We start from the raw sequence: 70,622 nt of genomic DNA on the forward strand, positions 1-70,622 counted from the left end.
CATTTTCCTTGATGTCTCTGCGCCGCAGTGGAGCAGTTCGGGAGGAATATTAGGAGATGACATCATACTGGAATGCCAAGGAGAAGCGGTCGTGTGGACCTGTATGTACTCCGGAGCTCCAGCCTGCCGGTCTCTGTAGTTCCCTGATCCTCTTCTTCTCAGCCAGTCCATGAGCCTCGTTGTGAGGTGAGGTTTGCCGTCTGAGCCATGAGGCAGGTGAAGTGTGGCGGGGCTTTCCTGGCTGGTGCCACACGTTCATTACAGGTGATCGTGAGATGGCCTGGGTTGAATTTGGTCAAAAACTGCTCTTACGTGGTGTTTGCTTTGGTTTTCTTTCCTCTTCCTTTTTCTTCTCTCTCTTAATTCAAGTCTTCTTGGCTGTGTTATGTCTCTCACGAATTCCAGTTGAATTTGGTTGACTCAGACCTAGAGGTTGACTCAGATCTGAGCAGATCTTTTTTCTGAGATTGCTAGAGGCTGCTTCTAAAAGCAGGTAGAGTTGATTGTCTTTCCCTGCCTCCTTTACTCTCTTTCTCCTTTCCTCCTTCCCTCCTTCCTTCCATCTTTGAAGGCCTAGGCTCAAACCCAGGGCGTGCCTTGTGCATGCTGAACAATGCTCTACCTTGGAGCTATTTTCCCACTCCACATAGTGGTTCTCTACGGAATAGGTCTGACTTGAGTGTTAGTGTACCAGCTGGAGTACTGGTTTTAATTGAGAATAATAAGCATTTCTATAAGTACATTCCTTGGAAAAAAAATCTCAGATTAGCTCATTGTACTGCCTCTTTTTTTTTTTTTTGTTTTGGTTGGTCATGGGTCTGAACTCTGGGCCTGGGCGCTGTCCCTCAGCTCTTCAGCTCAAGGGTAGCGCTCTACCACTTGAGCCACAGCACCACTTCTGGCTTTTTCTGCTCATGTGGTACTGAGGAATCGAACCCAGGGCTTTATGCATGCAAGACAAGCACTCTACCCCTGAATCACCTTCCCAGCCCTGTGCTGCCTCTTTTATTGGCTTTATTGACACACTCCTCCTCTTCTTCTTTATTCCTCCAACCCATGAAAACACCACCACCACCAACAAAAAGAGCCCCAAATAAAATGAAACAACAATGAGAAACAAACCAAAAGACTACTTGAAATAATTTCAGGTTTCTCTCTTCTTTTTTAATTTTCGTTAGTTAATAGCACATGAGCATCATCTTAGTGCAAACCATTTTTTTTTTCAAATGAGGTATGGTGTTTTAGTTTAGATGGATGAAAGTAGTTTTTTCCCCCCAGAAAACCCTTCTTTATTTTTAAGGAGTTGTACAATCACGGGAGCTACAATCTTGTAAGTCAGGTTATGAGTACGCTGCTCCTTGGGTATCACCTCTTCCTTCACTTATAAAAAGTAGTTTTTATGGATAAAGAGACACCTGTTCAGAATTCTGTCTGGCACAGCTCTGTCCCTAAAATGGACTTGGAACCTTCCAGAGCCTTCAGGTGCACCCTCGAGCCTTAGACATAATGAGATGGGGAGGAGGGGGGTCTGGGAATAGCAGAGGGAGAGAGGGCTAGCCTTGCTCTTGGGGCATGGTTTATAATGTGAAGGCAAGACTTCTGCAGTGAAAAGCGTCAGAGCAGTGCACTGCACAGCCTGTGTCGATAAACCATCTGGATGATCTCTCACTCAGAGGAAAACCAAGAACACAGCTACCAGCAAAGCCAGCAAGCCAAAGAGTTTAAGCGAGCTGTCAAAGGCAGAGGGGGGGTTTTGCACAGTGCGAGTTTTGGTGACTTTCAGGGCTCGGTCCCACTGCGTCAGGATGGCTTTTCTGGCTCCTTCCCACTTTCCTGTGCCCGCCAGGCGGAACTGGTACGGTGTGCAGGGGCCAAAGAAGACGGCGCAGGCCAGCCGCGGGTCGGTCAGGAACATAGACCACAAGCTGGGCTTCGCGTTGATGGCAGTCAGGAGATCATCGATGTATGGGATGTAATCCGACTGTAGAGCCTTGCAGTAACACAAGCCAAACCTTGATCGGAGGAGGACCGGGCGGGCGGGAGCAGCAGCAGCAGACCAGGAGAAAGGAACGGTGAAAATCACAGAACAAAGAAAATCTTTCACCATTTGTCTGAAGCAAACAAATAGTCCTGCAAATTTTGGAATGATTTCTGTGTTTTCTTCTTTACATCCACAGCTTTCTAATGGTCTCATGCTACTTTCCCAAACTAAATGGTTACTTTACTTGTGTAATATGAAGAGCCACAAAAATGTGTAGGGTAAAATGCTCTGTCCTGATGAAATGAGTCCTTTGAAGCATCAGCTTAGTCTTGTGGCGAGAACATTCTACACTGTGTAACAGGGTTTTTGAAATTGTTGTTGGATTTGTGTGTATGTGTGTGTGTGTTCCAGTCCTTAGCTTGAACTCAGAGCCTGGGCACCATCCCTGAGCTTCTTTTGCTAGCTCTCTACCTCTTGAGCCACAGCTTCACTTCTGGCTTTTTTGAGTACTTTTTTTGTAGGTAAGAGTCTCACAGACTTTCCTACCTGAGCTGCTTTAAATCTTGATCTTCCGCCTCCTTGATTAGCTAGGATTATGTGAATGGGGCACTTGTAGTTATTTTAATTATTTATCTGTTATACAGGAGTTGCATAATAAGGCAAAACAAAACCCTGTATTCCAGTGTGAGGATAAGAGGAGATAATTGAAATATTTTGTTTTGGAATTTGACAAGGATAGAACATCTTTCTCCTCTACCCCTGGCCCTCGAATGGCTGTCACAGGGTCCCGAGAGCCGACACCCAGACCTTCTGCAAAAGGCCAGCTCCAGAATCCCCCTGCTTTGAGCTTCCTTCAGGTCTTCAGTTGCTGCTCAGTCTACTGTGGTAACAAGAGCAGCCGCTGGAAACTGCATAAGAGTGTCTGTGGACACGTTGGTTTGAACTTCATCTAATTTTCAAGGGTTGCAAAATCAAAAGCAAAACCACTCAAGTAGATCTGGCCCAGAGGTGTGGCTGACTGACCTCTGTGTTACAGCAGCACCTCCAACAAAACACTAGAGTTGAGTTGACCAAGACTTGTTGAGTGGGCAAATGCGCTAATACTTCCAGTAATGTACATGTCAGTGAGGGTTGGTTATACGCGCTGTTAACCGATCTCCAAATGATGCTTCGTGACTGTGGGCTCGAGCTGATTCTGGGGGCATTACAAGTTCTCAATTTCCCTTTGCTTCCTTTCTTATTAAACCAGTCCTCCTCCTTTTCCCCAACTCTCAGCTGTCCTTCTTTTCTCCAACACACGTCCCACCTCTCTGCTATGGCCCTGTCACCAAGTTTAGTTACGATTCAGAAGGGATGCCCCCGTTCACTCACCCACTGGGTTTGTTCTCTTTTCTCTCATTGACTTCCTTCATCATGACGCTCGCTGGTGGTAGGAGAGTGGTACCTATTAAGTAAACAACGAACGCAATTTCCCTTTAGATTTCAGTGCTTACGATGAAGGTGCTTTCCTAGAATTCATCTTCTATTTCTAGTATCCCACAATGCATGCAGACTTGAGCTGGCTGATGATGTGCTCTTGGCAGTAATGTGGCCTGCTGAAAGGGTAAGCTAACCATCTAGCTTTCTCACTAGCTAGCTGATACTACCCGACCTCACGGCTAGTTTGACTGAACTTTATCACTTGATTGGGCCTTTAAATTCTAATCGAACCAGTTGATCTGCTCAAAATAACAGGATGGCATTACATCTATCTATCTGTCTGTCTGTCTATCTATCTATCTATCTATCTATCTATAATATGTATATACATACTATGTAGAAACATGTATATTTGTGGGTATATATGTGGACACATGAATACACATGTGCGCGCACATACACACACACAGCAGTAGAGCAGCATTAGAGAATGAACTCAGCTTCATGCTTCCTAGTTAAGCACTCTACCACTTGTGCTATGTCCCAATACCTTTGATTTTAGTTTAGTTTAGTTTTGTTTCTTTTTTTCTTGTGCTAACTTTGCCAGGGCTGATTCTCCCGTTTCTATGTCCCATGTTGCTGGGCCTATGGGCCTTTACCACTACACCCAGCCAGCTTCTATATTTTGATCCAATTGGTACTGGTGATGTTACAAGTTGTTAGGATAAGATCATGCAGTAGAAAAATCGAGTGTTTCCTGCTTTTGAATGATTCTGTTGTTTGGAAGAGGAGCTAGGGAGTAGTCTCAAGTTATCACATGGGAAACTGAAAGCACGTGCCTTGTGATTTCTTATTGTTTACCTTTGAATACTTGGACCACCCATCGAGCTTGCGTTTCTCCTGTGGGCAGCATGGAGCCCAGAGGTTTGATGAGGTTAATCACCGCCAGCGTTGGCTTCGGCAGATGCACTGGAAAGATATACTTGTACAGTGATGCCTGGCCATCTTCAACTTTCACTACCGATTCCTCGAGGAAGGGGAAATCGAAGGTGTAGCCCGTGGCAAAGATGATGATATCAATGGGCTCTTCCTTTGGGGTGTTGTTGAATATGACCGAGTTCTCCTTCACTTCCTTAATGCTAGGCTTGATCAACACTTTCCCGGTGATGATGCGGCCAGGCAGCTCATCATTCAGCACAGGCTCTCTCAGCTGAACCCTGAGCAGAAATGCAGACAGGGGAGACATCTGCCAGTGAGCCCAGTGGCCGGCCCCTTCCCCTCCTCCCCCTTCCCATCCGTTCTGGATAAGAGCTGCCAGCTGTGGGAGATGTTAACCTCTGATGAAGGGGTGCGTGCTGTCCAAGGGTGGTAAAGTCTGCCAACCTATTTGCTCGAGTCTGGAAGCTGGAGTTGCTCTAGCTCCAGGCTCTCTTGCAGAGTTTTCAGCATTCAGCCGTCCCTGCATTGCGGAGACGGTGTCCTGCTGAAAGCCGGCAAGCGTGAGCCAGGACTCCCATATCTGATGAGAGCTGCTGGGGGCTGCCTCCAGTGCTCATCCCGCTATAAATCAGCTGCATACGGAAAACACGTGTGTTTCCAAGAAGGAACACGGCTTGTATGACCTTCAGGAACAAGATTAACACAGTGAATTTGGTTTTGTAGAAACTAAGCCATGCAGAGCTTGTGATAGGTGCATAGAAAAGCTGTGTGTAGTGGTCCATGCCTACAATTCTAGCACTTGGAGGCTGAGGCAAAAAAGGTTCTTTTAGGCTAGCTTGGACTATATAGCAACACATTGTCTTAAAAACCAAAATGGCAAGGAGGAAGGGAAGGAAGGAGGCAGGCAGGCAGGCAGGCAGGAAGGAAGGAAAGAAGGAAGGAAGGAAAGAAGGAAGGAAGGAAGGAAGGAAGGAAGGAAGGAAGGAAGGAAGGAAGGAAGGGAGGGAGGGAGGGAGGGAGGGAGAGAGACATGAGATGATATGTTAACATGGAAACAGCATGGATTACAATGTAGTAAGCATGGGTTCTTTTCCAACTGTTTTTATGTTACAGAGCTTGATCTAATTTTACAGTGTTGATAGGATTTTTTCTGTTCACCTATAAAATAGAGGTAGTAATAGCATCCTTGAACACTGGATAGAATGAAAGATCATAGGAAGTTGTGTTTGTGTGAGTATGTTTATACATGTTGCATATATGTGCATATGTATATAAATATATATGTACATATCATCTTAAACTTTGGAAATGACGCAGGATTTACTACACCAAAGAGAAAAGGACTAAAAATATATGTCTTCAGACCCTGCAAGGCATCATTCTGGTCAGATAAAACTTACGATAGAAAAAGCTGTGGTGGAAGGAGGAGCCTGGGGTAGAAGAAAGAAGATAAGCTGCAATGGGAAGAGTGAGGACAAGGCGGAGAGAAATGACTGGCGTGCTGACGGGCGGGACAGCATGCCCGATGGGGCGGCTTGATCACAGACCCGTGCTGATCAGAAGGAAACCCGCGGAGAGGGCAGGAGGGAGCTCCCGCTGCAGTCACCTGGTGATGGATCGTCCCTACACACACTCCATGAATGAAGAAGAAATGCTTTGGCTCTTGTCAGTGAGTTAAGTCACTCGAGGGACACACAAAGGCAAGAAGAGATGGTGAAGGGCAATTATAGGATTTTCCCAGCAGAATGAAATAATGCTGATGTGTTGTTTTCGTCTACAAAGCCACAGACAAATCATTATCTTGGTGTGGGAGCCAAGGCCCAAGGAACTTTCCATGGCCACGTAGTATTGCATGAGCGAGAGTAAGTGCCTGAGTGTTGCCGAGTCTCAGTTTTCACAGAGCAAAAGGGAGCGCGTAATAATGCCTACCTTAAAGATTTGTTGGAAAGGTGAAATATATAACTTTATTCACTGAGCACTTACAAAACAAGCTATTATTACCTAAGACATCTGTATGACTGAAAAGCATTGCCATAATTCTGCATGCTATTGCCTGGCTTCTATGTAGGACTGGAAAGAGTCAGGCTTCCTAACATTCTTGGGCAGAGAGGTTATATTTACCTGTCTTCTGGTATTACACCGTAATTTTCATGATTGAACCAGCTGTTCATCTTTTTGGCTATCAGCCAAGACACAATTGGAGTTGGAAGAAAATTTCTGAACATATTCTGGAATCGTGTCATGAACACCATGTCCCAGGGGTACCCCGAGTCAAAGACACGGCTGATCACCCACGCCCCTCCAGTGGTGCTGAGGAACACCTGGAAGCAACCACAGAGACGGGAAATGGTCAGGAATTAAAAGAAAGATGGAAGGAAGGAAGGAAGAGAGAGTCCAAGACCCAGTACACACACACACACACACACACACACACACACACACACACACACACACACACACACACACACACACACACACACACACACACACACACACACGAAGGAGGGAGGGAAAGAGCTGGATGCTGGTAGCTCATGCCTACCATCCTATATATAAGGAGGCTGAGATACGAGGATTATGATTCAAAGCTAGCCCCAGCAGGGAAGTACGTGAGACTCGTACCTCCAATAAACTACTGTGGCTGTGGCTCAAGTGGTAGAGCGCTAGCCTTGAGCAAAAGAAGCTCAAGAGACAGCGCCCAGGCTCTGAGTTCAACCCCCAGGACTGGATCCAAAAGAAATACAAAAATTTTTAAAGAGGAGGCGAATGGGAGCCCTTAGGAAGGAAAAATTCTCCAGGGTTTTCTGAAGTGTAGGGCTGTGTCTTGTCCTCTTATTGGGTGCCTAGGAACAGGACAAAACCAGAACTCATAGAAAGTGTTTTTAGAGGAAATACAGGACAACAGGAATTTTACAGCAGCAGCAAACTTTGTGAGTAATCGATAAACATTCTACAAAAATCAGTTACATGCTAGGCATTTTTATTTCTTTAACATTTAGCTGGGCATTAAGCAATTTTCTTGAGACAGGAGTCTTAATATCAAGTCAAGGGTGGTACCTTTTTGGCCAGGTGGCTGGCCTCCACAGCAATGTCTGTGCCGGAATTCCCCATTCCAACCACAAGGACTCTCTTGTCTTTAAATATATCTGGATGTTTATAGTGCCGGCTATGGAAGTACTGGCCTTTAAAGGTTTTGATGCCTGGAAAAATAAAGCCAAGTCAAGAATGTATAGGATCAGGAAATAAAACATACATATGTTTTCTGTTTGGACAACATACTTTTGATGTGACTGAGGTTGCTTGGACTAGTATGCTCAAATTTGAGGAAACCTGGAATCTGAATAAATGACTTTACAAGAAGTTAGCAGGTCATCGGATTTATTTACTCATCCCATGTAATTATGTGTACAGATGGGAAATTACTCCATCTTACTCCTTGGGTTTCTAGTTCTACTTAGTGACTAACAACCAAGCTGACCTCTTAGGACCAAAGTCACCTTAAACGAACGTGAAAGGAGTCATGGCCATTCAAAGGCTGATGGAAGTCAGTGGGATAATACTCTAATTACCAGTATTTGTTTATATGTACTGTGCAGCTTTTCATGAACAAGAAGAAGAAAAAAAAAAGAAGTTAAAGGAAAGTCTGAACCAGGGTCTCAATGCGGCGTTCATTTGGGACATCTGCTATGGAGCCTATCTGCGCCGTGTGCTAAATTCTGTGAGGAAAATAAAATAAATGTGGTTCTTATTCCCAAAGGTCCACACAAGTTGTAGAAGTTTGTTGACAGTCCTGGAGACTGCCTATAGCTTGGGGTCCATTTGGGGAGTCAGCGGAGTTGGCACGGACTAGAAGGGGTTATGTTGGTGACACCAGGATCACCTTCACTGGGCTACTGAGAGATCTCAGGCTGTTGGTGCCAAGCCCCTGGAGACGTCAATGCAAATAGACAGCTTTGGACTCTCAAGGCCCTGTGGCACAATCAGCACACAGAACCTGTCTTTTCTAGAAAGAGTGACAAGATACCTAGTTTTTCTGGGGGTAACTGGGTATACTTATAGGAGGCGTCCTTGTCAAGATCTGATGGTCCTTGAATCATGAGCAATCTAGCCTGAATCCTGGTTAAAACCTCACATGATCAAGAACCATTAGAATTTGACATGGACCCAACCAAATTCAAATATTAGCTCAGTACAGGGACCCCATAAAATGGATCTAAAGACTTCGAAAAGGGGGAGTTGGAAAGGCTAGGAAGGGTCATAGCGTAATCTCTAGATCCTGAGACTGCCACAGATTCCTTTTGCGTCAAGCTGTTTTGGGTTACAAATGGGCAAAAATGAGACTCTGCATGTCTGTCTTCTATGGACTATGGACTTCTTATCTTGCAGAAGGACAGAGGAGAAATCTCATTCGGTGACGATGGCTTAGTCAACCTAAGAATACATATTGCTTAGTGAGTTCTAACCTGACGCTTCTGGAGCTGACCCAGGACCGTGGGCGGTGCGTGGATGTACTGAAGGGGAGGGATGGGGTCACTCCAGGGGGACTGATTTCTCCCCAGGAGTGTATCTGTGCCTCTGATACAGGCTACGTGCTGTGATCATTTCTGTGATCTTAGCAGCCAGTACACATATACGGCTGGTATTGGATAAATGTGGTTTTCTCTGGGCCATGGAGCCTTCTAGATTGTTGGGGCGACCCATGACAGGCCCTCCCTTCTGAGAGATGGAGAGATTTCAAAACTTGTGCTGCCTCGTGGAACGGCCAAAGTCCCTCCCAGAGTGTGTGTCCAGCAGAGGCCGGCTACGCCCCCCTCAGGGTCTTGGAGAACAATTTCTTGCAGTGGATCATTTCTTTTTCAGGTTACTAATTCATTCGTATGGCAGTTTTCAGGACGAGCTGTATTCTACTCTGACTTGATTTGAGTGATCTCTGGGGCAGATGTGGGACCAAGGGCTGTGCATGATTATACTTACTGTAAGATTAAGTGTTGGGATCACTCTGGGCCATAGCTACATGGTTTGGAGAAAAGTTTCCTTAACTTTAACCTGTTGAATATTTAACTGCAGGTAAAAATGAACCAAACAATAACATGTTATACTCCCTTGAGTTGAAGCCCATTTGAAATCTAGCATAGATTAGTATGAATCATGGATGCAAAAACCAGGTGAAGAAACTGAGACACAATGATGTCTTAACTTATCCCCCAAGATTCATTTTCCCTTTGACTATGGACACACTGTCAAAAAAACCTCAGGTCTAGCCAACTGCCAGGATCACATAAAACAAACAAGTAAAGAAAAAATTAAATAGCTTTTTCTTTATTCACAGATTGACCTGTGCTTCCTCCAAACTCAACTTTGGTAATGTGTAGCTAACTCAAGTAACTTGTCTGAGCTTCCTGTGTTTCGAAAGAGCTTTTGGCTCCATCTCTCATTTTAAGGACAGACACTGAACCTTAGTGAACCGTGAAACTGCTTAGTCAGTTATTTATTCTTTTCCTTTGTTCTCATAGCTTGTTTGAAACTGAAACACTGACTAGAAAAGTACTAGTTATAAAAAAAATCTGTTACTTTAAAACTTCATTTAGTGAAGGAGCCTTAGGAATTCATCCTTGTCCCAACCCCGTGTCGGTGTTCATTTCAGACAATTTAAAGTTGTTTTCAGAACATGTTCTACCTGGGAAGGAATCCAGTGGCACAGAAGGGTTAGTAAGAAACCCAGTGCAGACCATGACTGCATCGAAGGTGGCTGAGCTCTGCCTCCCTTCATGCAGAGTGACCACTTCCCACTGGCCAGAAGTGGCAAAATCCGGGCGCTTGGTAACACTGCACACTTTGGTCTGGAAAAAAAAGAGAGAATCACAGGCACAACTAGGAGCTCTCCACTTTCCTTCAAGACCTGGCTGGTGGACGTGCCAGCTGACACTTCGAAAGCTCTAGAGCACAGAACAAACACAACACAATTAGGAAGTATCATCTTAGACTTCTCATCAGGCTGTCAGACTCACTGTGATTTCTTGGATGAAAGTATTTTAACCTTGGATTTGTGATTTGCTCACATTGTGATTAAGTGGTCTGCTCAAATTCTCCCTGCAAGTGATGTCTTTTTATGATGATTTTTTTCTGATATGAAACCTTATTTTTTTTAAACAGAACCCCCTCTTGAACAATAGTTAAGTGTAACAGAGATACGGTCATCTATAGCTGAAAACATAAATTTGGCCTCAACTATCTTAGCTTAAGAAAGAAAGGTCTGATAGAATACATTGCTGAAGTTTCCCAGATCTGAACTATTTTAACTGCAGCCTGGTGTTTCTAGGAGTAGTCCAAAGTTCAAATAGTCTATTTCTTTGCTCACTGAGTACATATATTTCCCTCATGTATGTACTGATTTAGAAAGCATATTTGTTTTTCATGATGCTGGGGAGCTAGGCAGTACTCTAACACTCCCCTCCAAGAAGTATGCATTTAATAAATGTAGCACAAGCCAAATGTAAAGGCAAAGGTTATTCACCTACCATGAGGCTTTGCTGCCTTTTTCTTCTTTTCAAAAATATCAGAGAACAAGGGCTTCTCATATGTTTCCTAATGCTCTTTGATTGATAATATTCAAAATGCCTATTAGGTTTCTACATTTGTATTAGCAACTCTTTGTTTCAGAAAAGCCATTATTATAAGCTGCGGGCATGGCTCAAGTGGTAGAGTGCTTGCCTAGGAAAAGTCTTCTTAGCCAGGGGCAGTGGTTCAAGCCCATAATCCTAATTACTTGGGAGTAGAGATGAGATCACAATTTGAGGCCTTTTATTATCATTTTTTTTTGGTGATGGGCCATTTGTAGATACTTTGGGTTTATGATATTCTTAGAATGATTAGGGAGAAGCAAAGTTAAGATTATGAAGGCTTTGTACAAAGTTAAGGGATTTAGATTTTTAATAGAAAAGTTATGGCACTGTATTAAATGCTTACACATGGATATGGTTTTGGGAAGATAATTTTGGTTCTATAAAAGATAAATTAGAGAGTGCAGGGGAAAAAAAAGAGAAAGAGACTAATTAAGAGTCCCAAATTCAATCTACTTACTTGCTAATGGAACCCAGTACTCAGCTTTGCTCTGCCTATCAACCCAGCCACAAAAGGAAAGCACAAATAGGAGTCCAGACTGAACCCAGCATAAAACGGGACCCCGGCAAGGACGAAACTCTTGCAGGCCCAAGGGCTAGAGCACCTGCCTAGCGAGTGCATAGCCCCGAGTTCAAAGTCCAGTACTGTCACTAAAAACAATGATGAACATCTCAGTTAAAGAACCCAGAACTAGCCTACGGAGAGGTAGTAGACTAGAAGAGAATACTTCTGGATGACTTATTTTATGTCTTACCTTGAATTGAATGCATTTCAGAAGATCAAATCGGTTTGCATACATTTTGAGATATTCCAGGAAGAGAGAATTTGGCACAAAGTTTGGGTAATCTTCTGGGAATGGAAAATCTGAGTAACAGGACATTTCCTTGCTGCTGTTGGAGACCACAGAGTTGTAGAGACTGGCTCTGCCTTCTTCCACATATTCCTGTGCAAACAGTGCACGGTATGAGATGCATGCATGAACACACACAGACACACAGACAGGAAATAATGTTTTGAAAGTCTCAAGCAGTGATGATACTACAGATGACCTAGATGAAATATTCTACCTGCTGTTTTTCTAATGGGATTTGATATTCTTCATCAAGGAAATGGCAAACATTAGATTTCAGCAAAATTATAATTAATTAAATTTTATAATATAATTTATAATTTGTTAATTCATAATTTTATGTTTTTTATAATTTCACTTATTACATGGTAACAAATAAGCCTCTATAAACTCACCTGTTTGTATTCATATACTATCACTGAAAAGTATAGGCAAACACAGAAATAGACAAGAGCCTGTAAGCACTTTTTTGGGGATGGGCCATTTTTAGGTGTTTTAGTTTTATGGCATTCTTGGAGTGATTAAGGAAAAGCAAAGTTAAGATTAGGCTTTTGTACAAAGTTAAGGAATTTGGATTTTTTAATAGAAAAGTTATGGCACTGTATTGAATGCTTTAAAAATGGAGATGATTTGGAAAGGCAATTCTGCTTCTATAAAAGATAAATTAGAGAGGGCAGGGAAGAATAGAAGGCGATTAGTTAAGGGTCCAAAATTCAATCGACTTATTCAGCTTTCCTCTGGGTTATGGGAATAAGATGATGGTTACAAGGAGCCATAATACCGATAAGGGAGAGTAAATAGAGAAGGAGCTATAGTATAGGTAGGAAACCAACCCCTATCAACTGAAAACACTTTGGGATCAGTTAGTGTAGGGCGAAATTTCATTCGTGTGTTTTTGGCTTCCAAGAAGATAAAGAAATATCCCATTGCAAATGCTAAATCTCCCTCTCTCCTCCCCTTCCCCTCCCCCCTCTCTCTTTCTTCTTTCACACACACACACACACACACACACACACACACACACACACACAATCATACTGTTTAAGGAAGACTTAAGAGATTTGTGGTCTACACTTAGTAAAGATTTCTATAAAATAGTTTAAAAGAATCAAAGCATTTTAAAGTGTTTACGCATCTGACTTAGTGGAACTAGATAATCCTGGGAACTCTGTATGTTAGGGCATCTTACGGCAAATAAATCACAAAAATGGAGGTGAAAACCTTGCTGTTTCTCAAAACTGGAGGAGATAATTGTCAGGGCGGGAAGAAGAAAAGCTTCCAGGAAATGCTGAAGCCTGTGGCTCGGTAATGCATCACAGATGTTAGCAGAGTTTAAGGAGACTTTGCCCTGAGGGTGGAATCTGAGATTGAACTCTGCTCTCTTCTCCCTTTCCTCCCACCGACTGTTTGTCCTGGCAAAGTGCACGGTCTGTGGTGCTTAGCACATGCACAGCGAGTCTGAGTGTGTGTCCCTTGTCAATGGGACCTGTGGGTCCTGGGCTTCCCTCCCGCGCTTCCTTCAGGGGGAAATCTGCACCAGCGATTCCCAGGCCCGCAGGCCCTCCCCCTCCAGCCCTTCCGCTGCCCTCCCTCCTGGCACTGGCCCTGGGAGGCTCTGCCAGTTGCTTTGGCACTCCCAAGTGTGGGAGCACAGGACCCCCTGAGAATTGGTAGGGCCATTTCGGAGCAGAGTCTTGTTCTCAGGAGGGTGAAGAAGTGAGTGAGAGGTAGAAGGGGGAGAAACGGGCTGCAGAGGAAGCAGAAAGCACAGGAACCGGAATAGTGGGGTTTCTGGCCTTCTGGTGCACTTTGGTTCAACGGTGCAGTGAGAATGGCGCCGTCACCCGCTGAGAAACCTGGTGGGCTTCTGTGTGCCACTGTCAGGTTGTCCGGGTTTGAGTTCTGAGGCTGACAAGGCCGGGCGTGCAATGTAGCTCTTGCCAGCACAGGCCCAGGCTACATCTACATTCTCCTCAGGTCGTGTTGGGAATTTCTTAACCCCTCTGTGTCTCTGTGGCTTCATCAAGAACAGGTACCTCCCAGGATAAACAGAAACGGAGTGACAAGGTGCCCATACCAGTGCCCACCGGCCTCTCAGTGCAGGTTAACTACTATCCATATTGTTCTTCTGTAACTCCCACGAAATTGTCTTTCTTCAGCTCTGTGTTCTTTGGGGGAAGATTTTTGGCAATGGGAGTGATTACCAGGGCAAAGGTCTTTCTTTCCTTCCTTTAAAAACAGATGTAAAGGGGCCATAGCTAGAAGTTCTCTACCTAGAGAGCTTTTTGTTTGTTTGTTTGTTTGTTTATTTTTGCCAGGCATGAGACTTGAACTCAGGGCCTGGGCACTGTCCCTGGACTTGTTAGCTCAAGACTAGTGTTTTACCACATTGATCCACAGCCCCATTTCCATTTTTTTTTCCTGGCAGTTAATTGGCCATAAGAGTCTCACAGACTTTCTTGCCCAGGCTGACTTTGAACTGTGATCTTCAGATCTCAGCCCCCTGAGTAGCCAGGATGACAGGTGTGAGCCACCTGCAATGGGCAGAGAACTTCTGTCTGTATGCACAACGCTCACAACTCCTGTTCTTCATGAAACATTGTTTCTTTAGAACAGAGGGCTTGGAATATGGCTCAGAGGAAGAATGCTCGCTCAGTGTGTGCAAAGACCTGGGTTTGAGTCCCTAGCACAGAAGAACAGAGGGAGGAGGAAGAATGGGAGGGAAGGGAAGAGAGGACAGGCAGTAAGATGTCTCCCTGGGAAGTCAGACACTCCCTGGAGGCCCTGGGCAGCTCTCCGTCTGCGTCACAGAAGCGCTGTGGAAGCCTCAGAGAAAACGGAGGAGCCCCAAGAATTTAAGCTTCTGAGGAGCCTGTCAGGAGCCCCTCCAGACAGACAGAAGAAATTTATAAATGGTATGAGCACGTGAGTCAAATGAGACCTGCCATGATTGCTGCAGCTTTAGAGACAGAGCCCAATCCGTGATGTTTTTACTGTGGTGGGCCCGAGTGGGGGTGGGGCAGGGATTTGTGTAATCGCTTTATCTATCTTTCGGGACACGGGAACTGTCTGTGCATGCGTTTTATGGCGTGTCTGTCTTGCCTCTTCTGTTTGCACCGTGGGTTCTGGAGGCTCGTAACCTCACCAGGAAACCACACTATGTCTATGCAGCTCTGACAAGCACAGAGTTGTTAGAGTAAGCGCTTTAGTTCTTGAATTCTGCAGGCTTTGGCTGGGCTTCCTACTCTGTGTCCATGCTGCATCTCTGTCTCTCTCAGTATTGGGAAGGAGAGAAAAGGGACATCTTCAGAACGACTCAGAAAACTCATAGCATGTTGGAGCTGAGAGATACACTCAAGGCCACCTAGTGGGGCTTAGGGGAATTTCAAGGTATTACAGCAGAGCCCCTGAGACGCTTCTATATCAAGGGAAGTCTGCTTTATACAGACGGGGCTGTTCGGGCTCTTCAGGTCCGTGGTGGTTCAGCACTCACCTGTTTCTCAAACTGGCTCCTGGTTTTCGTTTTATAAATGAGGCGCTAGAGGCGAAACGACGTGTCAGCTGACCAGTCAGCCCTGCCCTTCTCTGACAGTCCTCTTAAGCCAAATTTGGACGGCATCTCACATCCCCGCATAGAACTTGCTGCTGGCGGTCTCTACTTTCCTGTTGTTCCAATTCTACTTACTCTCCCTAAGCCCTCTTCACCTTCTACACTGCCATGATTTCCAGAAAGAAATTTCCAGGCCTCTAGGGTGTGTGTGTGTGTGGGGAGCACACACGCATGCTGTTGCATCTCTGCTCATTTTATCTCCTGTGCTTACCGTCCCTTCCCCTAGTCTCTGGGGAAGGTGTGTCTCATTTCTTTCTTTCTAAAACTTATGCCTCCATTTATGCCCGTAATCACATTCCTTCCATTTTCTGCCAGAATCCTTTCTCAGTTTGTTCTCATGTGTTCAGTCATTTCCTACAATCCAGAACTAACTCCTCCATTTATGCCCATAATTACATTCCTTCCATTTTCTGCCAGAATCCTTTCTCAGTTTGATCTCGTGTGTTCAGTCATTTCCTACAATCCAGAACTAACTCCTCCATTTATGCCCATAATTACATTCTTTCCATTTTTTGCCAGAATCCTTTCTCAGTTTAATCTCATGTATTCAATCATTTCCTACAATCCAGAGGTTTTCGCTTTGCCTACAAATGCCTTTGAACTTTTGCATCATGCACACAGTCAAAGGTAACAACCACAATAAGGACTCTCTAATATGTTCCTTACCCATTGTTTTGGAAACGGGATAGCAACAGATAGTCATCTACCTGTTTCCCTATCACTGCTTCTCTTACATAAGCCATATGCATCAATAAAGTCTTAGTTTATCAACATGCTTGGCACCTTTTCCTTTTCTGGCATCTACTGCTCCATCTCTTCTGCTTACTGAAATCCTTCAAAGCTCACCTCCACCAACTTTTCCACAAAGCTTCCCCTGGCTTCCTGCCGGTGGCTGTGAGCCAATTCCCATTCCCATGCTCACAGCACTGCTCTGACTTGCAATATCTTAGCCTTCTTCCTTCTGCTTGACAACCCCCCGGGGCTGAGCAAATCCTTCTCGTTTGTGTGTCCCCTGCAGTGCTTTCTGTTGTAGAGGTTTGCTTTGCCCAAGTTACACCACCAGTTGTACACAGTCGAATCTGAACCTATGTCTCTTGACTCTTAATGAATTTTAATGTCAACTATTAGGCATCTGTCACCTAAATAAGGAACTTTTTTTTTTTTTGGTGTGGGGGTCTTGTATCTCAAGAGACTTGTATATAACCTTTGCTCTTTGGACTCACTTTGTTTTAACTGAAATTACCTTAGCCAAACTTGAGCAATTGAGTTGGATCATACCTTCTTTTAAGCTAACTCATAAATTAGATGTGCTTAGATCATGGGTGAAGAAGAAATCTGAGAATCCCCACTGGCTAGGGGATTGCTTGATTAGTAGTGTCTTCACTGAGTGCAGAAGCGGAGTGCTTTGGGGCAGGTAACAGGTTCTACCATCCTGTCAGAACACACACGATTTGAATCATGGGAATGGGTGTGTCCTTTTACTCAGTCCTCTTTTGAAGGTCTCCATGCATTAATGCCCACAGTTGGTGCCTGGAGACAGTTTAGGATATGCAGTTCTTTATGTGTCAAACTGTCCTTTGCTGGAGAAGTATCGACTAAACCATTTAGCTTTTCTGAAAGCTTTGCTTAGTGAGTTAGAAGATCACTAGTTTATTCCAGTTCCAAACTCCTTCTGTGAGGGAGGTCATGCCCAGTCTTTCTCCTTGCTTCTTGGGGAATCTGACACTTGCTCTCTCTCACTGTGCCTGACAACTTTCTCCTTAGCACATCTGATGTTTATGGGAAATGTTTTTGACTGGAAGGAGTAAAAAAGCGTGCGTTTTGGAGAGATCTGGCATGAATGCTCCCCTGGCTGAGTCCTGGAGCTCAAAGAGCCCTTGCTCTCCCTGGTCTCATGGGCCTGAAGCAGGGCTGTTGAAACCCCCTGGGATCCAGGCCAGTCAAGAGTGAGCTTTACAGTCTCCTCCAGTCCAGAGTGTTATCCTGCTCAGATTAGAGGATATCACTTTTCTCTCTCTCTCTCTCTCTTTTTTTTTCTTCTGAGGAAACAACAACAAAAAAGGCTTGGTAAACCCATTAAAAAAAAAAACCCAAAACATCTGATCTTTTCTAGCATAGATCTTTTCTAGCATAGATCTTTTCTAGCATGGACTGGCATGGCTCAGGCTGTGGGAGCTTGGTCATGGAACCGATCTTATTCTGACCCCTCTGTCGCCCGGACACAGATGGAATGGGGCAGGGAAAAGAGAAAAGCCAGTGGGAGCCGCTCAGTCCTGCAGACATAGGCTGCAGTTCGAGTGGTTGTTCTAAACCCTGCGGTCTTTGGTCCCGCGGAAGACCCTCTACTTCTTCTGCTCCTGGTCCTTATGCCTGCCCCAGTCATTCACTTCGTTTCCATAGCTATGGGCTTCTTTGAAACATTTCCTCTTCAGCCCGGATAACATTGATAAAGCTGCTGATGCTTCTGATGAGAGCTCAGCCCGTGCTTAGTTTCTACTTTTGATATTTTCCTAAGCCCCCCTTCCCCGGACCCCACATTGAGCAGACACGTAGCCTTTTACCAGAATAAGCCTTGTGGGAAAAACACTGACAGGCCTCTGGTTATTGCAGCGGCACATGGAAGCAATGGAAAGCCCACTTACGGTGTACCTCCAGAGGCCGCCCAGGTCCGCGCTCCTCTCGAAGCAGGTGGGCTCCAGACCCTCCTCCAGGCAGCACTTGATGGAGGCCAGGCCGCTGACCCCGGCTCCCACGATGGCCACCCGCTTCACCATGGTCTCCTGTGTGTGTGGAAGCGAAACGGAGCTCTTTATTCACAGAAGCCTCACCCCACCCTTAGCTGCTCTCACAAGCCAGGGAGAAGAGCAAGAATTTGGATGATGAGAGGATTTCCGCGGGTGTGTGTGTGTGTGTGTGTGTGTGTGTGTGTGTGTGTGTGTGTGTGTGTAGGGAAGCAGAGTCTGGGTCACGGCTTTAACCCCTGAGCCTGGTCACGGTCCCGCCCCTCACTCAGACCTGGCACCCAGCATCATTGCTGTGTGTAGCTTCTGGCAAGTGGCTGAAACCGGACCCTCTGCTGGAAGAGTTTTGCGTGCTGGCCTGGACTGCTTCCAACCTCCTAGCTCCAGCCCTAGAGCTGGGGAGAGCGGCGGCAAAAGAGAAGGTTGTCCTGTCCCGCAGCCAGGTTCAGACTGGGGAGGGGCCTTTACCCAGCAGCCGGTGGGGCGGGGCTGGGACCGGGAGCCAGGACACTGTGACCACTGCGGATGCTGCCACCACACAGCTGCGTGACGGCACAGCTGTCTCTGCACAGGGGGAGGGGAGGCGGGGTGAGGTGGAGGGTGAGGAGGGCTGCCAGTGAGGGTTTGTGGGGAAACAAGGTGCCTCCTGCTTCAAGCCAATACTGACTTTTGGGGAGCATGGCAAGTCACTGTTGGCAGCAGCTAGAGAAACATCGAGTGCCAACCACGGGTGAAAAGCCAGGGCTGGCAGGACTGCCGTGAGACAGTACAGTGCGCCGAGACAGTACAGTCACCTACGTCAGCCGCTACTGTGTGATCAGAGGCAAGTTATTTAGTGTCTCTGTGCAGCTTAGAAATGGAGAAAACGCCAGTGGCCTCCTTGCCGCATTCTACGAGGCTCAGGTGAATTGACACAGGAGAGTTCCTGGAACGTAGCAAATGCTCAATAAATGTAAGCCATTGCTACGGTAAAAGTGGTTCCAAAATTGGTGTTTCTATCTGCCTTTTACATGACTATATTCCTATAGCATTTATGGTTAATAGTACACCTATTGAGCACAAATCAAAGGGTGTTAGATATTGCTTCCTAGCATGTTTTCAAGATCATTTTACCTGCCCAAGTTTTTAGATTTTTAGAAGCACAAGAAAGTGCCCCAAAGACACAGATTTTCCTGAACATTTGCTATTTGCTGTGTGTGTGTGTGTGTGTGTGTGTGTGTGTGTGTGTTTGTGTGTGTGTGGCTTGAACTCAGGGCCTGGGCACTGGGCTTTAGCTTGCTTACTCAAGTGGTGCTTTCCCACTTGAGCACAGCTTACATCCAGCCTATTGGCAGTTCATTGGAGGTATGAGTCCAGCTCATTAGAGATTGTGCACCAGGCCATTTGCTGTTTCCTTGTTCCACAGATGAACTCTCCTCAAAGCTGGAGTTCAATAATTTGCATTTTTAGAATTGGGAACCGGAGAGAAGTTCAACCAAAGCGACTTTATATCTTTTTGTTCTCTGCTGTGCTCCGTGGTCCAAGGCAGCATATAGATCATGATATAATAGATGTTTAGTGGCGTCTGTGAAAGTGTTGGAGGGCTGTTGACTTCCCATCGCAGGAAGAGCTAGTAGTAGATTCTCTTCGGAGCAGTCATGCTTTAGATCTTGATAGATGCTGCATAATCAAGAATTCTACATAACTGCCCCTCCCTGGGCAGGAGGTGGACACAGGGGGCTGGAGGGCGGGGGTTAGGTGAAGACCCATCTGTTTCAGATCGCCGTTCTATTAGGCATCGGCTTGGTGACAGGAAAACTGCTCACCCCTTCAAACGTCAGCTTCCTCACTCACCGAAGCTACTTGTCAGACATGGCCGCCATCTCGTGAGAGATCATCGCCTTTAGGATACAATGACTGGGAATCGGCGTGTGTGATCAGAGCCCCACATCGGTGGTCAGGGCGGGATAGCAGGAGCAGAGGCAGCTCGCTTTGGGAGGCGAGGAGCCTCTTCCAAGAGCTGGGTTAAGAAAGAGGGTGAGGCCATCCCCTGCTGTATCTTCACCGAAACTGGAGAGGAGGTCAGCAGGGGGAGAGAGGCCCGCCATGCTCACCCTGCAGTTGGGTCCAGGGAAGGTGCTCTAGACAGACAGATGGACTGTGGGTATAGCAGGCACCCTGCTGGCTCTTGCCATGTCTAGGATGTTGATGGGGGACTGAAAGCACCCAGGCTGGCTCGGTAAGGAGGAAAAGGAAACGCATATCAACAGTGTCTTTTCATCCAAGGCTCTGCGGACGGTAAGATGGACTCCCCTCTCTGGGGGCCGCTGGGACAGGAACTAAGGATTGTTGGGACATTTGAGATACCTGGCCAATTGTAGTGCACAATGCCTATTACCACAGCGACTTGGGAGGCGGAAATCAGGAGGCTCGCAGTTCTAGGCCCGCCTAAGCAAAAAGTCAGCAAGATTCCATGAAGGCACATGCTAGGCCTTATTTGTTTATTTTTCCTTGAAGCGAGAGAGGATAGACTGGTTTGAGGTCCGAACTGGCAGCTGTTTGGCCTTCCCTTGTACACGGCAGCCTGCCGCTGGACTCCCTCACCCCCCCCCCCAGCTGTGTTGACAGTTCCGTGGATGCCTTGGAGAAGCTACGCAGCCCTTGCTCCTGCTAGACACTGAAGGGCCGCTTCGGCCCCAGCAGGCATTGTCCCAGCTACAGCCGCATCAGTAACTTGTGCGGAAACGTCGGTTTGCCATCACAAGCTTTGGGGAAACACTGCTAACACCGACTGGGGTGGCAGGAAAGCAACAGAAAGCAAGATGAGTTGAATGTGTAGGACTTCTGCAAGCCCAGGTCAGGGTTGCTTATTTTGCCAGGAGCCTGCCTGCCTGCCTGCCTGCCTTCCTCTCTCTCTCTCTCTCTCTCTCTCTCTCTCTCTCTCTCTCTCTCTCTCTCTGTCTCTCTCTCTCTCTTTGTCATGGGGTTTGAACTCTGGGCCTGGGCGCTGTCCCTCAGCTCTTCAGCTCAAGGCTAGCGCTCTACCACTTGAGCCACAGCGCCACTTCTGGCTTTTTTCTGCTTACGCAGTGCTGAGGAATGGAAGCCAGGGCCTCATGCATGCGAGGCAAGCGCTCTACCACTGAGCCACCTGCCCAGTCCCTAGCCTGCCTTTCTTTGGCTCCTGGAGCCACTACAGAGTGTCCCTTGCAGGAGGGAGCTGCATTGCGCTGTTGATTAACTTGACTGCCGCCTAAGGTTGTATGTTTCCCCAAAGTAGGGCATGTACTTCAATGGATCTGCTTTATCACAGTTCCTAGCAGCTTGCTGGAGCTGTAATAGTTGTTGCAATAATCTTTGGCAATGACTCGATTTCTTACTGGGTGATGTGAATTAATTCATGATCTTCTATGATTTCCAATTAAAAATAGTTGAGCACATATTTGCTGGGTATTGTCTTGAAGCCATTGATAGCCTTGTCTCATCTCATTGATGGTACGTCACATGGAAATCTTCCTCTTGCATGAGCTAGGTAAACTTACCACGAGAAGAAAATCTTCCTGGGGCTTTTAGGGGCTTATGAACCACATGTCTGGGTTTGTAGTTCAAAGCTGGTTCATTATCATGGACACATTTGAGCAAGTAATTTAAAATTTCTGTGCCACAGTTTCCTTCTTCTCAATATGAAACTAGAAGGATAACTGCTCTTAGGCAGTGTAAGGTGCACTCAACGAATGCAGAAGGAGCAGTTAGCATTGTACCTAGGGTATGCGACCCTCTCTTCTGTAGGTGTTATTTTCAAATCTTTACAAGTTTTTTCTTTTAATTATCTGCCTTGATAATTTTGGGTTTATTTCCAAAGTGATAGAATATTGGAATCAGCCATTGGAGACAACTAAAAACATGAACCTAAAAATGATTTTTTATAGAAAGTTAAACTGGACATTTTGTACAGTTTATGTGTTTGGGGGAGGGTAAAGGGAGCACAGAAATAGTGGGACAAAGTGTGAACTAATTCAGCAGTGACACTCACTGGACACTATATTGAAAATAAAGTATACAACTTGAGCTGGGGGTGAGGGGGAAGGAGGGAGTTCAGGAGGGAAAAACCTGGGAGAAAACAAGAGAAGAGGTGATACTGCTCAAAAAGAAATGTACTCATTAGCTGGGCTGACCCTCATCATCTACTCAGTACTGACCGTAACCCCTCTACGCACCACTCTACAATAGCAACAACTTAAGAAAGACAGTTACAGAAATGAGTGGGAGATAGGAGGTGGATGGTGGGAGAAAGGGCGATAGAAAGAAGAACGGAGAATTGCCGGCGCTGGTGGCTCACGCCTGTAATCCTAGCTACTCAGGAGGCTGAGATCTGAGGATCACGGTTCAAAGCCAGCCCGGGCAGGAAAAGACCGTGAGACTCCTATCTCCAATAAACCACCAGAAAACCGGAAGTGGCGCTGTAGCTCAAGTGGTAGAGCACTCGCCTTGAGCTGAAGAGCTGAGGGACAGTGCCCAGGCCCAGAGTTCAAGCCCCACGACCAACAAAAAAAAAAAAAAAAGAAAGAAGAACGGAGGGCATAAAGCAAATCTTAAAATAACTTGGAAAGGGTTTTCTTCCCTTAGAGTTTTCTTTTTGATTCAGAACAGCTTCTTGGTACATCACCAACCATGCAGACCCATTCCCCACACTGGGAAAAGCCAACCATGAGGATTCAAGCAGACGTGTAAATGATGACCTTCCTTGAGGGAAAGTCAGTGCTTTCAAACACTTGTAGGATTTCTGATAGTTGTATGAAACCAAAGTGATTTAATACAAGTGCTTGCTCAGAAAAAGTGTTCCCCTTTCTATCTTATTTATTTATTTATCTTCAGGTCGTGAGGCTTGAACTCTGGACCTGGGCACTGTCCCTCGGCTCTTCAGCTCAAGGCTAGTGCTCTACCACTTGAGCCACAGCACCATTTGCAGTTTTCTGAGTTGTATGTTGGAGAAAAGAGTCTCACGGACTTTCCTGCCAGGGCTGGCTTTGAACCACGATCCTCAGATCTCAGCCTCCTGAGGAGCTAGGATTACAGGTGTGAGCCACAGGCACCTGGCTTATCTTTTTATCAAAATGATTTTTAGTCAATGGCTGCCATCAATCACTCTATTATTAATTACTCTATTTAGTAGTATATAAGGCATCTTCCATGCTGATAACTGGAGTGCTGTTTCACAACGCAAAGTATTATGACACTGCACATTGATAGCTGATTGTTTGTTTTTTTTTGGTCAGTCATGGGGCTTGAACTCTGGGCCTGGGTGCTGTCCCTGCGCTCTTCAGCTCAAGGTGAACGCTCTATCGCTTGAACCACAGTGCCACTTTCTACACTGCACATTGATAATCAGTAAAAATCCTGCTATTTCTTTGTTAGCTCCTTTAAAATCTATCTTTTTTTAATGAAAGAGAGAGCTTTGTCAATTCTAAGTAAATATGAAAGAAGAAATCAACGGATGAAAAAATAACTAAAGCTATCTCACTAAAGGTGAATTTATAACAAAAAGCAAATAAAGTGCCTTCAGCCACACAAAATTGTGAAATGAGTTGGGACGCCACTCGTACTTGCACAAAGTTACTAAATTTTAACCAGAAGGTTAGAAATGACTATGTTTTATCCCCCTGTGGATTGAATTCTGTGCCCTCTACTTCAGAGAAGTAAAATGCAGATATGTGGTTTAATAAAGTCAGATTGAGCGATGCCTCCGTTTATTAAGCTCACCTAGGAAGGATGGGCTCTGAGGCTCGGGGCTTCATGCCACTCTGCAGAGATGCCCGAGAGACTGGGCATTTTGAGGAGAGTAGAGTGAAATATGGTCCTTTGAGCACTCAGCATTAAAGGCCTCTGACAGGGTTAGCATGTGATGGACAGTATTCCGGTTAGGGACGTCTGGTTGGGCAGCTGCTTCAAGAAGGCGAAGAAGGGGACAAGAAATGAGGAGGTCATGTCTTCTCCAGTCCGAGGTTTGGGAAGTCGAGCAGCGCTCAGCAGGCATGTGAATCCCATGCTTGAATCATTGTGATCAAGAATAAACACAAATATTTTTCTTTCATTTTTACACTATTTGTTTAAATGACTTTGGTTGATTAGACCCAACTACTTAATAAGAGGAATTATGGTTTAGGGACAATGTGAAGAAATTATTTGTATAGTAAGCGGCCCTCTAACTGAACATGCTTGGGAAACTCCAGGCAAATATCTTTTCTTTCTGAGTAATTAGTTTAACTCAGAGACTTTATCTGTTGGTGTCAGGAGATCAGTCCATGTCTCCCAGTGGCTTGATCAGCCGGAGTTTAACAGATGTTAGTGGGGTTCACCTCTGCTTGTTGGAGAGAGCAGTGTCTTCATTGGTGCTCAGATGTGCTGTTTATTAATTTATTTATTATACATTGATAAGTATTGGCTTGTTGTAAATGAAATGAAAAAATGGCCAGCTAAATACTGAACCCATGGTATCGAGTATACTGAAGAAGCATTAAGTCCTTTTACTCCAGGGTGAAGGTACAAGAAAGACTACCTCAAGCTGTGTGTGATTCTTCAATTAGGTAAGAGCAGAGCACCGTGTTAGGTACTACACTGTGGTAGGTTCTCTGTCTGTCTGTCTGTCTGTCTGTCTCATGCACCCATGCATGTGCACTCTTTCTGGCTAGTTTATGCTGGCATGGTTAGTTTATTTTTCTGTTAAAAGTGTATTGTGAGAATGGCTCTGTTGGGAGAATACTGTTTGACACAGATTACATAATGATAGGATGATATGCCCTCAAGTTGGCCATGGGGTTTAAGACATAATCAGAGATAAGATCCAACTGGGTGGTGGGCGGGGGTATTTGGTGCACAGGCCAGGCGCACCTGTGGGAAGATCCAGCTGGGCGGTGGGTGGGGGTGTTGGGTGCACAGGCCAGGCACATCTGTGGGGGAGCAGGCCCATGATTTGGGGTTGAAGCCTCTGTCTTCAGTGTGCTTCCTCAAGCCTGTTCTAGACTGCTGCCCTTTAACACACATCCTGCCAGTTAATGTCATAGCAGGTTCTTCTCTAGGACAGAGGGGACTCCGTAAGAAATAACCAGGGAGGGAGGCTCAGTTCGTCCACTGGTATAACATATATATCATTGAGCTGGCTGCTGAGAAGTAATTTGCAAACTGTTATATTTAGAACCAAGTGAGTTTAGTTGGGAGTGGACATTAGCAAAAAAAAAAAAAAAAGCATAAGAAAATCAAGAAGTGTTCACTCTACCACAAAGAATGGAGCATGAAACATTTGTAAGAACTGAACAATTAAGACATACTGGCACAGATTCATCAGGTTTCAAGGATCTTGGCTTCTCGATTCCGAATTAGACCAAATGTCAGCAAGTGATAGACAAACCTCCCACCTCCCACGCTGTTGTCTCAGAACCAAGACAGCGACTGCTGATGGAAACCCTTGAGGGAAACAACTAAGTTCCCTGCACTAGAAATCCAAAATTTCCCTTTAACTCAACTAAATAGTTCACCCAGAAGGGTACTTACTAATATCCACATATTAGTCATTTGTTATTACTAATACGCTTTATATACTAATATATAATGCATTGTTAATATGCTGTATTGCACATATCTCACTTGACCTCTCTGTTATAAATACTCAACCACCACTCGGTACTCCGGAGCAAGGAGTGGCTGTATAGCTTTTCCAGGCTCCTGGGCGGAGGGAGCTGGAGTTCTGGTGAAGCGATTCTGTCTCGAAGCACAGTAACAAAACAGGAAGAGTTCCAGCCCCACCTTCCCCATCCAAGGGAATCAGAGATTCACATCTGTGTACTTACTTTATATACTGCTGATTTCTCGTGCCAGGAGCTCTTCCTCAGTTAAGATTCTGGAGTAAGCAAAAATCCAAAGGGTCTGGGAGCCAGCTTGCCTGGAAGTCTCAGAGACCACAGGATGAACCCAGCCCAGAGATAAGAAGCATTCTGCACAACTTATAGCCCCGTGTTAGCTGTTGTTTATATTTCAGTGTGGTTGATCCCAGCAGTGATAGGCCAAGACAAACACTGGTGATGTGTACTTTAAACTCCTTCTGCTGTCCACCGGTGGACCAGGGTCCAGCGAGCTCCAGAGACATGCTCACTGGCCGCCAGCTTTAGGATAAAAGAGAACAGTATGCTAACAGCTGCCATGCCAAATATTCACTTTGAAGCTTTTTCATCCATTTTGTATTGAAAGAAAAGTAATATTTATAAAAAGTCTTGCATTTATCTGTATTAGTAGATTGAATTTTTAAAGCTCTTTGAAGCCTGTGTGGTGGCCTGTAATCCTAGCTACTCAGGAGACTGAGATCTGAGGATCAAGGTTCAAAGCCAGCCTGGGCAGGAAAGTCCGTGAGACTCTTATCTCCAGTAAACCACTTGAAAAACTGGAAGTTGCGCTGTGGCTCATGCAGTAGAGTGCTCGTCTTGAGCTGAAGAGCGCAGGGACGGTGAACAGGCCCAGAGTTCAAGCCCCACAACTGACTGAGCTGCAGAGGACTGACTGCTTAGGCATTTGGGAAATAGAAGATGGATATATGGGAAGAGCATAGATTTTTTTGTTTTTACATTTTATTTTATTGTAGAGGGGTGATGTACAGGAGAGAGGTAATGAGCACATTTCTCTTTGAACGGTGTTACCTCTTCCCTCGTTTTCTACCACTTTCCCTCCCCTGTCCTCCCCCTCCCCCCCCCCCCCCCCCCCCGTTGTAAATTTCATTTGAGCACAGCTTTTGAAATCACTTGTCCTGGGTTGAAGTATTGTGTTCACCAAATAGCACCAGGGTAGTCTTGGAAAACTTTGACTTTTCTCAGCTGCAGTTTCTTCAGCTTAAGATGGACATAGGAGGCTTACTTGGAGAGTTGTGGTGAGATCAGATGAGGCGTGACTTCTGTGAAGAGCCTGTGATGCTGATGATGTTGGTAATGTTGGTGATGATGTCATGGCCAGATCAGATACTTGTTGATGGGTGGATAATATGGAAACGCGTCCTGCAGGCACGAAGAGCAAACTCTAGAAGACAGTGGTGGGCTGACCCAGAGATGAAGGCTTGGGAAGAATCGTCTTTTGTCTTTGGCTTGCACCTGGAGGTCCTCATAAATCACAAAGTATATTACCTGCTCCTTTTGGCTCACTTCTGGCCTTATTTTTTCTTGGCAAGGAGATAGCATTGTTAACTCTTGGAGTTCAACTACCTTCTGGTAATTATGAAGATGATGGTATTTGAATGACTTCAAACTCAATATTTAGCCATAAAGAAACATTCGAGTCTACTAACAGAGTGTGCTTATTTTTTTCCAGTGTGTGAAGATTGCATATTTTTCTGCCATTGCATCTACTGAGTACATGATTCTTTTAATCACAGAAAAAATGGATAGTGATACCAAGTAACTGTGATTTGAATTTAATTAATTCTAATTCATTTTTAAGTTTTATATTGTAATTCTTCGGTTTTGCACTTATTTATTTTTACATTCCTTGATCGGTATTGTTGAGGTGATGTACAGAGTAGTTACAGTTATGTAAGTCAGATAAAGAGCACATTCTGTAGGAAAATGAAGAGACTTTGAAAAATTATCTTAAGTGATGTGAGCCAGACCCAAAGACACAGGTTGCAAGGTTTCCCTCATTTGTGGTAGCTAGAATGTGCTACAAATCTACAAGCAAACTCACTGGATGGTAAAAGAAAGAACAACAACACTGGGATGTGATAAATTATACAAATTTCTAGGAATTCACACAAAGAAGAAGGGAGATGATCTCAGGAGAGGATCATAAAGGCACAATAGCTATGTTGCATCTGAATATATAAAATAATATGTGTTGACATGAACTCCGGGAAATGGAAAGGTTTTTTTTTTTTCTTTGTAGCTGTTTTTGTTTTCTTTTCCTTTTGTCTCGTTTGTTCATGTATCTGCGTGGGGAGGAGGACAGAAACGGTGAACAAATGCAGCAATGGTACCCACAGACACAATGTGGAAAATGGACTATACAACTTGTGGGTGGCTCTGGGAGGGAAAAACTGGGAGAGAACGAGACTGGGGTGACAATGTTCATAACGTGTGTTTTAAACCTAACTGTGTTTGACATTGAGCCAGGGGCCTTGAGTCAGGTTACCATGAATGTCTCTCTCCTACCACACCTGGGGGCCTGCGGATCCTGGAGAAGCCGTAAGACGAAGGTATAGGATATCAGAGGAGTTTAAAGTGTTGACTGAGCAGATGCGATCACCTCATTTCCTATGATTATTCAAAGGTTTGTAGTAAGTACAGATGTGAAGAATGTTCCATTTCGGGATCACCTTCACTTTTCTTCTGTTTTTAGGGATTATCGGTCACTTGTGGCACTTTAGATTACAGGTTCAGGAAAGCTCTTTGGCCCCTTATTCAAGTAGGTCTAAGCCCTATGAAGACAGATCTATAGACCATAGTATTCCTTAAGGAATACAGATTTGTCTTCTACTAACAGGCCCCCTAGTGGTTGATTAGAACCATGTGAGGATTCAGCTCAAAACACTGAGCCGAAGTGGCCTGTGCTTCCTGGGACAGAGCGTTAATTGCCAGCATATTATATATATATATATACAGCACCCAGGCACATATATATATATGTGTGTATGTATATATATATATATATATACACACACACACACACATATATATATATATGTATATATATATATATATATATATATATATATATATATATGTGCCTGGGCGCTGTCCCTCAACTCTTTAGCTCAAGGCTAGCGCTCTACCACTTGAGCCACAGTGCCACTTCTGGTTTTCTGGTGGTTTATTGGAGATAAAAGTCTCACAGACTTTCCTGCTGGGCTGGCTTTGAGCCACGATCGATCCTTAGATCTCAGCCTCCTGAGTAGCTAGGATTACAGGTGTGAGCCACTGGCACTTGGTGACCAGTATATATTTTATAAGATTTTCTTTTCCTTCTATGTGGTAACCAGTAGCTTTAAGAAGACCACTCTGTTGTTATCCTGGGTATCCGAGTGAGTGGAGAGAGCCGATCCCCAATGGAACTACATTATTGAAACATAGTCTGTGTTACTTCAAGGTGTTGAGATGTGGAGGTTATTTATTAATGCATCGTATCTAGCCCTTACTGATCGAAACCCTAGAAAGATGCTTCATTGTGCTTTTAAATCATCTGACAGCTCACTTCATTTCTTCCTTTTTTTGGATTCATATTTAGAGCTTTAGAATTTCAGAGCTGACAGAGAGCATAGGATTTATTTAGTTTTAGTCCTGGTTGAAAATTAGACCCACCCAGTGCAACTGATTTCTTTTTCCTGCACAACAAACACAGTTAAACCAAACACAGCTCCTTACTTCTCAGGACTTCCACACGGAACATCTTATTTAAAAGTGTACGTTCCTAACGAGATTATTCCATAAATCTCTTACATACTTAGTTATGTTTCTCTTTCCCTTCCTTCCTTCCTTCCCTTTCTCCTTTTTCTCTTTCTTTCTTTCTTTCTTTCTTTCTTTCTTTCTTTCTTTCTTTTCTCCCTCTTTCCTTCTCCCTCCCTCCCTCTCTTCCTCCCTCCCTCCTTTCCTTCCTTCCTTCCTCCCTCTCTCCTTCCCTCCCTCCCTCCTTTCCTTCCTTCCTTCCTTCTTCCTTCCTTTCTTCCTTCCTTCCTTCTTTTGAACAATTCTACAGAATAGAAGCACCAAGAAGGATGTGGAATATAAGTCAACTGAGTGCATTTACTGTCCTTGAAGTATTTTTTTCTCCACCAGTATTAGATACTATTGTATCAGGCTTCGAAGCCTGTGTCTGTCCCAGGGTTAGTCAGCGAGGAATGCTTACATGGCTTGTTTAGAGCAGCGTAGTGCAGTGTATCATGTGGTTTAGTGGAGTGTAGTAGAGGGTGCAGCAGGAGCATACTAACTAATCAGAGCTCTGGGAGAATCACCCTTACGTTAGCTAACACACACAGCCGTGGGAGGTGTGGGTGAGATCCTATTTGTAGAAATTCTCAGTACAGGCCATAAAATTTAATTCATTATTCTGAACATTTGCTTCGCTTTGTTTGTCTTAATATCACCAAACGGGGTAAAGTACCCAGCATAGTATAATAGTGCTTACTAAGTTAAACGAATGGATAAATACTGGTCATGTGCTTGCTTGTGGAGATCTAAGTTTTACCATGAGACACAGACCCCTTTATCAAACCTTCTAAGCTTGGCATCCTGAGAGTCCATGTGAAATATGTGTAATTTGGATACCGGCTGGGATCTTCCTGTCCCTAGACACATTCCTTCATCACCACAGCCTCTCCCGTGACTTTCATTTACGTGTCTGTGGTCTTCTCTACTCGCATCGGCCTCTGACTGTGCTGTTCTTGTTCTGGCCCAAACCCATGTGAGTGAGGAGCTCAGCTTCAGAAGGCCTACTTTCTCCCAGAGTTTCTCGTGTTCAATCCCTCCGTTGAGTACTCAGAGCGCCACAGGAGGGGTTTCATCACTCCCCATACAGACTCTGCCACCCCGCTGGCTTCCATCCTCATTTAAAAAATTTTTTTGGTGGGTCGTGGGGCTTGAACTCTGGGCCTGGGCGCTGTCCCTCAGCTCTTCAAGGCGAGCGCTCTACCACTTGAGCCACAGCACCACTGCTGGTTTTTGAGTGGTTTATTGGAGATAGGAGTCTCACAGACTTTCCTGCCCGGGCTGGCTTTGAACTGTGATTCTCAGATCTCAGCCTCCTGAATAGTTAGGATGACAGGCGTGAGCCACCAGTGCCCAGCTCTTCCTCATTTTTAACTTTTATTTTCTTTCCTGTTTCCTTCTAAAAGAATTCTACTTCTCTCTTTGCTCTTGAAGAACCCATTTCTTTGTCCAAACGCTGACTGTCCTCTCTCTAGGTGCCTAGTGTAAATATCTCTCCCAAATAAATTCAGTGTCGGTTCTTAGATACTTTTGTGTCTAAATTAATACCTCAGACTTGAGATCTGGAAGGTTCTGGTCATAAAACCCTTCTGGGAAAGCCATGTGCTCTAGCTGATACAGGGATGGGTGGTTAGAATTAAGGTTGAATTATGAATAATATCTAGTAGCTTAGTATTTTATCCAGGCAGGTGATGCAGGTTGCTAAACTAAAAAACGACCCCAAACAAACACAAAGAAGACCCTGAACTTCAAGAAAAGCTCCACGATCTTATGCAATCATTTCCTACTGGCAAGCAGCTGAAAGTACACAGATACCTAACAATAAAACTATCCGTTAGAAATAAAGCCCTTCTCCCAGAACACACAGCATAGACAAATGGACGCCGAAGTACAACATTAAACTAGGAGCTTTCCAAGGAGGCTTTTCGTGCACGGGAGTAGAACAGCCCGTGCTTGCCGTGGTTTGCGTGGACTGATGCTAGGAGAAGACCCGGCCCTCTGGTCTCCTTGCTGGATAACGCCTCAGTGACTGCTGGGTGTTCCTTGTTTTGCACGGAAGTCTCGACGGCGTCTATCCAACCTTTCCTCCGTCTCTTCTTCCCACAGGATCAGCCTTGCCTTGTGGGTTGATGACTATCACAATCTTATCTTCTCTCTGTTTTCTCTCACACATGTATTTTCCTGAATAAAACCCTTCCGTGTTTCACCTCACTTTGGCATATGACCTGGAGGAGGTAGAAGTTGTCCCAGGACTTCTGGTTAGTTTCATGGATGGGTTCCCTGGCCCGGGGTGGAGTGCGTAAGAGTGAGTTCAGTGTCAGCATACCCCGCCCCGGGGAAGACCCCTGCTCACCTTCCCCGCAGTAGCAGCCTCTTCCAGGACAGATGCCCGGTTTTAAGGAAGCAACTTCCTCTGGGTTCAGCTTTTTTTTTTTTCCTTAAACATTTTTATTAGTTGGAAGTGTTGTTTGCAATTTTACTGCAGATCAGTGTTTTGAATATTATTTTAAAAATATGTTTGCTTTATTCTCTACAGAACAAGGGCACCATGTGTGACTTTCAGTAGAGAAAGCAGAAGGAACCAGCATGGAGAGAAGGGAGTTAAAATGCCAGGTCAGTACAGAGGACTCTGAAGAGGAGAGGTCGCAGTGGCAGGTGACCTTATGGAAAAGCAAACATTTAGTAAACCATAGCAGGAAGCATCAGAGCCAAACGGAGGGAGGAATTTGACCCCCAGGAAAGGAAAATGTTATGGAGTAATCCCTGAAACAGTTTTTTTTCTTTTTTTTTTTTTTGGTGGGAGGGGAGAGACTCCCAACTCTTAGTAGTTCCTAAAGTTAATGTGCACAGGAATCTTTTGGGAATAGATTTATTTGTCTCTGCAGACTCCAGCAGAGACTGACGAGGCCAGTCAGTTACTGCTGCATTTACAAGAAGGAGCTTCTGTCAATAAGCTCCAGCATGGGGCTGGGAAGGTGGCTCAGTGGTAGAGCACTTGCCTTGCATGCATGAGGCCCTGGATTCAACTCCTCAGCACCACATAAGCAGAAAAAGCCGGAAGTGGTGCTGTGGCTCAAGTGGTAGAGCACTCGCTTTGAGCTGAAGAGCTGAGGGACAGCGCCCAGGCCCAGAGTTCAGGCCCCCACGACCGACAGGAAAAAAAAAAAAAGCTTCAGCATTATTCTGTGAATCATAATTTGAAACAAATGATCCCAGACAATATGTCTGGTATGGATAGTTTTATATTCAGGACACCATCTAGAGTCAGAGAGAGGGTGGTCTGAACGAGGCTTGCTTTCTAGGAATGAATTATTCATGCTGTTCTAAAGGTATCCAGATATTCGGGGGAGGTTTCAAGCGATTTGTAAAGTTATTCAAGGTTATACATTTGTTTCATAATAATGTTTCTTTAATGACACGCTTTCTTCCCACTAGGTTTCACATGAACCTGACAAGTGTCTCTGAGTCTCTGTACCGAGAAGTAGACGCACAGGTACTTCACGGGTATTTCCTGCGTAATGGTTATCATTCACTGGAGCTAGTTGGGAGAGTCCATCAGAACAATGTCCCACGGGTGGTCTGGCAGGAAAGCCTCTCTAAAATGGTCAGATGGAGATACTTTAGGCTTGTGTGCTGCAGAGTTGCTGCTTCCCATACTCAGCTCTACCACTGATAAATTAGGGGGTGTGGCCAATGAAATTATTAATAAAAACAGATGATAGGCTGGATTTGGTCCATAGGCAGTAAGTAGTTTCCTGACTTTTCTAATAAGGCTTGATAATTTCTAAAGTTATGATTAACACAATGGATTGTAAACAGTCTTTCATATTTGGGAAAGTAATTATTTTTTTAATCAAGAACTAAAACTATATGCACATTTGGGAGTTTTAAAGGAATATTTATTTATTTATTGTGGGTCGTAGGGCTTGAACTCTGGGCCTGTGCTCTTCAGCTCAAGGCTAGCGCTCTACTGCGCAAGCCACAGTGCCACTTCGGGTTTTCTACTGGTTTATTGGAGATAAGGGTCCCACGGACTTTCCTGCTTAGGCTGGCTTTGAACCGTGATCCTCAGATCTGAGCTTCCTGAGTAGCTAGGATGATAGGCATGAGCCACTGGCACTTGGTCTAAAGGAATTTATTTATAAAATAAAGAAATTGAGTATAACTGGAACAACCGTGTAATTTTAATGAACATTAAAGAAAAAGTTCCCCTTGGTAGAGAGTGAGAATGTGAAGGGAAGAAGGCAGGCTAAAGTTAAGAATGATGCTCACACAGGCTTGAGAGACCTAAGGAAGGAAAATCTGCCTTACTGTTCACCCTCCTTGTTAGAGGTTTTAGTCTGGTTTCCCAAACCAGTGCAACTTGTCTCTCAAAGCCTAGTTTATAGAAAGAGCATAGCCGAATGTTTATGGACAGCGTTTATGGACATTGAATTGCTTGTATCTTATTTTAGTCTTCTGTTCCAAGGAAATGTTTGTCTCTCCTAACTGATACGCTTTCTTTTATCAGATGGCAAAGATCAACATTCAGTTCAGCATTTTGGCCTGGTGTTCTGTAAGGCTGGTGCTACACACAAGGCTCAATCATTATGGTTCGTCTACTTGGTAGATAGTACTTTTCTCTTCAATTCTTATTTTTTCAAAATGTCCATAATTATCTTTCATGTTGTCGTTGAAACAGTTTCAGTATACTGCCCAAGTCAGCCTGGGCGCTGGATCATCCGGGCTGGCCTCAAACTTACAATGCTCTCTACTCAGTCTTGCCTAGTACTGAGGTTATAGGCAGAGGCCTCCATGTTTGGTTACTTGATGGTTATCTTTTTTTTGTTTTGTTTTGTTTTGTTTTTGGTTGGTCATGGGGCTTGAACTCTGGGCCTGGGTGCTGTCCCTCAGCTCTTCAGCTCAAGGCTAGCACTCTACCACTTGGGCCACAGCACCACTTCTGGTTTTCTAGTGGTTTATTGGAGGTAAGAGTCTCACGGACTTTCCTGCCTGGGCTGGCTTTGAACCGCCATCCTCAGATCTCAGTCTCCTGAGTAGCTAGGATTATAGGCGTGAGCCACCGGTGCCCGGCTGACTCAATGGTTATCTTAAGTGTTAATATCTAGATATCTTTCACTGTAATTTCCTTTAAATGAATATTTTGGCCTACCTGAAATATAAACCAAATATTATAGATAAAATCAAGTAGTTCATATTTCCATGTAATGTAATGAGCCTTCAAAACTAACGTGCTAAAATAAATGATTAGTAAGTACTTTATTTATAGTAGATGTCTTATAAATAAGTGTCTTGTGGATGAAGTTATAACCTTCAGTTCTAAAGTCCATCCATCCTGGGCTCCAATTTGAGCTTCATCTAGGATTAGACATGTGATTTTGTACTTGTTATACAACTGCTCTGAATCTCAGTTTTATATCTGTAAAGTGGGTATTACAGCTGTTTTCATCTCAGAATTGTTGTGGGAAGCAAAATATAATATATATGATGTATATACAGCACAATCTGGCCTATGATAAGCATTTCACATCTTATATATCTATTATCTATGTTTTTAAGCTATTATGACATCATTACTTATATTCTTATCTTACTTATTTTATATTCTTACTTATATTCTTTTTCTGCCCCAAATGTAAGCAATGTAACTATTTTCTTAACTTATTTGCTTATCAGTGAGCTTTATACTTGTTGTATTTGTCATTTATAGGGTCGTTGTTTTGCTTAGTAATGAGGCCCTCCAGTGTTTTTGGTTTGGTTTGGGGCAGGGTTTCAATCCTCCTGAGGGCTGAGTTTACAAACGTGTGTCACCACCACTTTCTGCAATTCAGTGTTTTTTAGTGATCCTAGCCAATGGCGCACAACAGCATCTGAGATCTATCAAATAGTAGAATCTCTAATGATAATGATAATAATAATAATAGGACCACTGCTGAGTACTTTGTGCAAGAGTTTTCAATACCTTAGCGCTATTAAAATTGTTGGTAATTTACACTACAGATCTTGCTTTTCATTCTGTGTAATTCTATCACATAGCTCAAGCCCTATCCAGGCTGAGAGTGCTATTGATCTGGGCGGGGCTTATTTAATTGTACTTTTCTCCAAAATTAATCACTAATTACCTTGAGGGAAGGGTAAAATGGCAAGGAAATAATTTTGGTTTTACATGTAGACCTAATTCTCCCATTTCCCTACAATTAATCCTTTTACTTGTCTTTCTAACGTGAACATTTAGAGTTAATATTATTTCTTGTAAGCCTTCTTTTTCTTTAAGAGGTACTGAGAAAGTAAGAAAGCCGAAAAAGTGGTTTGCAGACAGATCAGAACCACTGAAAATGGAAAAAGAAGGCAACAATCAGAGTGAAAAGCCCCAGGACTTTCAGCAGGAAGGGAGAGGGGAAGCGAGATGAGTGTTTTAGAGCCCGTGTCTTTAAGGGCTTTAGGATCCGTTGCTTCTGCGTGAAGATGGCGTTCCTAGCACCTTCCCATTTCCCAGGCCCGACCAGCCGGTACTGATAGGAGTTGCAAGGCCCAAAATAGAGTTTCACAGCCAACTTGGGATCTTTGAACAAGAGAGAGGTGATGTCTGGCTTTGCTCCTATCTCTAAAGCGAGCTCATCCAGGTAGTCGACGTAATTGGTCTGCAGTATCTGGCTCTGGCTTTTCCCAAACCTGAATGAAGAGGGCGAAAAAGACATATCATAAAATGTTCTCACTTACGTAAGAATGTAAGGCCCTCACTAGCAGTTGAGAAAAGTGGAGGGAAGTACGGATGGACGGATGAATCGCTGTAAGCTTAGCCCCGCAGGAGGCCCTGACTCAGATGGAGAGTAGGCTACAAACTAGACATGGAAAGTCTTGAAAATGAAACTCTACTGATCTAATTATATTGAGAACTTCAATTGGCATGGAAGAGTCATGCATCTGCTCTAAGTCTCCTGGCAAGTATATAGTATGTGAGGCTTGCTGCAGAGATTCCTAACGCACATTACAATGTAGCTCGGCGTTTTCCGCCAAGGAGATGCTTCATATCAACATGTTAAACGAGTGAATACCTTGAAGTTGGGATGGCACGGAATAGATATTTGGTATATGCTGGATGAGTTAGACTTTGAACATGGGGGGTTAACTCTTATGCAAATGCCAAGGCCCCAAAGCCAACTTGCCAGGAGTATTTTGTCATTGTTGTGCCACTTTCCACCTCAGCAAAATCACAAATCCTCCTCACACTCAACCCCTCTGTGATGGGTCTCATGGGCACCCCAAGCCAACTTGCCAGGGATATTCAGGCTGCTGTCACCACTACTGCCCATTTGATTCCCTGGTTAGCAAGCGTGTGGGTGACCTGGGAAGATGGGAAATTGTACATGAACATCATTTACATCTGGAATTATATTATTCCAAGGAAAAAAATCTTCTGATTAGACACAATTTCTGCCTTTAAGAAATCAGTTATTGGGGCTGGGAAGGTGGCTCAGTGGCAGAGCGCTTGCCTTGCATGCCTGAGGCCCTGGGTTCAATTCCTCAGCACCACATAAGCAAAAAGAAAAAAGCCGGAAGTGGCGCTGTGGCTCGAGTGGTAGAGTGCTAGCCTTGAGCTGAAGTGCTGAGGGACAGCGCCCAGGCCCAGAGTTCAGGCCCCACGACCGGACCCAAAAAAAAAAAAAAAGAAAAAAGAAATCGGTTATTAAACTAGCATCATCTAGGAATGCCACAGAAATGCAAATTCCCAGTCTCATTCATGAAACTTCTGATTCAGTTGGGATGGGTGTAGCTAGGCTGCGTTTTAATAGACAGATAAGTGGCTTTCATAGATAGTTAGATCACCATACTTTGAGAAGCACCTCTACTCTATGTAAATAACTTTTTTCCCCCAAAACATGCTTACAGGTCGGTTCTTTTTTCATTTCTGTTGATAATGTCTGCCATCATAGTGTTCTTTGAGGGCAGGCTACACAAGCCTAGAAAACAACAAAAGAAGTTGTTTTGAACAGTGTGTCATTATATTACCTAGTTGCTTGTTTTGAGAATTAAAAATCTGGCTATTTAATCATTCTATATCAGATCAGACTGTTTGATTATTGAACTCCAGGGTAAGTCTGCCATGGCCTTTACTGATGTTGCCTGCAAACTCAGTCTACAGCATGGTCTGCAGCATTAAGTAGATCGGACTAAGAGAAGAGGCCAGGTCTACCTCTCCAGCATCTCTTCAATGGTTGGGAGCTGTGCTAAGTGATTTGGACTCCGCTTTGGAGGTCCTAAGACCCTATGAGACAGTTTCCTGTTCAAGGTGACAAGATCAGGCTTGAAAGAACTGAAAAGATATGTTTGGCTATTGAATTTAGGGAAATGAGCTCAAGGGCGGGAGACCTGATAGTTAGGAAAACCAAGTAAGAGGCCGGGGAAAGAAGTAAATGCAGTGAGAGTTGAAACTGGGTCCAATTAAGGATAGGTTCTGGGGCCAAAGAATGTGCATCGGTGCCAGAAGCCTTGTGCGTGTGCCGAGCTCCTCTCCTGTACACAGTGTCCCTGGGCTTCGGGCAAGCTGAGCAATGGCCAGGCTCCCAGACAGCCAGCACCTCAAGTTTAAGCAATCCTAACCGCCTCTGTCATTTGAGGCTCTGTGCTTTCTGTCCTCAGGACTGCGTCTGTCCCACTGAGGACCCACGTGGAACTCGATAGGGCGTCCTTATCGCCCTCTTTCACACTGAGCCCATCATTCGGTCCTGCTAGTTCTGTCCTTCATTATTTCTCCTCTGCCTGTCCCTGTTGGCACCTGGGAAACAGGAGCTCCAAGGAGCCTCCCCCCCCCCCCTTTAAATCTGTTTCACACTAAGGCGCGAATAACCTGGCTGAATATACATGTGGTCAGGCCTGCTTCTTACTTACACTCCCTCACTGGGGGCCACTGGCTGAAGAGCTTTCTGAAATGCAGATTCCAGGCCGTTAGGCCCGAGTTAATTCAAGAGGCCAAATTTGGGAAGAACCGACTTGCATTTCAGAGACTCGGATCCTTCCCCTAGCACACCATTCCTGTCAGCCTTCCCACCTCAGTCCTTCCTGCCACGCACACCGCGCTTCCGCAGTGCCGTCGGCAGCTCCCAGCGCACATCTTGCTTCCGTGCGTTAGCTCAGGTGATTCCTTTTCTCCACCCGAAAAACTCAACCACCTGCGTGCTCTCCTGTCATCCTATTCGCTAACTACCTTTTCACTCCTTCTCACAGGAGTCTCACAGCATCTGCCAAACCTTGTTAAAACAACCGTTACCATTCCTCTCCGCATCGCCAGGCCCCAGCACAGGCTGGGGGGTCAACGCATTTTTAGGTGATAGAACTGAACGCTCCGAGGTAGGGAAACAAGTCTTCCGAGAGGGCTGAAGTGCCACGTAGATGTTCGCAGAGAAGCCTCTGAACAGCTTCATAACCTGATAGGGATTTGCGAGGTTGAGCTGCCCACTCACCTTTGAAAACCCTCGTCACCCAGCGAGCCTGAAGTTCCACAGTTGGGAAAATGGAACCGAGGGGCTGGATGAGACCGATGCAAGCGAGGGTGGGCTTCTCTAGCTGAGGGGGGAACATGAACTTATACAGCGACACCATGTTATTCTCCACGCTGACAAGAGAATCTTCAAGGAAAGGGAACGAGAAAGTATATCCTGTGGCAAAGACAATGACGTCAATGTCCTCCTCCACGGTGTCATCCTCAAAAATGGCGGCAGTTTCCGTGAGCGCCTTTATCCTTGGCTTCACCTTGATGGCGCCATAGAGGATGCGGCTCGGAAGGTCATCATTCAGTATGGGTTCTTTCATGAGGTACCTGAGGTTCACAGGAAAAATGAAAACATTCAGAGCTGTCACTGGAGAATCTTGGATCCTCTACATATTTCTAGGGGAAAATATTTGAAAATTAAGGTTTTCTTGGACATCCATAACACTCTGTCTTGATCAGTTGGCCTGGTCCTACCTTATTATCTGACTTTCTTCTCATGCCACACAGCTCTCAGTGAATGAAGGATGATGTTGGGTGAGGTGTGTGAAAGGTATTTGGAAGAAGAAAGCATCCCCAAGCTTAGACACATGCTAGTCCTATGGTGAACTTCTCAGTGTGCTGGCAAATAGTATCTCCTTGATACTTCTACCATTTTTTTTTTTTTTGGTTATTACCTTTCATTATTTTGCTGATTTATGTAATCCCTATCAGATCAGAAAAAAAAGAAGGGAAAATGCACCATATTAACCATGAGACCTACTATAGGATCAGTATGAAAATGAATTTATAAAATTAGGCTTAGTGACATTGTTTATACGATGTCTGTGGCGTCTGCATTTGTGGTAGCGGGGATGGTAGAATGAAGTCAGCTTGTAGCTTGGGAGTTCTTTCTGTCTCGTTCTCAGGTTTGTCATTGTTCTCTCCTTCCAAGGGTAGGAGAGTACATTTTTCCCATAGCACATCTCAGTACACAGCAGTCACACGACTTTTGGTAAAAATTCTAAAGTCTTTTTTTTTCTTTTTTTGAGGGAGAGAGGCTGTTATCAACTAAAGAAAATAAACATCCATAATGTTTGCTTGTGCTTATTATTTCAATGAGGTGTAGCTTGAAGATCAACAAATACTGGCTTTTGGGCAGAGAAAGAAATATGTTCCCAAAAGCTGCCCGTGGGAAGAGTCCTGTGGTTTGTGGAGTAAGGAAAACAAACTTGTCACATGGAGAGTTATTCACTCTCCTTCACCTCAGAAAAAAGTCACCATCTTTTAAAGTCTTAGAAAGTTCTTCCTATACATCTGAGTTCTTCTTTCTGGAGCGGCTTATTACACTTCCATTCTATACCAACATTTTGGAGACAGAGTCTCACTGTTTAATGCAGGCTGGCCTCACTCATGATTGGCCTGGCTCAGAGCCGGGACCAGCCTCACTCTCATGATTGGCCTGGCTCAGAGCCGGGACCAGCCTCACTCTCATGATTGGCCTGGCTCAGAGCCGGGATTACAGTAGTGTACCACCATACTCAGCTTTACCCTACCTTCTTACATTCTTATTCTTAAGGATCCATAGAATTCAAACTCCATGGCCTATGTGGTACGTGTATTTTTAGAATTTGAACTACCTTTTAAAGAGAGGTACCTATGGTTTCCTAATCAGTATTCCATTTAAACAAAAAGCAAAATAACTCTACTTGTTTTGAGGCTCAAGCCCATAATTTTCATGGTTGAACCACTGATTCAGCTGCTGTTCCATCATCCATTTGACAACTGTCCGGGGCAGGACATTTCGGAGCATGGAGCTAAACCTAGTGTGGAATACCATGTCCCAGGGGTAACCGTCTTCCGAGATTCTGCTCATCACCCAGGAACCGTGTCTGGTGCTGATAAATACCTGGAAAACAGATGCAGTGAGCGCAGGGTCCCCGTGGGGAGGACGCTGCCGTACGCATGGCTGCCTAGAGTCGGCGGAGGCCTCAAAGCGAAGTCTGCCTACTTGTCCTTGCCCTGTGGTCACTTTGCCCTCACAGACCGCACCCATGACTCCCGCATTGCTGGAGGAACGCTACTGCAAAGCCCAGAGAACTTCATGGAGACGGGGGACAAGGTTGGGGCTAATAAACTTGGGATGCCCCAATCGCTGCTCCTCCTCCTTCCCTCCCCCCCCCCCAGCAGAAGCTAAGCAGAGAATACTTCACCTGAGCGGCCTTCTTGCTCAGCTCAGCAGCAATGTCTGCAGCCGAGTTTCCTATTCCAATCACCAGGATGCGTTTCCCCTCAAATCCAACTGGGTGCTTATATTGGCGACTGTGGAAATACTGACCTTTGAACTTCTCAATACCTGCGGAGAGAAGAGGAGAGGAGGCTATGAATGTTCAAACCAGCAATTATGTCAAGCATTTCCTTTGGGGGGGGGGCAAGTAAAAAACTAGATATTGTGCATATGGTACATACTGTAGAGAACCAGAAGTGCATATATTTATTAGAGAAAAGTACCTGTTTTTGATGAGAGTCAGAAGCTGAATTCTAATTGGTCATTTCCTTATTTTCGATTGTCTAATGTCTCTTTTGATTTTGCCTAGCAAATATTTTTTTTAAAAAATCATGAAAGTATGTTGTTGTAATTGTATACTAATTAGACTGACGCCATTGTGAGTTTACCATTGCAAATTAAAAAAAAACATATGAGGAGCCAAGTAAACAAAATGTGTAGAATGAGTAAGTGAGTAACATATTGGTGGTTAATTGCATATAAACCTGTGTTCTTTCCTAATGACTACTTTCATGCTTCCCAGAAAAGCGTGGTTTCTTAAAGCATTTGTCTTTTGGGCTTGAGTTAGTTGAAAGAACCAGCAAAGAATTGTTGGTTAAAATACAGTAACGCGGCCAGCAACAGTAGCAGCATCTGGGAGCTCGGTAGAAACACAAATCCTTCAAGAGCTATGGAAGCAGAAATTCTGGATGGGGCCAGCATTTTGTGTTTCTTTTAAACCTTCCAGATAGTTCTGTGTATGGAGCATTAATTTAGACGCAGTCCTTGATTGTATATTAAAAGTAGTTCAGCAAGCTTTTATGGTCTTAGCTCTACCCTACAGCGTTTGAATCTCTGAGAATGGAGTCGTAGCTGATAGGGCTTTGGACGCACCAAATGTGGTTCCGCAGATGTGAACACCGTGTTGGATATTTTCCTGAGGGCCCTGGGTGGAAATGTGCTCTGAGGGAGGGGGCTGGGAGCGTCGGGCTGCAGAGACTCCCTGCCGTTGCCCTTCCGTCCCTGTGCTGTGGCTCTGAGCCTAGCTGCCAGGAATCCTCTCTGGGAATCCAGAACTGTGGGTGTGGCTCTATGGAAAAGGTCCGGAGGATGCTGCACATTGGCGTGCGTTTGGAAGGATAGAAATGGGCTAGGGTGGGTGTGTGGGTAACAGATTCTCCAGCAGAGAACCGGTGTGCGTGAGAATTCTCAGAAGTTTGAGGAGAGACTCTGGGACCCTGGAAGGGCTCCCCGAGTTCTCCGTACAGGAAGTCCCCACGAGGCCATGGGAACCAAGATGGTGTTCGGATTGTATTTTTCTTTCCAGCTCTGTTCAACCTTCGCTGCTATCCCCGGTCACGACAGTGATCCCATCCGCCAACTCAAACGGCATAGGTCTGTAACTGTATGTGTTTGGAGACCCACTTCAATAAGCTGAGCGCCCCCCACCCCCACCCCAGGCCTCACCTGGAAATGAATCCAGTGGAATGTTGGGTATGATGTGGTGACCGCTGCAAACCATGACCGCATCGAAGACCTCGCGTCTCTCCTGGCCATGGCTCTGGGTAACAACCTCCCACTGGCCAGAGGATGGGAAGTCGGGGAGTTTCTTCACACTAAGGACGGTCGTCTTGAACAAACACAGAAAAGGCTCTGCTCATTACTCGAGCATAGCGTGGGTCTTGTCTGGGGCTTGGAAACAGCAATGAATAAAGTGTTATGTCCAACTTCATTTGGTTTCCTTTTGAGTGCATTGCAGGCCCCTGAGTTCAAACTCTACCAAGTACGTCCTTTTCAATCTTTGGTGGGCATAACTAAGTATCTGCAGCTGCGTGCAGAAGAGAGGATTCAGAAGCAGAAATCGGAATGTTCAGGGTGCCAAGTACTGAATAAAGACTGGAGTGAGAAAAGAAATGGAAGACAAGTCTGGCCAGTGACACAAAGTAACGTCAGTCATTGCATGGGTTAAATGTTTTTCAAGAAGCTTTTCTATGTCCACTTCTGTGTGAGCTCTCAGGAAAAGATTTCATGTGAAACTCTCCACAGTGTGACTGGCCTATTATTAGATCTCTTGAATAGTCGTGGTTAATATTCATTATTTTCCAAACAGTACATCACATTAGCAATACAGTTCACGATTTCATCTGAACCAAAGAATTCGTCAGCTCACTGATTTGTTAAATCTAGTTCACTCTGGAGGTCCATTAGTTTTCAAAGGGGTTTACAGACATTTCCTGTGTGCTATGATCAAGAAACAATGTCAGCCAGAAGCAAAGCTTGCCACACTTGTAGAGAAGTATCATATACCTTTTCTTGTTTGCAAGCATTTGGCTCTCCCTGGTTTGGGTAAGTGTCCCCGAAGGCCTGTGTGTTGAGGGCTTGGTGTTCTTCCCATGCATTATTGAGAGGTAGAGGAACCTTTAAGAGGTGGAGCTTGTTAGAGAAGGTTAGTTCCTTGGATCATCCCCTTTAAGAGGATACTGGGGCTCCACCATGTGTTATCCGCCATGATGCTCGGCTGGCCACAGGCCCAAGACAATGGGCTGAAAGACAAGCGGCCGCGGATGGAAACCTCTGAACCTGTGCGCCGAAATAAGTCTGTTTTCCTTTATTAAACTTGATTATCTCACGTGTTTCCCACAGTGACTGAAAGCTGACTTCTCACAGCCAGGTTTTCAAAGCCGTCATATGCTATTTCATTATTCGGAGCCAGTGACTTGTAGAGCCGTCTCCATTTGAGCATAGCATGAGGGACAGCAGCAGAAGGCAGGGAAAGCACTGGGGAGCATGGGGGCAGGTCCCCGCGGAGGGTTAAAGACGCAGGTGCTGTTTAAAGTGTGATGTCAGGACTACTGCCTTTGGCATCACCCAGGAGCTTGCCAGACTCAGAACTCACCCAAAGCCCGTTGCGTGAGAATCCATGTTTTAACAAGCTGTTCAGGGAAGTCGTGTCCCACTAACTCTCAAGAAGCGTTGAGGTACAGCACATTATCTCAATGAAGCAACAAGCCTCTCTCTGTTTGCCTAGGTTTTTCATTGGGTGGGCCTTAACATCGATCACTTGTGCCAGTCCAGAGATGGACAAGTGGATATGAGTCTTTCAACCCTCTTTCTCCTCCAGAAAACAACAGCGGCACTAACACTAGAGAAATACCTCTCTTCCAATTTTAATATATATGTAAGGTAGTGAGTGCATTTAAGAACAGATGCTATAATTACATCTCATAGGAAGAAAGTATGTTTGTTAAGTAGATTGATAATAAGTGGACAAAGTCCTATCAGAGCTTCTGGTATAAAGAAGCTGTCCTTTATAGGCTATATCTCATAGGAATTGGAGGGATGCTGCACTGAGGAAAACTGGACATTCTAATAGTATTTAAAGAGACTGCTATCAAAATCAACTATAAATTAGTACAATGCAAGGTTGGTGCATATGCAATTAGAATTAGTAAGAAAATAAAGTATGGTAAAAAAAATGTAAGCCTTACTAACAGAAATGCTCCAGAAAAGGATTTAAAATTTATTTTCTATGCAGTTACTATTTTTCAGAGTGTAGGTTATTGACAAAACATAGCACATTTAATGAGAATATTATGATTTTTGTTGTTAGTTTTGAACGTTAAGGAAGAGGTAATCTCAAGTGTATTTCAAAATGGTCAGATCACCTGTATGTTGCTAGAGATTTCACCAGAAAAACAATTTGCAAAATTTACTTCCTCGTGCATCTGAGATGAATAGGAAGTAGCAAGTTTTTTTTAACACAGTGAAGAAATCTCATTTCTATACAGAAGTTAAAAAAATAAAATATAGGGCTGGGAAGGTGGCTCAGTGGTAGAGCGCTTGCCTTGCATGCTCAAGGCCCTGGGTTCGATTCCTCAGCACCACATAAGCAAAAAGAAAAAAGCCGGAAGTGGCGCTGTGGCTCAAGTGGTAGAGCACTAGCCTTGAGCTGAAGAGCTGAGGGACAGTGCCCAGGCCCAGAGTTCAGGCCCCACGACCGGACCCAAAAAAAAAAATATATATATATAATTTCTTTACATATATTCTCTCAAGACTGTGAGGCTAGGAGAATTTGCTGGAGGGAGAAAATACTAGTTTAAAGGCAATTTGTCATCGATCCATCATTCAAACCTTGAATGTTGACAGATGATCTTCTCATTTGTGTTAATACATATGACAACAGTATCAGAGGCAATGGCCTGACGCTTGGGGTTCAGTATCATGCTCCTATCTTTCCACAAAGAATTGGAGCAGGGAGGGCAGTTTGCGCACCGTTCCTTTCATCATCAGTGTAACTTTTCCATTCACATGCAAACAGAACCATCATAGAGAGACCCATCCTCCACCTCCCAAATATAATACCTGGAACTGGATGTATTTGAGAAGATCAAACTTTTTTGCAAAAATCCTGAAGTATTCTAGGAGCTTAGAGTTGTGCAGGAAGTTTGGGAAATCCTCCGGCATCGGGAAGTCGCTGAAGCAGGACATTTCCTTGCTGGTATTGGTGATGACGGAGTGATAGATGCTTGCTCGACCCTCTTCCACATGTTCCTAGAGGATCAAGCAAGACAATTAGTGGCAATCAGCTCTTTACAAATGATGTGGCTCCTGGCAATTCATACCTCCCAGCTCTGAGGGATGGGCGCTCTCTCTCTCTCTCTCTCTCTCTCTCTCTCTCTCTCTCTCTCTCTCTCTCTCTCTCTCTCTCTCTCTCTCTCTCTCTCTCTCTTTCTCTCTCTGTCGCATGACTAAAATATCCAGGTAGGCAGAAGCTCTGCTGCTGAGCCCCATTGGCTCTGGTTATTTCTGCACTCTGATCAGTCTCCCTGGTCTGGTCTAGACCACAATTCTCCTATTATTTCTTTTTTACTGTTGCTGGGATGACAGATTGGTATCAGCATGTCCAGCCGTTCTAGTTGAGACAGAGTCTCTTCACTCCCAAAGCTCCTTCAGCCTGCTTGGAACTGAAATCCTGCTAATCTCAGGTTTGCTAGGAACAGTTAACATTATGGATGTGAATCAAGGGCACCTGACCTTTTTTCCCCCTGCCCAATCTTTAGTCAAGATTCCTTAGGTTTTTGAAAATGCCTAGTAGAAAGCAAGTCGCAGTGTGGTGTAGCAGGAGAAGGTTGGCCATTGGATCTGTCTCCTTTAGAGGGAAGTCTGAGGTAGTCTGTGCCCCTGGGCTTCGGTTCCCTCATCTCTAAATCAGGGGCGTGCCCAGTGGCACACCCCAAAATATTATAAAAAGAGGGAGTTTTTGTGATTGCGTTTCCTAATTGTAAGGCCTCGCCACACCCACTATAGGTACTGAAGCTGAAATGTGTGCTCTCAAATCAGGTCCTTTAAGAGCCATGTGCCCAATGCCCAGTATCTTCTTCCCTCAATCCTTCCTACCTCTTTTTCTCATGGGTTCATGTATGCATCATTCATTCACTCATTTATTTTATTTTACTTTTTAACCAGAGGGGTTTAGGTCATTACCATCTGCTTAGGATGCTGCACAGGGTACTGTGTAACTCTAAATAAGCTTTGTCTCTGGCCTAAATGGGCTTTTAATCTACAACACACATGCCTAGCACACACCACTTACTTGTTTGCTCACTCATGCTTACCCTTGGCTTTTTCCAGCAGTGCGTTTCACTTTTTTTGAATCAGAATGACAAGGTGGTGAGAACTGTGTTATCACCAACAACTTACCGGCTTTCTAGGTAATTAGACTTTACTGTGGTGTGTATTGGTAAGTATTGAATCCTAAAAGAGTTCACAATAAAGCATGGAGATAGAAATAAGTTTCTGGCTTCTATACAGGCATACAAAGATCTGAACTTTGGATGAAAAAAATGGCATTTTTTTTTCTTTTCAAACACTAGCTTCAAATTGCATAATAGCAGGGTCAAATAGATGTGTAAACTTTTTTCTGGTTGTTCAGCATGACTGAACACAATGTCCTTGGCAGGACTGATGCCTGCGTTTCTTATCTAACCAGCTTCTCAAAATGGGAACTATTTCATTAGAAATACTGCTTCCCTCCCCCACATCCCCAGATCATTTTGTGAATAGTTCAGGGCCTTGACGACCCTACCGAGTGGACTGAGTCCTTCACCCTAAGGTTCCAGGACTGTGGACAGGTTACCCGACCCACTTCCTTCATTTCCCCTTGTAAGACGTGGCTCATGAATAGCTCTGGCATCCAGGAAGTCTCTCTGTAAATGCGCTTAGCACGATGCCTACTTCAACGTATATACTCTGTCTGCCTCTCTCGCAATTGCTGCCATTAAGCGTATTCGAATTAAACTCACCGAAGCAGCCATAGTATTCTGCTGGCGTGAGAGTGTGATCTATAGCTGGAACTTGGGTCCTTTCCTTGTTTTGTTTTCTTTCTTTCTGAGTCTTAATAAATTGGCTTAACATGTGCTTGGATTTTTCAGTCAGGTCAATCGTCTGGGGAGCTGAGTCTGAGAACAGAGTCTAACTTCTTAGCCTGTTGAGTAATCTTAGGGCCAGGACAAAACTCTTCCCTGGGGTTTTTACTTGTGGTTTCTCAGCAAGCACTGATGTCCTCATGGCTCCTTCTGAAGTGAGCGGCCATCTTTGTGGTTGGGCGGATAAACCGCAGTAAGAGGTTGCGTGGCCAGGGTATGGGTCAGGCACATGCCTGACTGATCCTAGCTCATCAGGAGGCTGCTTCAGAGCCAGCCGGGGAGGATGTCCACGGAATTACTCAGGAGGAGCTGGAAGTGGAGCTGTGACTCAAGCGGTAGAGAGCTAGCCTTGAGCAAACAAGGCTCAGGGACAGCACCCAGGCCTTGAATTCAAGCCCCAGGACCAGTGCATGTGCACACACACTCGCACACACACGTACCACGTGCACATATGTGCACACATGCACAGGCACACACATGCACACACAGAGTTGTCTGTCTGGGGTGGTAAAGCACCACACAGGACCCCCGGGGATGGAGGAAGGGGAAGACAGCCTTTGTCTCTCAGAGAACTTTATGATCCTGGGAAATCATAATGGCTTAATAAGCAAAATAGATATCAAATGCTATCCAGCCCTGGTCCCAAGCTTGGACTTCGGGATGAGATGTAAACAGTATGAGTTTACATCTAGCTTCACGTGCCATACTATTTCATACTGCTCTTGAATTAAAATGGATGTGAGCATTGAATGAGAAAATGAAAACAAGAGAGAAGCTTCGCAGGCCACCAGATACAGACAGAGAGAAGACAGAGAGGTGCCGCTTTCAAATGGAAAAATCCAGCCCACATATTTATGTAGATGACTAATGTAGCCTAAGATGATATTATACATGAGTACAGATAGTCTGAATTTGTTTAAGATTATATGTTAGAAGACTTTCCTGACTCAAGTTTAAGATGGCAGAAAACTAAGGTCACAGAGAACTGCTTTGGTCTTTCTGATCTTTTGAACTTTGTCTTTGGCTCTATTAAAATACAAAGTTTGTAATTATAACCTCTTTGTAAATAATAATAATAATAATAATATGATGATGATGATGATGATGGCGATGATGATGATGATGATGATGGAGTTTGTACAAAACTAAATTGTCTGGTCCCAGCACTCAGGAGGCAGAGTCAGGCCCAGCATGAACTTGCAGACCAGGCTGGCTGTATAGCAGGTTTGAGGCTAGCCTCTTGGGTAGGGATTTTCATTTGTAACCCTCTCCCCCTTTCCAAAGTACAAACTCTTTGACCATAAGAACTATTTGTTTATGTGTACGTCTGGAGTATTACAGTCAGCAGTCAGTACATTGTGGAATGAATAGAAGCCCCTTTATCTCTTCAGTAGAAACAAATGACATGAAAATGAGGGTTGAGTAGCCTAGCAAAGGAAGAAAATGGCATTGCTTATATGTGCTATAAACCTTCGTCTATGTAGCCAGCCACCAGTGGCTCACACAATCCTAGCTACTCAGGAGCCTGAGATCTGAGGATTGTGGTTTGAAGCCAGCCTGGACAGACAAATCAAGAGATTCTTTTCTCCAATTTACCAGTAAAAGTACTAGAACTGGAGATGTGGCTTATGTTGTAGAACACCAACTGTAAATAGATAAAGCTAGGGAGAATGAGAGCCCTGGATTCAGTCTTAATACTGGCACAAAACCAAATTATTAAAAAAAAAACCCTCTGTTCTGTTTTATGCAGAAAATATATGTTTTTTCTTGTAATCCTAGCTACTCACGAGGCTGAGATCTGAGTTTATAATTGTACAAGTAAACAACAACAACAACAATAATAATAAGATTCAGGATTACAGTTCAAAGCAGGCTGGGCAGGAAAGTCCGTGAGACCCTTATCTCCAATGAACCACCAGAAAACTGGAAGTGGCGCTGTGGCTCAAATGGTAGAGCACTAACCTTGAGCTGAAGAGCTGAGGGACAGTGCCCAGGCCCAGAGTTCAAGCCCAATGACTGATACAACAACAAACAACTTTTTTTTCTGATCATATACTAGAAGTTTTGTTCTAGTCTGTGCATGAAAACATTACCTATTTAAAAATAGGTAATGGAAAATCACTGGAAGTATTTCTGGATATTTAGGAAGAGACCAACAGGACCATAGTATTACATACTTGAGTGTCTGGAGAGTTATATATATCTCCTAAGTGTAGTTTCCCTAATTAGGCAGCAGAGTGAAAAAAATCTGTTACGTTGCCTTGTGCTGTGATAAATTTTGAGAACTTCTTCAAGTAAAACTAGGCTGTTATCTCCTCTGGGAAGGAAATGGCTGTGCTCTGAGGGAAAGCCTGCCTCGCTCTAAGAACAGGGCATCATGAACACAGGCCAAATAACACAGAGGAAGGCTGTGAGGCATAGCAGGGATCCAAGTGTGGGCTCCTGGCCAGTGGAGATGGTCTCATGGGAAGCCTCTTTAGGTGATACACCGGGGACCTGCTTCACATTTTATATTATTATTATTGTTGTTGTTGTTATTTTACAGAGCGCCTATATGGAGCCCAGGTTAGCCTTAAATTTGAATTGCCTTTTTTTTTTTTTTGTCAGCTGTGGGGCTTGAACTCTGGGCCTGGGCGCTGTCCCTCAGCTCTTCACCTTAAGGTGAGAGTTCTCTACCACTTGAGCCACAGCACCACTTCTGGTTTTCTATTGGTGTGTTTAGAGTCTCATGGATTTTCCGGCCCAGGTTGGCTTTGAACCATGATCCTCAGATCTCAGCCTCCTGAGTAGCTAGGATTACAGGTGTGAGCCACTGGCACCTGGCTTGAATTTCTTTTGCTTCACTCTTTAACATGCTGGAGTTACAGGTGTGACCCACCACCCTCGGCTCTCAGGCACTCGCCACCCTATTTTGAGATTTTTTTTTCCTGACTGAAATCCTCCTATTTATATCTCCCTCTGAGTCGATGCAGACGTGCGTCTCCACACACCCAGTGTTTTTGGTTGAAATGAAGGTTTCAGTTCCTTTTTGTATGGAGTAGCTTTGAACGGCAATCCTCTGATCTGTATCTCCCAGGCAGCTGGAATTACAGGCATGAGCCACCATCCTAGCTTGATCATTTGTTGTTGTTGTTGTTGTTCTGTTTGTTTGTTTTCTGGAGACCAAGTCTCATTATACCCCAGGCTGACCTTGAACTCAGTCCTCCTGCCTCTGCCTTCCGAGTACGGGGACTGCAGACGCCAGTCCAGCATGATAGCAGCCTTACGACCAACATTCTAATAATGCTGCAGGAATTTCACGGTTGGCCATATTTCTGAGTGCTTCACAGCAGAGACAAAATTGAAATTTCGTACACACTCTTGTTGACCCAAGCTCAGAGCGACTAAGTCCGATTGTCTGTCTGCTTGTTTATCTTCTGTTGGTGGCGGGTTCCAGCGTGAGGCCTTGGGCCTGTGGGCTGCTGTTCCCCCACCGAGCTCTGCGTCCAGCCCTCTGCGTATGGTTTACTTTGGATATCCTGTCCTTCCTGGGTGTGTGCCTGATCCAAACCTGCCTGTTTTAGCTTCTTGTCAGGCACGCAAGGCCGAACCCCGTTTCTTCCATTAAGATGGTGTCTTCGGGTCTTTTCCGTCTCTGTTGGCCCGTAGCCATGACATCCGCGCGCAGCCTTTGCACCACCCGAGAAGACCCCTTGCGTCGCACGGCCCCGCCGCTGGGCCGGAGGGCATCCCACACGCTGCTGGCCCAGGCCAGCCTCAACCTGCAATCTCCTGATCTCAGCCTCCCGGTATGCAGGCTTGCAGGGCTGTGCGGCCAGAGCGTGGGTCCAGACAACGTTCACTACACACAAAGGTGAATTCATCTAAATAGAGCTAAGAGAAAACTACTCTCACAAGGATAGGCTAACAATGACTTGATCGTTAATTGTTCACACAGAAAAGAGCCCCGAGTTTTAACTGACCCCCAGATAAATATGTGTTGTCGGTGTCATGTGAAGGGAGCCAGGCTGAGACGTGACAGCTCAGCACTGTGCCTCATTTGAATATTTATCATTCACCACTTGAGGCTGTACGTGGGGCATGATAATGGATAAATAAACAGGAAGTTAGCGTGAGTATAAAACAAGATAATGTGCATAACAACTCTACAGATTCTAACTTTGCAGACACTCGCTTTTATTTCTCGAGTGCTGCAAAACAGCGCCACGTCTCCCGTGGAAATGCAATATCTAAGCCAAGAGAGGTATAAGCCACAGTGGGAAATCGCCAGGCCCGTTGTTTATAGATTCGCGGAGGGCAGTGACTGCCTGGACCCGCCCTCTGTGGCCCACCGCAGTGCCCGGGACACTCTTCCTACTTTAAAAAACCTTGAATACATTTAATGTATTTGGAGTCACATTTTACAGAGACAAATGATATTTCAGATTGGCTCCAGGGGAAAGATTCTGTGGCAGGCAGAAATCTAGACATGATTAGACGAGAATAATTAAGATTACTGACCCATTACACCCTCCCAAGCTAGAAAAGCAAGGTATACTGGTAATTTCCCTGTGGATACAAAGTATCAAGAATAACAAAGGAAGAAGGGCAGGTAAATGGCTGGAAAAAGAAGTCCTGTTTTCCTTCCTTAATACCTCAGTCACATGAAGAACTATGTAGACATCCAGTTTAGTTCTTTGTCTATCATCTATGTTCCCTGGGGCGAGTTCATCCCCCCCCCCCCCCCCTCGGCTTCTATCCACAAAGGGTTAAGAATTGTATAATCCCCAAGCCTGGGGTAAGGATGCAGAGCTAGCCGCTCACCCCTGCCATGTCCCCCCAAAAACACCAGGGGGTGCTGGAGAGCCTCTGAGGGGGGCATTCAGTATCATCACAGCTGGCCTTGGTTCACAGATTTCAAAGTTCTGTTTAGTTTAGTTTTTAACTTGTCAGAGTTAAGACACTATGTTGAAAATGAACTTTACAACTTGGGGTAGTGGAGGAGGTAACAGTGCTCGAAAGGAAATGGACCTTGCTCACGTAACTGTAGCCCCTCTGTACAGTGTCTTTACAAATTATATATATATTAGGTCTATGAAGTTGTCTTAGAATTGTGCACACACAGAGAAATGAATGACTAACTCATTTCCAGACGGATTCTGGAACAGTCGAGTTGTGAAGAGGCGAAGTTCACCTGAGGTGAAGGTAGCGGGCCCCACCCTCGCGTCAGCCCCTCCCCACACCAGGCCAGGCCCATCTCCTAGCCGCCATCAGCCTCAGCCGGTTTGCTTCGGACAGGTTTCACTCTGCAGACACTGCCTTTGAGTGCAGACACTCTCTTACGGTTCTCTAAGGGGCGTCGTCTTGAGAGAGGCTTGTGATGGGATGTTGATCCCAGGTTCTAGACAAGGTGTATTTAACCCCTAAAAACCCAACGAAGCTCCGTGAATTCAGGTTTTCACTCAACTTATTCAGTCCATAAGAGAGTATTCCTAACACCGAAATTCCTGATACTGGGAATTGGCTCATGAAATGTTTGGGACACGAAGTAATTTCCTGGAATTCATCAAGTCTCACTGTTGCCAGATTGCTCTAAGTAACGCTTACTTCTGCCAATAGATACGAGATAATAAAATAAGGGACCTTGGCTTTTAGATACTGAATCCCCTCATGAGTGAGGAGACACGGCAGTGATTTATTATTGAATGGAATTGGTTACAGTGTCTTCATTCTTTGCGTTGGGACCAAAGCACACCCCAGCTGCCGTCTGTAATGACCCGGAACGGACAGACGTCCTTGGTTTCCACAGGAATCACCCCTGGTTTCCTCACCCTCTCACGAACCCAACCACTGATTGTTAGTAAGAAACAAAACGACTCAAGCTGGTTTTTTCCTTCCAGTTTTGTTCTTTGCAAAGCTACCTAGCTCAGATAATCCTCCATAAATTCTCATAAACTCTGTTTAGTTGGATGAATCTCTCACTTGGTATTTTCACCATCTTTGCCAAACTTGTCTCAACATAGGATTTATCTGAAATATATACTAGAAGTCTCCAGGAGATTTTTTTATTCTGCAGGCCTGGTAATCCATCTTTAAAAATGCTGTAGGAAAGCCGGGTGCTGGTGGCTCACGCCTGTAATCTTGGCTACTCGGGAGGCTGAGATCTGAGCATTGCAGTTTGAAGCCAGCCTGGGCAGGAAAGTCTGTGAGACTCTTATCTCCAATTAGACACACACGCACAAAGCCAAAAGTGGACTTGTGGCTCAAATGGTAGAGCATTAACCTTGAACTACAAAGCTCTGGGACAGCACCCAGGCCCTGAGTTCAAGCCCCATGACCAGCTCAAAAAAAACGATAATGGTCATATACATTGGGGAAGGCTAACACAAAGGAAATCTTTCTGGGCTTGACCTTCAGCTTGAAGAGCTGAGCACGCACGCTGGGTGACTTTGCCTTCCTCATGGCTGGTCTGTCTTCAGGAAGAACCTTGGATGTGCTCTGCTAACATGGGAATCTGCTCTTCACAGAGCTAGATACATTCCCTCCTATGTGGAAGATACTCAGACTTACCTTAAGCACAATTATGAACTTACTTCTCTTGAGTGCTGGACTTAAAACTTTAACCTCTCCAAAGCAGGAATGAAGGCTGGGTCATGGTTCTAAGTAGAGACTTAGTTCTTGGAGTCATATGGGTCTGGGCACGAATGCACATTCGTCCAGCTATATGGCCACGAATAATTCACTGATTCCTCCCTTATTTTCTATTTGCATATGTGTATAAGATAAAGAGGTTATGCACAATTAACCCCTACAGAACTCTATTAGGAGTCAGGAACTACTTTAAGCTCTTTACATGAATTATGTCACTTAATCTTCAAAACTACACTAGGAGATAATTAATTTTCTGTTAAGGAAATTGAGTAACAAAGATACAGGGATGCAACTAACTTGCCCAGTGTCTCACAGGAAGGAGGTAGCAAGCCAGTTCACAGGACGGTGGGGAGGAATAATTATAAATCCTTGGCAACTTAGTTTGAACTCACAGCCTTGTGTTTGCTAGGGAGGCGCTCTACCGCTTGAGCCGTGCCTGCGGATCTTTTAGCTGTTGTTATGTGTGTGATAGCATCTTACTTCTGCAACTGGATGTTCTGGTCCTCCATCCTTCTATTTCTACTTCCTGCATTGCTGAGATGACTGACAGGCATTTTTTTATTGTAATTATAAGCTTTCCCCCCCCTGATTAATCTTGTACTGTTGAAGTAGTTACTGATGGCTACTTATTTAAGTAGTTGTACAAAGGGGTTTTCATTCCACATGTCAGTTTGTAAGCGATCAGCTTTCTGTTGGCCGAGATGGGGGCCTTGCAAACTCTTTCCTTGGGCTGGCCTCTGACTGCAAGCCTCCCCATCTCAGCCTCCTGAGTAGCTAGGACCACAGTGGTGAGCACCTGAAACAGTTGCTGGCTGAAACGATTATGCATCTTTACCACTGTCTACGGATCGTTCTGATTCTAACACAAACGCTGAAGGACAGCTGGCATTATGAACGGAGTGCCTTAAATTATTAGAAAACATTGAATGAAGAGTTTCAAAACAGTTGTGCTAGAGTACAGCCGGTAAAGCTCCGGACTCGAGCACGGTTTATTTGTCAGAAGTGAGGAGGTATTTCCTAAGGAAAGCACGCGGCCCACCAGCTGAAAGAGGAATGGTATCTTGAAAAGAATCCCTGTTAGTTCTATGTGGAAAATTGGTCTGTGATATGAGTATATGCTCTGAGTAGTGTCTCAGGGATTGCTGAAACGCCATTGCTGGGTACAAAAGAAGAGATTCTTTACATGCCTGGACTGGCCCACCGGGCTAGCACAGTGTCGCCAGGGAGGGAAAGGTGCTGCTCACGGCCTCTATTCCTGCGTAAATACACCGAGCTACAAGCGAGTGGAAGCTGACAGCAAGGTCCCTCGCTGCTCGCTGTGCCCCGGCAGACAGCAGCACCAGTCCCAAGAGGAGAGAGAGGGAAAGAAGTCTGGCTTACTTTGAACCTCCACAGGCCTCCGATGTCTTCCGTCCTCTCAAAGCAGGTGGGTTCAAGCCCCTCCTCCACGCAGCACTTCAGAGAGATGAGGCCGCTGACTCCGGCTCCAATCACCGCCACCTTCCTGGCCATTGCTTCCTGTGGAGGAATCAGCCCGGGTCATTGCTGCTTCACCCAGGCCCAGCTCAGAGAGTGCTTCGGTCCGTCAGGCTTTCCCAGCCGTCCCAGTGATGATCCAGTCGGCAGCACCACTTTCTCTAGCCAGATCCCACTGTCTTTTCCCCTTGAGGCAAGCTCAGTGACCTTCTGCGCCCCACTGAGCATCTTGTGTTCAGTGTCTTGGTTTTACATTAAAAAGCAGCTCATCTGACAGAGCCGACCCATTCAATGAACCAGTGCCAGGGACCAGAGCCAAGGCTGGCCACGTTCTGGAGAGACCTGAGGTTTTCCTGCTGAGCCCTTTCCCCGGCGATTGCCTTACCTTTGCTTTTCCTCTCTGGCGCCGTCCCTTGGGTGGAGTTGTTTCTCTGTCAGTTGTGTGTGGAGGCCGGAGTTTTTAAGGGATGGAAGCGGCTGTGAGAAATGGGAGGAGCTTCTCCTCCTCCCTGCTCTGCCAGTAGACCTCCAAGGATTTTGCTAGAAGGCCTGAACTCAAGCAAGAGTCTCCTGTCCTGAGACGAAGCGTAAGTGTGGAATGTGTTTATGTTGACAGCGATACACCACACACCGGGCACACAGATGGGTTAAGACATTTTTTTTAAAAGAATGGAAACAATAACTGCATTAGCAAATTGGTAAAAATGCGTGAATAAAAAGAAACGAACATCCTCCCTAATCTGACCACCAGGGAGAAATCACAGCTAGGGTTAACATTCCAGTATGTTCTTACGACAACTTAATCATAACACACACATTCACAGAAACAATAGTGCCTCATTTTTGACTTGAGTTTTTATCCTCCATTGTGCCAGTAACTTTTGATCTAAGGAAGAATTTCTTTTTCCGCCCTAGGGAGCAGAATTCAGGGTCTCGTGCATTGCACGCGAGGCCGCTGCCTGATACCTGAGCCATGCCCCGCGCCTGTCAGTGACTATTTATGTTCTCCAAATTTCTGTGATGGCTGGCACTCACCATCATGCCTGGCTATGTTAACACATTTTGTGTGTGTGTGCCGGTCCTGGGGCTTATAAATGGAGCCTGGGTACTATCCCTGAGCTTCTTTGCTCAAGCCTACCCCTTGAGCCACAGCTCCGCATCCAGCTTTTTGGTGGTTAGTTGGAGATACGTCTCATAGTCTTTCCTGCTCAGGCTGGCTTCAAACTGCAACCCTAAGATCTCAGCCTCCTGAGAAGATAGGATTACAGGCGTGAGCCCCCCCCCTCCTCCCCCTGCTCCATACTAATGCTTTTAACAGTTGCCTGAATCCTGTTGAGTCGATGGTCACAGTTCTCCTGTCTGGCGGCAGGCACTAAGTCAGGAGGCTACAAAGCCCTTGTATAGCTTGAATGTCGTCAAACTGATACAAGCAAAGGACTCTGTACCACAAGCCAATAAAGCCCATGGTTCTAAGGACGCTGAGATATTTCACACACACTCCTTAGATCAACACTGAACTCTTCCTGGGTGCCAGCCACTGCCCAGGTTCTGTGGATATAAACAAACAAGCCAGACTCCTTGACTTGGTTTGCTCATGGAGGGAGACGGACAGTTATTCAGTGAGATGGAGTTACAAGGAGCTGATGAGGGAACTGTGAAGAACATCAACGGTAAAGCAGGGGTAGTTTATGATGTGGAGCGCGTTTGGGGAGCATCACTGCCCCTAGTATTTCCCAAACTGAACTTGAGCGCGAGAAAGGCTTTCTCCGTCCGAGGAAAGAACAATCAGTGGTTGAGTCAATCAATTGATAAGAAAGATGACCTCCAGTGGCCGTGAGACAAAAGCGCTGAGCACATTCCACAGGCTCAGAGAACAATACGCTCAGTGACTCCTTCACAGCTGAGTCACAGATTTTGGGAACAGCTCAGGAACAATTTTCTAATCATGTGTTCAGCAGCTCTTCTGTAATTAGTTCTGGTATCATTAAGCCTGGTCAGTAGTAATTGTACATCAAATGGGGAAGAAGAAACACCTAGATACGCACCTTAGCCCACGGTGAAGCGGAATGGACAGAGACAGGTGGGCAGAGATGCCCTCGTGGAGACACTAGAGCCATTGCATGTCAGGCTAAGCACACGTCCGTGTGTGTGTGTGTGTGTGTGTGTGTGTGCATGCATTAGTATGCCACATGCCACGCTTCCTGAGAGAGGACGTGCGTGCAGGCAAACAAACCGAGCACTGGGACGATTTTGTCCTAGTAAACCTTTGCTTCAAGTTCTTGCTATTCTAACAATGTTTATTTTTCTCTGGATAAATACTCAAGGCAGGAATTGCCAGGTCAAAGTGTTTGCACACTTTTAAGACTACAGTGCTCCTCAAATTTGAAGGTAGAGATTTGGGGCATCTTTATTTCTAACAAGCTTGAATAGGATTGATTCCCAGAGGGGTCTCCTAATCACATTTTAAAAAATTGTAATATGTTTGGCTAAGTTGCCTTCCAGAAAGCAGACACGTTTTAATAGTGTTTTATATTTACAATGTGTAAATTGTAACAATACTTCCACATATATGACTTTACTATTGTTTACTAATGTCCTTGGCTGTACATTAGGCTGCACCACCCACACCTGTTTCATGAAGCCTGTTCTGAGACAGGCCTGGTGAGCTACCATTCCTTGTTACTAGAGTTTGTTACTAGGATGGCGACGAGTTTTCTTAAAACCTCCACATCAAGAGCCCTTGCAGCTGGGCGCTGGTGGCTCACGCCTGTCATCCTAGCTACTCAGGAGGCTGAGATCTGAGGATCACGGTTCAAAGCCAGCCCGGGCAGGAAAGTGCGTGGGATTCTTATCTCCAATAAACCACCAGAAAACTTGAAGTGGTGCTGTGGCTCAAGTGGTAGAGCGCTCGCCTTGAACTGAAGAGCCGAGGGACAGCGCCCAGGCCCAGAGTTCAAGCCCCATGACTGACAAAAAAACAAAAAAAAAGCCCTTGAAGAAATGTCAGGTGTTTATCCCAGAAGGACGTGTTTATTAAACGAATCGTAACTGCTCTCCGGAGGCTGCTCCAGGTGAAAGATCAGCAGCTCTGTTCTACGTGAAGTAGAAGCCTGTCTAGGACCCCATAGGGGAATGTTACCAACAAAACCGCTCATTTTTCTCTGCCCGCTGAGGAACTTTCTAGTCCACAATGCCGTGCCGGTAGACAATGAGATGCTTTCCTTGTTTGTGTTCTGGCAGTCAGTCCTGGTTGTGGCAGTCAGGGCTTCCTCCCTGGCTACGCAGCCCACGGTAGTGCTCAAGTTAATTGCTTGCTTTAGTTATTATTATTATTTTTTGGATGGGTTTATACAGTGTTGCCTGGGCCTAGCCTCAAATCTCAACCCCCAACCTATGCTTCTTGTGTAGCTGGGCTCATAGGCATGGCTGTCACACCACGCCCGGCTTGTGGGTTGAGATGGGGTCTTGCTGGTGTTTTGCGTAGGCCAGTATGGACCAGAATCCTCCCAAATCTCCACCTGGGAAGCAGAGATGCCGGCATGCACCTCCCCACCTGGACAGGATACGCTGGGGGAGAGTCGGGTCCTCAGGACTGGGAGGGGTCAGGTGGTCAGAGGCAAGCAGAGGGATTCGATGTTTGTGGAAAGCAGCGGGTTCCTGGGCAAGTGTGAGGAGGAGGAAAGCGGTTCTACTTGCAGTGAGGGGGGCCGGGAGCAGGGGTCACCGCGATCCGGCCAAGCTCTGAGGCAGCCCTGGAGATGCCGAGCTGATTTGGGGTTTGGAAGTACCCACTGACCCGAGGAGTATGGCAGGCCGGTGGCCTCACTCACCAGGCCACATGGTAGGGCACCGGGAGTCACCCCCAAACCATGCCCGCAAGGGAACCATTGGGGAGACTCCCTTGAGAATAGTCGGCCTCCATCCGTCATCTCCAGAGTGTCTTCTTCCATTTCTCTTTATTACGGATTCAACAAAAAGTTCGCGTTGTTTTCCTTTCTGTTGCGCTAGTCCTGGGGCTTGAACTCAGGTCCCGGGCGCTGACCCCGAGCTGCTTCTTGCTAGAGGCTAGGGCTCTGCCATTTGAGCCACAGAACCACTTCCAGCCTCTTCGGAGTCATTTAGTGGAGACGAGAGTCTCACAGACTTTCCTGCCTGGGCTGGCTTCACACCACGATCCTCAGATCTCAGCCTCCTGAGTAGCTGGGATGACATGTGAGGGCCACCGACGCCCGGCAAAACTTGCCTTTTTTAAGAAAACAAACAAACAAACCCAAGAGTAGAGTTTGCAATCAGGGCCTGTGCCACTGTGGGCAGGCTCCTGACCCGCTGAGCTCCTTTGCTTTAGCTGTAGCTATTTTTTCAGATAGGTTGTGCAGCTTTGGCCTGGGCTGGTCTTGAACATCCATCTTTTTCCTCCTGAGTGGTAATGCAGGTGTGAGCCATTGTGCTCAGCTTAGAAAACTTGCACCACCTGACCCACGCTGACGAGCAAAGGGGTGGAGGGGGAGGAGTTCTCTCTCTAAGACACTTGAGACCTTGCAGCCTCGTGTGACGCAGGCCTGGACTGGGGTTTCCATTTGGAGGGGCTCATTTGTACTTCCTGTGTGATGAGCATAATCCTGTATTAATCCCAGGTAGTCCCCGTGTGACGTGTTTTCTGAGCTGCTTCTGTCGCCTCTGGATTAGGGGAGAGAATGAGCAAGCACCTGTACCCCACCCTGTGATCTCAGGGAAGACGTAGGTGAGCGACACAGAAGCAGTAAACTATGGCAGCTGTGAGAGGGGGAATGTTCTGTGGACTCGTTTTTAAATAAAAGAGAAAAACAAAACAACAGTTTTAAGCTGGGTGCCAGTTGTAACGCCTGTAATCCTAGCTACGTCGGGGGCTGAAGTCTGTAGGATTGCAATTTGAAGCAGCTGGGTAGAAACTCTACGGGACTCCATCTGCGTGTAACCAGTAAAACACTAGCTCAGGAGCGTGGTCAGGTGGTAGAGAGCCAGTTCTGAGCAAGACAGCCAAAGGGAAGGCATGAGGCTGTGGGCCCGGGCTCTAGTACCGCACACACACACTCAAAATGTATTTTATTGAGATACAACTCATGACGTAGATCAGCCACATTCAACAGCGTTCGTCCATTCAGAGAATTCTGCCATCACCACCAAAATGGACTTTAGAACGTCTTCATGATCCCCTAAAGAGCGCCGTGGGCAATCCCACTTCCCGTCCTGTTTCCCTCCACTTCCTGCGCCGGCCTTCAGGTGAGTACGCAGTTACTTTCTGCCTAGATTTGCCTACAATAAGTTAATGCTGCAATTCATGTTTTAAAGTGGGTTTCGGTGATGGCTTCGTTCGCTGAGCTCATCCCCAGTGTAGCGCGCGGTGAGAGCTGCGGGTCTCTTCCTCGTTGAACAGTATTGCATTGTGTGGATGCCGTATTTTACGTATCCATTTATCGACGGTGAGACCTTGGAGTACGCGTTTTGGGCAGCATGGGTAACGCTGCCTTTGTGTGTAAGTTTTTGTGGGGACACATGTTTTCATTTGTTTTGGATAGGACCAGCAGTGCAATGGTGGTTCATATGGTCACGCGGTTGGCATTGGAGGAACAGCTAAACTGTTTCCAAAGCAGCCGCACAGTCTTACATCCTACCGGCTTGTGTGGACATCCCCATTCCCTCATGTCCTCTCGTGTCTTTCTTAATTCTAGTCATGGCCATAGGCATGAAGTGGAGTTTCATTGTGTGTGTGTGTGTGTGTGTGTGTGTGTGTGTAGAGAGAGAAATGTCTGTTCAGATCTTTTGTCCATTTTGTTAATGACTTGAGAGACTTCTTTATATATTCCAGATGCAAGTCCATTATCAGATGCACGATTTTCACCTGGATTCTCTCTGTTACTCTTTAACTTTCTTGATGATGTCATTTAAGGACCAAAGTTTTTCTATTTTTATTTTTATTTATTTTTTATTGCTGATCCTGGGGCCTGAAATCTGGGCTTGGGCACTGTCCCTGAGCTTTTGCTCAGGCTAGCGCTCTACCACTTGAGCCATAGCACCACTTCTGGCTTTTTCTGTGATTCAATGGAGATATGAGTCTTGTAGACTTTCTTACCTGCTGGCTTTGAACTGTGATCCTCAGATCTCATCCTCCAGAGTAGCGAGGACTACAGATGTGAGGTACCAACTCCCGGCCAAAGTTTTCCTTTTGACAAAGTATTGTTTTCTTTTTCTTTTGCATGTTTTGGTATCATATCTGATAAGTCTTTGCCTACTTGTGGAATAGATTTGATGAAATTTCTGAAAATCAGAATTGGTATGGCATTACCTTGACACACCAGAGTGGAGGCTGTGGGTCGGGAGAGATGGTGGAGGCTGTGGGTCAGGAGGGATGGTGGAGGCTGTGGATCAGGAGAGATGGTGGAGGCTGTGGGTCGGGACAGATGGTAGAGGCTGTGGGTCAGGAGGGATGGTGGAGGCTGTGGGTTGGGAGAGATGGTAGAGGCTGTGGGTCGGGAGAGATGGTAGAGGCTGTGGGTCAGGAAGGATGGTGGAGGCTGTGGGTCGGGAGAGATGGTGGAGGCTGTGGGTCGGGAGAGATGGTAGAGGCTGTGGGTCAGGAGGAATGGTGGAGGCTGTGGGTCGGGAGAGATGGTAGAGGCTGTGGGTCGGGACAGGTGGAAAAAGCTGGGAGCCGAGCTGGGAAGTCCCCTTTCCCCTGAGGACTTCTGATGCTTCCCATTCATGTAGTACTTGCTGTTTGCCAGAGATTATCTTAAGTTTTTTCCTACATAACTTTGCTTGACTGTTAGCACAATCCTTGGAGAGAGTTTTAACCTTGTTAGTTGCAGTTTTGGGGTAGGATCTGTGCAAGAATTGAGTAAAATGAAAATTACACAAGCAGGGCTTTGAATCTAGGCCGTCTGTGATCACAAGATGAGTTCTTAATTTACTATAGCACTGACTGCTACCTTCAGTCACAACATTTTCTGTTACCTTCTAACTAAGATAATTTTCATTTGCCCAAAGAACTTCACTATTTCCTTCAGGATGAGTCTGTTGGTGACTATCTTATTTCCTTTTGGAGGTATAAAGTACTTTACCTTTATTTTTTAAAAGGCTATTTCTAAAAGGTATAGGGGACGTATTGGCAATACTCTTCACACAACACGTAGCAGATACTACTTAGTTACTATTTTGAGTTCCATTATTTCTGTTGAGAAGTCGTTAGTCTTTTGTCTGTCAGACTGTTGTTCCTTTTTATACGCTGGTGGTTTGGCTTACTCTCTATACTCCAGTGATTTGTGTTTTGATTTGATTCCTTTTATTACAAGGGCATAGGTTATCATTTTGGGTGTTCTGGAAGGCAGGCTGGGTTTAACTGATTAAGCGCTTTTTATGGGTCACAAAAGCCTCCGGTTTTTTCCAGTGCTACCTGCCCTTGAACTTCAATGTTTGCTTTTGCAGCCCCTTGGGATTTCCCAACGTCCAGTCTCTCGGTGTTGCTTTCCAAGTGGCACTTGTTAAAGAGAAACAGGTCCTTTAAAAACATTATTTTATTATCTTTAGTTGTGTAAAGGGGTTGCAATTCACCATGTCAATTTAGGAGGACCAATGTCATCTCCCCAATCTCTACCCGCACCAATCACCCCCCCCCCATTTTCCCAGTTCCCAGTTTCACCTATTTACAGCGAATGCTATGACTGTGTCCTCTCTTGTTTAGGATCTAGGTTCTTCATGTCTTGATAGTTCTGTGATTCTTGAAGTAATCTTCAGAATGAATGTTTTCTATAGTTTTAATAGTTCTCAGTGGAAAGGCTGGTCTGATAATACAGTCAGCAGGCAATACAATAGCTAGAAAAATGACAATGATTTTCATTTAACAAAACAGTTTTGGACATCTCTGTTTTCTATAGGTCCAGAAACATTTGAATTTCTTCTGGTTTTGTTTCTTCATCTTGCCAGTATTCGATTGCTGATCACCTTTATGCAGTATCATTTTTGTCATAGCTAGCCTTTACCGCCTAACACTGTATTTATCTGATCTCGAGACAGCCTCTCCCTACTCCCTATGGCACTGCAAATATGGAGACACAAATTTCTTTAAAAAATTACAAACACATTTAACTATCATTTAGTACACGGCAGGTGTAATGGAACTTATACACAAAGACTCCCTGCCCGGTTACACCCCTCTGTGCCGCTCCCTGCCTTCATCCTTCCTTTCCTGCCAAAGGTAACACACTCGTGAACGCATCCACAACTATTTTCCTTTGCACATTTCTTTTTACTGTTGCTACAAGTTGATTTTATTTCTCCAGGGACAGTTTCTAGCAGGGGCTAATCCAAATCATTTAGCACCTAGTATGTATATTATAAGGAAAAATAAATTATATATTGCCTTTCAAGAACTCATTCTTTAAATTAATGCATATGCACAAGCCTACATATAAACAAAAATCGGAAAGGAGAGTCAAGATGGCTACATGGCATCCTGTCTCCTAGGGTCTCCTCATCCAACTGAAGCAACTGAAAAAAAAAAAAGTTTTCCACCAAAACAGGCCCGTACAGCTTAAAGAATTCCCGGGCTGTCAAATAACTATGAGCAAGGAGAAATGTGTGTGTGTGAGTGTGTGTGTGAGTGTGTGAGTGTGTGTATGTGTGTAAGTGTGTGAGTGTGTGTATGTGTGAGTGTGTGTGTGTGTGTATGTGTGTATGTGTGTGTGAGTGTGTATGTGTGTGAGTGTGTGATGTGTATGTGTGTGTGAGTGTATAAGTGTGTGAGTGTGTATGTGTATGTGAGTGAGTGTGAGTGTGTAAGTGTGTGTGTATGTGAGTGAGTGTGTGTGAGTGTGTGTGTGAGTGTGTGTGAGTGTATATGTGTGTGGGTGTGGGTGTGGGTGTCAGTGTGAGAGTGTGTGAGTGTGGGCGTGTGTGTGTGAGTGAATGTGTGTGGGTGTGAGTATGTGAGTGTGTGGGTGGGTGTGAGTGTGAGTGAATGTGTGTGAGTGTGGGTGTGAGTGTGTGTGAGAGTGAGTGTGTGTGTGTGTGTGAGTGAATGTGTGTGGATGTGTGTGTGAGTGTGTGTGAGAGTGTGTGGGTGTGTGTGAGTGAATGTGTGTGGGTGTGAGAGTGTGTGAGTGTGTGATAGTGAGTGTGTGTGAGTGTGTGTGGGTGTGTGTGAGTGAATGTGTGTGGGTGTGTGTGAGTGTGTGAGAGTGTGTGTGGGTGTGGGTGTGTGGGTATGAGTGTGTGTGTGTGGGTGTGAGAGTGTGAGTGTGTGTGAGTGTGTGAGTGTGTGTGTGGGTATGAGTGGGTGTGTGAGTGTGTGTGGGTGAGTGTGTGAGTGAGTGTGTGAGTGTGGGTGTGTGGGTATGAGTGGGTGTGTGAGTGTGTGTGGGTGTGAGAGTGTGTGAGTGTGGGTGTGAGTGTGGGTGTGTGGGTATGAGTGGGTGTGTGAGTGTGTGTGGGTGTGAGTGTGTGAGTGTGTGTGTGTGAGTGTGTGTGAGTGTGTGTGTGAGTGTGGGTGTGTGGGTATGAGTGGGTGTGTGAGTGTGTGTGGGTGTGAGTGTGTGAGTGAGTGTGTGAGTGTGGGTGTGTGGGTATGAGTGGGTGTGTGAGTGAGTGTGTGAGTGTGTTTGTTCACTCTGCTACTCCTCTCAAGCTGCAAGACTTTGCCAGGGCCAAGAAAAGCTGCGTGACAGAAGACAGAGTGGGACGCCAGGAAGGGTCTGAAGGGCGACGCCAGCGTCTCTGAAGTAACTTCACCACACACTAGGAAATCAGGAAGAACATCGGAGCAGAGCACAGACTCATGAAAAGGAATTGCAGAGGACCCGAGGGTACTGAAAAGAATTGTCACAGTGTGCAGGGACGGGGGTGATTTAAAGGCAGGCCATGTTCAGAGAGGAGCTTTTTTATTAGCTTGCATTAGTCAGTGCTTCACTCCCCGCGGGTTCCAGTACCGTCCCACCCCTCAGCATCGTCCAATACCGTCCCACCCCTCCAGCATCAGCCAATACCATCCCACCCCTCAGCATCAGCCAATACCGTCCCACCCCTCAGCATCGTCCAATACCGTCCCACCCCTCCAGCATCGCCCAGTACCGTCCCACCCCTCCAGCATCAGCCAATACCATCCCACCCCTCAGCATCGCCCAATACCATCCCACCCCTCCAGCATCAGCCAATACCATCCCACCCCTCAGCATCAGCCAATACCGTCCCACCCCTCCAGCATCGCCCAGTACCGTCCCACCCCTCAGCATCAGCCAATACCATCCCACCCCTCAGCATCAGCCAATACCGTCCCACCCCTCAGCATCAGCCAATACCGTCCCACCCCTCAGCATCGTCCAATACCGTCCCACCCCTCCAGCATCAGCCAATACCATCCCACCCCTCAGCATCGCCCAGTACCATCCCACCCCTCAGCATCGCCCAGTACCATCCCACCCCTCAGCATCGCCCAGTACCATCCCACCCCTCCAGCATCAGCCAATACCATCCCACCCCTCAGCATCAGCCAATACCGTCCCACCCCTCAGCATCGCCCAGTACCATCCCACCCCTCAGCATCGCCCAATACCGTCCCACCCCTCAGCATCGCCCAGTACCGTCCCACCCCTCAGCATCAGCCAATACCATCCCACCCCTCAGCATCGTCCAATACCATCCCACCCCTCAGCATCGTCCAATACCATCCCACCCCTCCAGCATCAGCCAATACCGTCCCACCCCTCCAGTATCAGCCAATACCATCCCACCCCTCAGCATCGCCCAATACCATCCCACCCCTCCAGCATCAGCCAATACCATCCCACCCCTCCAGCATCGCCCAATACCATCCCACCCCTCCAGCATCAGCCAATACCATCCCACCCCTCCAGCATCGTCCAATACCATCCCACCCCTCCAGCATCAGCCAATACCATCCCACCCCTCAGCATCGCCCAATACCATCCCACCCCTCCAGCATCAGCCAATACCATCCCACCCCTCAGCATCGCCCAGTACCATCCCACCCCTCAGCATCAGCCAATACCATCCCACCCCTCAGCATCGCCCAATACCATCCCAGTACCGTCCCACCCCTCAGCATCGTCCAATACCATCCCAGTACCATCCCACCCCTCAGCATCGTCCAATACCATCCCACCCCTCCAGCATCGCCCAGTACCGTCCCACCCCTCAGCATCAGCCAATACCATCCCACCCCTCCAGCATCAGCCAATACCGTCCCACCCCTCCAGCATCGTCCAATACCGTCCCAGTACCGTCCCACCCCTCCAGCATCGTCCAATACCATCCCACCCCTCCAGCATCGTCCAATACCATCCCAGTACCGTCCCACCCCTCCAGCATCGTCCAATACCGTCCCACCCCTCCAGCATCAGCCAATACCATCCCACCCCTCAGCATCGCCCAATACCATCCCACCCCTCCAGCATCGCCCAATACCATCCCACCCCTCCAGCATCGTTCTTTCCCCTCTTCCTCCCTTACCAAAACAATTCAGTGGGGTTTTCTTATTCAGTTTATACTCACGCTCCTTAAAAATGTATTTCAAAAGTTCTTTGCCCTTTAAACAGAAAACCTTTGTAATATACAGGGGATACGTGGAAAAAATAAAGAAGACAGGCCTTTTAACATTTGGCAATAAAAGAAAAAGAAGAAAAATGGAAGAGAAAAATTAAAATCCTCTAAGATGAGAAAGAAAACTTTCATAAAGTAGGAGGACTTTCCCCCACAATTAAAATGAATGAAAAGAAGACTAAAATAGCTGAACTTTTCTATTCATTCAGAAGAGGGCACTGTTAGATGTGGAATCTAGCAAACCGACCAAATATAAAATCCAGAAAGATGGGAATGAGCTGTATACAGATAGCTCAATGGAAGGGAGGAATGAAGGAGGGGGAAAGGGATAAGAGGGAGTGGATATGTACTCTGCCCAAAGTCTTGAACATGCACACAAGTGAGCGAGTACAATAACGTTTACGACAGTATTGTTGGTATTAGAATGAAACTGAAATGACATGAACATAATCAAGGAGGAATGGCTGAATCATATTTATATCAGGGAATGTTTCACTTGATGAAAACAAGTGAAATGAAATTGCTTATATTAAGAAGCATGGATCCCACAAAGAGATCATTAAGCAAAAAAAAATATAGTACCTAGAAATGACTGACAGTCTTGCTAGTGTTTAATTTACGGTATTCTTTTTTTTTTGGATTTTAGGCAAAGAGGCTGACTAATGTTTACCTTGTAGGATACCAGTATAATTTAAGGTATCAGTGTAATTTAGTGGAAAGTTTTAAAATAATGATTTATTTTTCCATAAACTCGGTGCTATTGTTGTTATGTGTGGCAGGGGTCTTGGGGATTTCTTCTTAGCAGAGATACTCGTTTGTAATTGTTATAATTTAAATTTTTTCTGGACTTTTTGTGTTATAATAGTTCCTGGTTGCAGTTTATTTCAAGGTTCCATTGAATTGCTCATTTTACTCATTTGCTTTTCAAACTTAGAAGCCGGAGCTAGAGAAGGGTCAGAAAAGAGGGGATTCCTTTCTTGCCAGTATAAAGGGTTATGGCTGATACACTCATAACAAAAGAAAACTAACAAGAGAAAAGGCATGAAATGCCTTTGGTTACAGTTTTATGTGGCATGGGAGTTCTAAAATTGGACGGTGTAAGACCCAGAGTAGGCAGTATGATGGCTCAAGTGGTAGAGCACTTGTGAGACTGAGTTCAAACCCTAGGACAGCCTAACAAAACACACAACCAGGGTGAATGGCCACGAATGCTTAGGTTTGATGAAGCTTGGGTAGCTATGTAGAAAATACAAGTAGGTTTGTTTGTTTCCATCTTCTTGGCCTCTCTGTACAGGATTCCTTTGTGGGCAGGCTCAGGACTCTTTCTGAAATGGGGATCTTATGACTTACTGTCCGGCAGGCAAGGCAGAGAGCTCCTTTATGATCAGCTCTTAGGTAGACAGGTGGGTCAAAGGTAGGCTAATATTTCTAGGCTCTCTGGCTTAGTTTGGGAAAATGATACTAGCTCTTATGCCTTCCCTGTGGGAAGAGGAATTCTTGTTTGCTTCTGGGGAACATGAAAGATGAGAGACAGAGATCAGAGAGAACCTGTGCTTCTGAGGCCTTCCCCTGATGATCTCATTAGCCAAACCCCGAATCCAGCCAGAGTAAACCTGAGGTCCCAGGGTAGCGTGGGGTCAGTTCTACGGAGAGATTTGGTGAGACTTAGGATACCTTGTTTGAATAAAGCCTCCTGGAGAGGGGGATACAGAAGTCTGATCGCTGTTAGAAGGTGATAAGAGGGATTGGAATGATTTGTGGCAAGTGCATCAGAGCGATCAGGAGGGATCAGGACGGTGCTCAGCAGGGTGATCCCTTAGGAAGCACCAAGCACACAGGCCATGGGCACCTTCAGAAGTCCACTGCGTTTACTTTTCTCATCTACAGAGCCAAGTGCCTTGCCTCTATTGTGCTAGTTGCTGCTGAATAGTCACCTGAGTATTTACCTACAGGGCGGGTGCTGAGTGGACAGCCCGCCCACAGCCCCGGTCTGATTGTTTTTTTAGTTCATCTAGTTCATCTGCAGTTGTTTGTTCTGGTGAAGTGCATTCCAGTGAGTCCACAGCTTCTCCAGCAGTGGCGGAGCAGGTACTGTTATGTAATGTTAATTGAAAACCAAACAAACCCTGACCAAACCCCTCTCCATCTGAGCCCGGGCATGGTAACCTGACGGCTGGACACCAGGCCACTAGAAAGCCAGAGATGATTTCCACTTGAGCCTGGCTTTTGTGTAGGACACAGTTCTTTTTCTCCTCTCTTCACAAGGAACAATCAGACATTTTTCTAGGCTGAATAATACCTCTTAAAAAAAACCTTAGAAAATAACACAAGTTACACGAAAACATTACTAAGATACCAAAAAAAAAAAACACCAAACCCATCCAAAGTAAATAGAAAAAAATCAGCCTCCCTTCCCTTTTCCTCCCATTCCTTGTGTAAACCCAGTGTTCAGAGGACATTGCTGATGAGAATGGACTTTTGTTTATTTCTAGTAATACATAACACCCAGTGCAGACAAACACAATGTGCACAGACAAGTAATACATAACACCCAATGCAGACAAACACAATGTGTACATACAAGTAATGTGTAACAACCAGTGCAGACAAACACAATGTGCACAGACAAGTAATACATAACAACCAATGCAAACACAATGTGTACATACAAGTAATACGTAACAACCAGTGCAGACAAACACAATGTGCACATACAAGTAATACATAACACCCAATGCAGACAAACACAATGTGCACAGACAAGTAATACATAACAACCCATGCAGACAAACACAATGTACACATACAAGTAAAGTTACATAAAAGAGAAAATGTTGTGCATATTATTTTGTTACTTGCTTTTTCACCAATATAATTTGGAGAGCAGTCATACCGACATTTATCAGTGGGTCTCACATGTCACTGTATTCCATTTTACTTTGTGATGAGTGTTTGGGGTAGTTCCGGTTTTTCCTGACTGTCAGGACAAGTGTTCACATTCACTTGCTTTTATTAATTATGCTTTATACTCAAGAAATCTAGGTTGCAGTGAAGTGACCGAGGTTTTAGTTGATCTTGGTTTTAGTTCTTGGTCAGGCAGCTGTGGCTTCTGAATTTCAGCCTGGCTTTTACAGAGCTTTTCTGAGACCGCTGGGAGGTGATGGTGACATTTTGTGTTCT

At 45.4% G+C, this 70,622-nt stretch overlaps 2 protein-coding genes and 1 long non-coding RNA gene across 5 annotated transcripts; 1 reads left to right on the plus strand and 2 right to left on the minus strand.

The window, feature by feature from the left end:
* Positions 1-1,139: 1,139 nt before the first annotated feature.
* On the minus strand, positions 1,140-26,174 carry LOC138818156 (flavin-containing monooxygenase 1). 3 transcript variants are annotated; one of them, XM_070009083.1, is made up of 10 exons: positions 25,985-26,174; positions 19,995-20,160; positions 18,063-18,200; positions 11,715-11,903; positions 10,017-10,179; positions 7,397-7,539; positions 6,461-6,660; positions 4,262-4,617; positions 3,353-3,425; positions 1,140-2,012 (listed from the first exon to the last, which is right to left on the minus strand). In XM_070009083.1, exons 3-10 carry the CDS (start codon positions 18,192-18,194, stop codon positions 1,670-1,672), a joined length of 1,599 nt encoding a protein of 532 aa, XP_069865184.1. In that variant the 5' UTR covers positions 18,195-18,200; positions 19,995-20,160; positions 25,985-26,174; the 3' UTR covers positions 1,140-1,669. The 3 variants fall into 3 exon arrangements, with proteins under 3 accessions (XP_069865184.1, XP_069865183.1, XP_069865185.1); XM_070009082.1 differs by lacking the exon at positions 19,995-20,160; XM_070009084.1 differs by lacking the exons at positions 19,995-20,160; positions 25,985-26,174 and adding an exon at positions 18,436-18,547.
* Positions 26,175-31,643: 5,469 nt separating this feature from the next.
* LOC138818157 (uncharacterized) lies at positions 31,644-39,057 on the plus strand. The gene is made up of 4 exons (XR_011368993.1): positions 31,644-31,711; positions 32,127-32,203; positions 33,026-33,083; positions 38,816-39,057. It is a non-coding gene; the product is annotated as an uncharacterized lncRNA (long non-coding RNA).
* On the minus strand, positions 33,710-56,334 carry LOC138818155 (dimethylaniline monooxygenase [N-oxide-forming] 2). Its single transcript, XM_070009081.1, has 9 exons — positions 56,239-56,334; positions 55,758-55,895; positions 45,685-45,873; positions 42,790-42,952; positions 41,270-41,412; positions 40,766-40,965; positions 39,052-39,407; positions 37,479-37,551; positions 33,710-36,262 (listed from the first exon to the last, which is right to left on the minus strand). The coding sequence occupies exons 2-9, from the start codon at positions 55,887-55,889 to the stop codon at positions 35,911-35,913; spliced, it is 1,608 nt and encodes a 535-aa protein (XP_069865182.1). The 5' UTR covers positions 55,890-55,895; positions 56,239-56,334; the 3' UTR covers positions 33,710-35,910.
* Between the last annotated feature and the right edge of the window lie 14,288 nt (positions 56,335-70,622).

The sequence above is a fragment of the Dipodomys merriami genome, unplaced genomic scaffold, assembly GCF_024711535.1.
Source record: "Dipodomys merriami isolate MVZ:Mamm:240054 unplaced genomic scaffold, mDipMer1.0.p SCAF_72, whole genome shotgun sequence".
Lineage (NCBI taxonomy): Eukaryota > Metazoa > Chordata > Mammalia > Rodentia > Heteromyidae > Dipodomys > Dipodomys merriami.

Bases quoted from the DNA above. Each gene is read 5' to 3' on its own strand.
- LOC138818155 (XM_070009081.1), bottom strand. From the start codon at position 55,889: ATGGCCAGGAAGGTGGCGGTGATTGGAGCCGGAGTCAGCGGCCTCATC. The intron at 41,413-42,789 runs GTGAGGCCTGGG...TTCTCTCCGCAG, and splicing joins TCCACTGGATTCATTTCCAG to GTATTGAGAAGTTCAAAGGT. The intron at 39,408-40,765 runs GTAGAGTTATTT...TGTGAACCTCAG, and splicing joins GGGCTTGAGCCTCAAAACAA to GTACCTCATGAAAGAACCCA.
- LOC138818156 (XM_070009082.1), bottom strand. From the start codon at position 18,194: ATGGTGAAGCGGGTGGCCATCGTGGGAGCCGGGGTCAGCGGCCTGGCC. The intron at 7,540-10,016 runs GTAGAACATGTT...TTATTTTTCCAG, and splicing joins GCCACTGGATTCCTTCCCAG to GCATCAAAACCTTTAAAGGC. The intron at 4,618-6,460 runs GTAAATATAACC...ATTTCTGCTCAG, and splicing joins GGTGTAATACCAGAAGACAG to GGTTCAGCTGAGAGAGCCTG.